This window comes from Heterocephalus glaber, unplaced genomic scaffold (genome assembly GCF_053883595.1).
Source record: "Heterocephalus glaber isolate CG9 unplaced genomic scaffold, H.glaber_assembly_v1.0 deba00001547, whole genome shotgun sequence".
Taxonomy (NCBI): domain Eukaryota; kingdom Metazoa; phylum Chordata; class Mammalia; order Rodentia; family Bathyergidae; genus Heterocephalus; species Heterocephalus glaber.
This window is the reverse complement of record NW_028258340.1, coordinates 9,400,122-9,472,210: the sequence shown is the minus strand read 5'-3', so window position 1 is coordinate 9,472,210 and position 72,089 is coordinate 9,400,122.

The following is a 72,089-nucleotide window of genomic DNA, read 5'->3' as shown; positions in this document are numbered from 1 at the left end:
TCTCTCTGGATCTTCACAAATTCCAAATAAGAACAGTCTGAATTAATGAGGTTTTTAATTTACTATTCTAAGTGGAGTTGAAAGATAAACAGCCCTCTTCTGTCTGAGCCACAGGACCCTGAGCTCAGATTGTTCCCAGGCTCCAGTCAGGATATATAACACCATTAAGGAGTTAAACTCCAAGAAAGGGAAAATACAAGGTGGTTCTGGGTCCCTAAACCTTTTTAAAGAGAGCCTCATGCATTAACTTGAACTTGCAAGGAGGTCATGTCTTTGTTCCTGTCCCAACATTATGCCTTTGGGAAGCAGAAGGGGAGTTGGAAATGCAAGACTGCTGGCAGAGACCCATAGGTGTGGAAGGGGGAGGAAGCAGGAGTGGGCAGAGGTTGGTGGAAGCCAGAACTAGGGGTGGGATGGGGGTGGGGAGGTTCATCCTGATGAGCATGCTGAAGACAGCCAAGCCAGCAAGGTACTCTTGATCAGGGATGCCTGGAGAGAGCCTCTTATTGGGCAGAAATGGCTGGACCCCCCAACACACACAGATCAGATGGTGCAGGGTGCGGACCACCTAGGAGGAAGGCGTGACCAGGGGCCAGACAGATCTCAGCACCTGAGGTACTTCCCTGAAGGAGCTGACAGCTGGAGGCCTGCTGCAGACCACACTCTCTGCAGCTGGGCAGCAAGGCCTTCCTCGAAGGAGGATCTGGGCAGCACATCTCTGTCTATGACAGCTCCAGAGGCAACACTGGTTCTAAGGGCTGCCCAGGGCTTCCCAGCTGCTCGGAGCCTCCAGGCTGGCCCCTCCACCTGGCCTGCCAAGCACCCACCAGGCTCCTGGGTAGAACTACACAGAAGCTACTCATGTCTTCTTGTGGAGTCACTGCTCCTCCTTTCCTTTCCAGACCCTCCCTGGTTTTCCATCTTTCTTTCCTGTAATGATATTTGTTTTAAAAATAGGATCAAACATCAATTAACTGCTCCAGCCACTAGAGCATAGACCGGTCCCTACTCTCAAAAAGCTTAGATTCCAGAGGGAACAATGCTATTGAACTCTCAACCATATCAATAGTTTTATGACAGATTTGATAAGTATACAAAAGAGGCACCTGAAGCATTGTAAGTGCACTGCCTACTAAATTATTCAAAGGACCAGTAACGGCTACCATTTGTGAGGTGTTGGCTGAGGCCAAGCACTGCTCTAAGACCATCTATGCTCATATCTGTTTCTCACGGCAAGCCCAAGAGGAAGGTTCTGCTACCCTTCTCATGTTGAGGGTCAGAGAGGTTGAGTGGCTCGTGCACTACCACTCAGCTAGTAAGTGGTTAGAGGAGGTTTTCAACCCATGTAATCTAGCTTCATATGTATGACTTTAACCTTTAGGCTGCACTGTCTCTCTTAATTATTTGATATAGATAACAAGTTACAGGGACCACCTGGGATGGGCAGGAAGCAGAGAGATTGGTGGGCACAAAAAGTGCTGTGGAGGACCTTACAGAGGAAAAGGGCTTGGAAACATAAGCAGGAAGAGAAAAGGGACAGTTCAGATGGCAGAATGTCATTAACAAGGCATAAAAGAAATAAGAGTGGGATGCATGTCTGAGTTTAGAGGTAAGAATTCGAGACCAGGTAGTTTATTTGGGAGATCATTCTAGAAAATACTAGTAGGAAAGTGAGGGGAAGAGAAACAGGACAGGAAGACAGCTAATCAAGGGTGTGCTTTCCAGCTAGTTATCAATCAGAGAGCAATTCCTCTGGGGAACTCTGGGGGGCAGTATAGCACATGTCCCAGTTATTCCAACCAAGGTGGCAAGAGAGCTGTGGTATTTATCCACCAGGGTGCTCAAAAAGGGAGGCAGAAGGTCTGAGTCTCTGGTGGGAGACGTGATGATGGAAGCAGAGGTTGGAGCTGTGTGAGGAAGGTACCACCAGCCAAGGAATACAGGTGACCTCTAGAAGCTGGAAAAGGCCTGGCTACAAGTTCACCCTTCAGAGTCCCCAGAAGGAGCCAGCTTCCCAGCCCCTTAACTTAAACCTAGTGCTACTGATTTTTGACATCTAACCTCCAGAACAGTAAGATAATAAACATGTGTTGTTTTAAGTCACCAAATTTGTGATCATTTGTTACAGCAGCACCTTGTGTTTGTGCAGTATGTAAATTTAGAAAGAATTTTCCCAGTGGCACCTCACAGCAACCCCTGATGGTAGATAAGGAAGATCTAGCTTCCATTTTCCTGAGGATACTGAGGCTTAATAAGCCAAAGTGTTTTTCCTGAGCTGCTCAGCACCTTGGCAAAGGAAGCAGTTTCTTCCTGTACAGCGCTCCTGCTCTGCTCCTGACTCTGCATGGCCTACATGCTATAGACTCTCCACCTCAGAAGCAGTCTTCTGCTTCTGGAAGTCACTGGTCCATCTGTAGCTTTGCCTGGGCCTGGGAAGCCCCTCACAGTGTTACCATTGGAGGCCCCATTCTTTGGAGTGATGGCCTTGGTCCAGGAGGGAAGGCAGTCATGCTAGACCCACTCTCAGGGATGGTCTTACACTGAACAATTCCTTGAATCCACCTGCCCTTGACCTCCATTTGCTGACCTTAATCCATGAGACTGCAAAGAGAACCTTCTCACAAGTTCAATAAGAAGGGGCCTCCCAAATGTTGGTCTCTTTCATTTAACCCCAAGAGGTAGCAACAGAAGATAACTCTGCAACTGGTTAACTGAGTGACCTTGGGCAAGTTACATTGCCTCTTCCCAGCTCACTTTTCTGGTGAAACAATAATTTCTTGCTTGCCTTTCAGAAAAGGGAGAATTGAGAGTCACTTCTGTAGCATCACTTGAGTAAAAAAGCTTGCCACAAAGCATTTTATCTGAATTATTTGGGTGCCTGAATTTATACTATTAGATACTCTTGTTTTTATGGAGATGCACTTCTATTTCCAAAGATTCCATATTAAAATACCCTGAGTGGTTGGTATGTCTTGAGTTTCAATGAGCTATCACTTTCACTCAAGATGATTGCATTCTTCTAGCGGTGTCCTCTGCTTGGATTTAGAGCGTAAGAAGAAAAGGGCCTCTTTAATGGGAGGACCGAGAGAGAAAGAGGTTCCTCATGAAGAGATAACAAACCCTTATGAACCAGAAAGGAGACTCCAAGAACGGTGTTTATGCTTATTTACAATTTTGTCCTAAGCTAATCTCAAGACCAAAGTCTGAATTCAGTCTTGTCGATTCACATCATTAGCCAGTGATCTGTCTTGGTGATTGTTCTTTCCTAATGTGGAAAACAGAGTCTGAGGCCAACTTCCTTGCTGCCACTTTATGAAGGCAAGTGATCCCAAGTCATCAGAGGTGAGGGGGGAAGAGAAGGGAGGCCAGTAAACACAAGGTGGTGCATTCAGGAGAAGTACAGTTGATAACTCCATGATGGTGGTTGTCTTCGAGGACAATCACAGGACCACTGCATTTGGAACCATTTGACAGGGGCACAGGCCCCAGTGCCAGTCCTTTCCCTGCACTTCTCTCTGCCTTATCTCAGCTCTTGCAGGCTGTGGTCCTTGGCATCTCCATGAGCTTGTGGGAAGCTGAAGCCACCATAATCCAGGCCTGGTACGGGAAACTCTGCAGTAAGAGGAAAGCAGGCTGAAGGATCGAGAAGCTACCCTATTGGCACTTAACAGCTGCAGGAAGCAGAGCAGTCCCTGAGGCCTCTCAGAAAGGAAGCACAAGTAGCCAAGGAGTGGGGGTGGGGTAGATGGGGCCCAGCAGAACCAAGATGTTGTTTAAACCTGGTCCAGAATGGTTACTGAGCAAAATATCAGAAAAGAGGGGTCATTAAGTTTTATTGCATCCAATCCCCTCACAGAGTCAAAGTCCAAAGCACCAACTTGCCTCCTCTACTGACTCCCTCACTAACTGATGGTGCTGGGCAGCTCCTGAGTTTAGCATCCAAATCACCTTGTGCAGACTGACTATCATGCATAGTAGTGGCTCAGCAATCCTTTGCACAAATTTGAACATGAAGAAGATAACTTCTCAGGCCAAGGGCAATGTATCTTCTAAGTTATCAGAGCACATTCTACACATGGCTTCCTTCCTCCTTGGAAAGTTAGCAGAGCGATATAAGCAAATCTTGAATACAAGCTTGTGTGTTTCTCTTTGTTCTCTTGTACCAGATCTATTATCATGAGAACATGCTTGAGCCCAGTGGCTCAAGGAAGGAAGGAAGGAAGGAGCAGAGCCAAGCCCCCCAACCATACCAAGCCAAGCCATTCCAAATCAGCTGATAATAAGCAGGCCCTTGGACATAACAATGACCCTAGCCAAGGTCAACAGAGCCAGCCAGCTGCCCTGCAGCTGACTGCAGAAGCAAGAGCAAAATCGGCTGAGATCAGCTGTGTCCACCCAGAATAGCTGAAACTTACAGATCTAGGAATGAAAGAAATGTTTATTGTGTATGCCATAGAGAGTTTTTGGTATTTTTTTGTTACACAGCATTACTGGGGGAATAGCAGACAGATATAACTCCATCAACTCTAAATTGAACTCTCCTTCTGTGAATTCCTATTGTCTCTCTCTGTACCTGAGTTTCTCCTTTGCTTAATCCTTTCATATACAAAAGTTTCTCCTTCCAGAAGTAACTGCAGACTCTTGAGCGCTCAGGTTTACATTTCTGTTTCCTTAGTTAGCAGTAGACCGAGCACACAGCCAACCTTCAAAGTATTGATATGATTTCTAAGCCCACGTGGGTTTTCAATGCCATTGCTATTTGCTTTTTATAATTCTAGAATGTGATAATTAGAAGAGAACTTAGATAGCATCAGAACAACTCGCTCCTTTTACAGAGGAGAAAGCTGAAGCTCAGAGGGAGGAATTATTTATTTGTGACCACATGGCTGGCTGGAAGCAGAGCTAGCGTACTGATCTGGTCTCCTGGCTGTGATTTCAGTTCTCCTTCCCCTGGCAGCAAAACCAGTTCCAGAACTGATTGGCAAGGGCTACCTGGCACCCGTGTGATGAGGAGAATTTTGAGACTCAATCTGGGCATGGTAGAGGAGAGTCCCATGATCAATTAGCCACATCTCCCAGGAGTAAGGAAGTAGGTTCAACATCACCACCTCTGGTTAATTATTGCTTAGCCTTTTGCTTATATTTATTACAAAGATACCGTTTTGTTTATTTCACCTTCCTCTACTTCCTGGTTTGAAGTACACTTTGGAAGCCTCCAAAGGCTCTTATTGACCCCCTTTTGTGTGTACTCAGGATGAGCAACCCCTTTCTCTTTCAACAAGGTATTATTTTTACAATTCCCCTTCTAGAGATACCTTTCAAAGTGGTAAGCACACAGAAATGAGGTCTCAAACTAAAGGAAGATCCATGAAAAAAAAATCCATGTCAGAGTCTGCCACAGAGTTCACAGCAGCCATGGCGAAATCATAAGTTGGAGGAAGAGGCCATTAACTTTTCTGCCTGCGCCCCCCAACTGGGATCTCCTGGTCCCAATCAATGTCATCCATGCTCAAGCTAAGAGGCAGGGACATCGTTGAGTGTAGCACAATTTACCTTGAAGCAGCATTAGGGAGTTAGTGGGCAGGGCTACTGCAGAGGCACAGACAGCTGGTAGAGAAATCTTAGGAAAGAAGGATGAGATGGGGTTTGTATTTCCCTTTCCTTCTTCATAAGAAGACTGAAAAGTCCTTTTCTAGTGCCCTTTCCTTGTATGGGTCTCACACTATGCTTCCTTGAGGAAATCCTCCCCCATGCTCAACCTGGGGTCAGGAGCCCCACCCCATGTCCACATACTCTTTATATCTTTTCCTCTGTGGAATAGGAATTTTATTGAATCCAAGATCTATCAATTATAAGACCTACCAATATTTTATGTACCAATCAAGAAAAAAATGACACCACTTAATGCTAACACAATGCTTTCATACCTCTTAGGATTTTTACTGTATGGTTATTAAAAGAGCACTTTTAAATGTATTTAGACAGATCGTATGATATAGCACTCTTGTGCAAAGGAAAATATACTTGAAATGAACTAGTTGAGGTAATCATCCTTAACTTTCCTCAGATAGAGAATTCTCCTTGGAGGAGAGAGGAGGGGGAAAGTTCAGTTAACGAGCACCAAGTCATAGCCAGATAGGAGGAATACATTTGAGTGTTTTATTACACAGAAGGATGATTATAGTCAACAATATTGTACTGTGTAATTCAAAACAGCTAGAAGAGAGGATGTTGAATGTTCTCACCACAAAGAAATGATAAATGTTTTGAGATGATGGGTAACCTAACTATACTGAGATGATCATTATATAATATATAACGTACCCCAAAAAATCACATAATACCCTATAAAGATGTACAATTATTAGCTGTCAATTAAAAGTGTAATTAAACTATAAATTCTTTTAAAGAACTGGAATGGATTTGTGACTCAAAGCCATCAAGGCCTGTGTCCTGCCACCCAGGCTTGGTCTCCTAACAGGACCCCAGCACTATCCACCCCCTCAACGCCCCCTCCTCGTCCCCTCAATGCTGCCAGCCCCCTAAGCTGCTGTGCTCATGGGGAGCAGGGGGCTTTTGCACACTCTTTCTCATGCCAACCCTACAAGTTTCTACAGTTGAGGAGGGCTGGAATTATTTTGAACCCCAGCTTGTACATGCAGATTTTGAAGCTCAGAACCATGAAATCTCTTGGTTGTATTTATACTGCAAGGTAACTAACTCACAGTGCTGGGACCAGGGCCCAGATAGCCTGCTTCCTGATAAAACACTCCCTCTGCAAACTTCACATCCATTCATCACTTCTGCAGAGACTCTCATGGTGAGAACCCTGCAGGGTAAGAGGCCAAGAGGGAACCGCAGCTCCCTGGCTTCCTAGGCTGTAGGAACTTGGGCTCATGGCTCCACCTCTCTGGATCTGTTTCCTCACCTGCAAAATGAGGATTTCATACTCCTTCTCAGGCCTCCAGTTAAAACTCAGTGAGCTGCTGCTGAGAGTGAGGCTAACACAGTGCCTGGCCTGCAGGGAGGGTGCCGCCACTGTTAGCTGTTACAATTATCACGTCCTATGAAAGAGAGTCAGAGCTTCATGCAGCAAAATATACAGAAACGAGTGTCACCCCATGGCAGAGGTAATCCACATCTGCAGCTAAGGAGACTGAGGGAGGCTATAAGAGAAGTACATTCTGTTTAGATGAAAGAGGGAGGGACATTTTGATCTGATTGAAGGCAGATGTGAAGTGTCAAGGGCAGGGTGTGGCGTTAGAAAGATGACAGGGACAACCTCAGAAGGTTGAAATGGGGGAGTAGCATTTGCAGGGGGCGTGCTTGGTAGGGAAGGGATGACAGCACAAGTCAAACGTGGAGATCTGTAAATATAGTGCATAGTCTCACAATAGTGGCTTATTCATTCCAGCTGGAAAATTAAATAAATAAGATAAACTAAAATAAGCCCTGTGAATTTCATTTTGTGGGAAAGAAGAAGTATCGAGAGAGGTCCAGCAAGGGAATGTCTGGCTCTGCAGCACCTTGGCAGGATAACCTGTTGGCAATGTACAGGACAGCATGGTGGGGGCAGGAGGGGTGGCAAGCGGACAGTTGGGAGGCTATTTTGGCAGCACTGGCAAGAAGTGTTGAGAGCCTAATCTCAGGCAGGACTGATGAAGGCATAAACAGAGGCCAGTCCATTGGAGCCACAGTCTGTAGGGAGAACCAAGTTATTATTCACAAGACACAGCGGCGGAGGTGAGCCAATCCCAGTGCCCAGGAGGAGGCTCCCCGGCCGCCTTTCCACCGTTCCCAGGGCAGAGGAGGTGAGCCGCGTGGGTGCCAGCACCACACACCACCACCCCCGTGAAAATGAGAAGACACGTAAACAAGCCTCAAAACCAGACTTCCAGATCACCTACAGCAACCCCAAAGGGAAAAGAGATAGAACACTCTGATACTCAACCACCTGGACCCACTAAACTGGCAAGGAAAGGGGATCTGGAAAAAAATGAAATCAGAAATATTTCTCAGATAACAGCAGAGATTGTGCCCATAGTGCAAGACAAGATTAATAAATATAGAGAGGACACAGATAAAAAAAAATAGAGGAACTGAGGAACATCATGGAATCCCAACATAGGAAACAAATGGAATCCATAAAACAGATGCAAACAGATATCCAACAGATTAAAAACTCCATTTAAAGTCTGCACAGCAGAATGAGCCAATGTGAGGACAGAATTTCAGATATAGAAGATAAGATTGCAATTAGTGACCAGGAAAAGAAAAATTACTTTAAAACTGTAAGGGACCATGAGAAATCAATCCAGCAGCTGCTAGACGATGCAAAGAAGAATAACGTAAGACTGATTGGAGTCAAGGAAGAAACAGGAGTGAGTGCAAATGACGTAAAAAAAAAACAAAACTGTTCACAGAAGTGATGGCAGAAAACTTCCCAAGGAGGGGAAAAGAACTTGACATACAGATAAGTGAGGCATATAGGACTCCAACTAGCCTTGATTAAAAAAAATCTACACATAGGCATATAATAGTTAGGATTCTAGAAACCCAACAGAAGAACAAAATCTACAAGCAGTGAGAGAAAAGAAAAAAATCACATGCAAAGGAAAGCCCATCAGAATCACAGCAGACTTCTCAATGCAAACCCTCAAGGCAAGAAGAGTTTGGAGTGACGAATTTCAATTCCTAAAGGAAAACAGCCTCCAACCCAGATTGATATACCCTGCAAAACTATCTTTCAAAATTAATGGACAAATAAGATACTTTCACGACAAAGAGCACCTCGGGAACTTCATGAATACCAAACTGGCACTCCAAAAAATTTTAGACAATATCCTAGGAAAAGACAGTGAGGATCACAACCCCAGGAACTCCAGCAGAATGAATCTGTTGGGAGTGACAAATTGAACCCAAAGGGGGAGAATCCAACAAAAAGAAAAAGTCATGACAAGGCTTTTAAAACTTTGAACTTCATCTCCCTAATGAGTGTATAATTCAATCTTGTTATTGTACTGATTAGTATTTTTCTGATTCTAGAGTTGCACACCTTTCCTTGTGCTATACTGGCTATTTATCATCTTCTTATGTCTACTTTTTAATTGGGTTGTCTATTAATGAGCTGTAAGAGTTCTTTATATATTCTGGTTGTAGGTTATATGCATTGTAAATATGGTCTGCTTAAGGACTACTTTTCATTTTAACGATGTCATTTAAGGTTCTAAATTTTGATGGAATCTCATTTATCAATTTTTTTCTTTTATACATCATGTTTTTTGTATCCTAGGAAGTTCTTGCTTACCCTAAATTCATAAACACTTTCCCTTATAATTTCTTCCTAAAGTTTTTTAGTTTTACTCTTTCATATTTAGGTTCATAGATCCTTTCAAATTATTTTTATGTATGGAAATAAAGGGTTGAGGTTAATTTTTTATATACGGATACCAGGCGTTCTAGTGCCATTTGCTGAAAACACTATCTTTTCCTCTGCTGTTGAATTGAGTTTATGTTCTATAAAATGTTAATGTTAAATAATCTTTCAAAACTCAGTGGGCCATATATGTGTGGTTCTATTTCTAGATTCTCTGTTTTATTCCAATGATCTATATGTCTTTCCTTACACCAACACTGCCTTGATTACTGTAGCTTTAGAGGAAGTCTTCCAACACTGATTTTTTTTTCTTTTTCTTTTTACTTTTCTAGGTCCTTTGTACTCCTACATAACTTTTAAATTTCAATATCCAATTCTGCATTTATAGCAAGTATACATAGACCTGAATTTTTATATATACCTTGTGTTTTCTAATCCTGCTCAATTCAAATACAAGTTCTAGGGACTCCTAGAGATTTCTTAGTATTTTCTCTCTAGATGATCATTTCATCTACATATAAAGACTTCACTTCTACCTTGTCAATCCTATACTAATTGTGTCATCTTATTGCTAGACTATTTTGGTTTGGGCCTATGTTCCAAAGTTTAATAGACAGATGAAGAGTAGGCATATCTACCCTTGTTCCTCACCTTAGGGAGAAAGCATTGTATCTTCTCCATTCATATAAGGCATTTTTGCTGGAAGTATGGAGTACATGTCTTTGATATGATGAGAAGGTTCTGTTCTACTTCTAGTCTCCTGATAGCTTTTACCATGAACAGCTGTAGAATTTAGTCCAATACTTTTTCTCCAACTAGTGACAGGATCATATGGCTTTTTCCTTTCCTCTGTTAAAATGATGAATTTTGGGGTGGATCTTCCAATGCTGAACCAATACTGCCATCCCTATAATAAAACCACTTTCTACATACTGCCAGATCTGACTTCTAAGAGTTTGTTTTGTTAAACAAATTTCTGTCTATGTTCATACTTTTTTCTTCTATTATCTTTATCCAGTTTTAGGATTAGCACAATGTTGATTTCCTAAAATGAGAGGAGAAGTGTTCCTTCTTTCTTCTGCTTTAAATGTTTGATATAAATTATCAGTTAAAATGTACATGAGCCTGTTGTCATGTAGGTAAGTTTTCAAGCTAGGAATATACTTTCTTTACTAGGTGCTATTCAAATTTTATATTTCCTCCAGAGTTAGTTTCATTAATTTGTCTTCCCAGGTACTTCTTAGAAGTTGTCCAATTTATTTCAAAAAAGATTTTTGTAACATGCTTTTTATATCCTTTTAAATTCTGTAAAATCTGTGGTAATGTCTCCTAGATCTTGATAGTGTAATTTTAAAAATGTATAATTGATATCGTGAAATAGGAAGAAAGGGTCTAAAGGAGCAGGGGAAGTGGGAGGGGTAGGGGAAAGGAAAGAAGGGAAAAGAAAAAATATGAGAAAAGGAAACAAATGGAAACAAAGTCTTTGCAAATAGGGAAGGGTGGAGGGGGTGAAGGGAGGGCAGGGGAAGGGGAAAAAAATAAGAACCAAGATGCTCATGTAAAGGTGCAAGATCCCAATGATGAATGTAGCTGTATTTTATACCTAAAATGTACCAATAAAGTTAATGGGAAAAAAAGACACAGGGATGGGCAAAAGGAGAAGGAGGAAGCACCTGAAGAAGTCTTGGAATGGCCAGTGCTGTGTGGGAATGAACAGGAAGTCCCTGACAATGTGGTCTAGGCTTAGGAGAAGGGGTGGAGTTTGGCAGCAGAGGAAATGGCCCAGGAAGAGGGGGCTCACCCAAGGAAGTGGTTCTGGACATACGAAAAGTAGGGGCACTCGGTGCATGGGGTTCAGGTTCCTAAGTCAGTTGGGAATATCATATGCATTCAAAATCCCTCTCAGCTCTGTAATCCCAGCTATTTGAGGGGCTGAGGCAGGAGGATCACACGTTCAAGGCCAACTCAAGAAACTTAGCCATTTAGCAAGATTTTCTCTGAAAATGAAAAGTTTTAAGAGGGAGGGAGGAGCTAAGAATGTAGCTCAGTGCAAAGGCCCTGGGTTCAAGCCCCAATACCAAAAAAAAGTGTGTGAACTACTTTTATGTGTGTTTACATGAGGCCCTTCCATCACGTGTGGTAGGTCTCCACTTTCAAGAGACACTACTTTTAGGTGAGATCAGCCTGAAACTCCTAACTCAGAGCAATTCCAGGGCTATCTAGTGGCAAATGCAGGATTCCTGTACATGTACTAAAGGTTGGAAGAGTTTTATAGAACAGAAGTGATCATGGTTCTTTACAGGAAAGATGTTAGAAAGAGGTGAGTGAGTATTGATCTGGTTCATGAAAGAAATAAGGCGATTGAGAGCCACAGAAAGGAGTGGAGAGGGTGCTTCAGGTAATGGGGACAATGGGGCAAAGACACAGAGATTTAAAAATGATCCTACCATTTTGGAATACAATTAATGTATCAGTTACAATTGTGTTCAGTTGCAAATAAGAAAATACCCAAGGAAAAAAAGAATAGGATAAAAGAATAGGATTGAGTTTCACATAACAAGACACCTAAAAGTTAGCAGTAGCTAGTGTTTACTGAGTCACTCAAAGATATCAGAGATGGCATTTCTGATACTTTTGTAGCTTTTTCCTCATGGTGATCCCAGTAGGGCTGTTTTGCTCCGTCCATCACATCTTTATCCAAATTCAAGACAGAAAAGGGAAGGTGAGTGATGCCAGCTATTTCAGTTTGGGTGCCTTCAAAAGTAGACCTCAAAACAGTGACTTTGGTGCATAGAATTTAATTGGTAACTGATCCTAGGTAGTAGAAAAAGAAGCTAGAAGAGTGAGAGAGAAAAGAAGGAAAAAATCAATATAAAGGGGTATGAAAGAGGTTGCTTCCTTGAGCAACAGGAGCTCATTACACCTAGGCCTCCTGAGGAGTACACACAGCCCTCCCAGACTCGCACCCTGGAAGGAGAGGCAACTTGAGCATCTCTCCATCAGGCCCTGTCCCCCACGGACTGAGGGTCGACAGCAAGGGTGTGAAGGCCACATAGCAGGGTGTGCTTGTGTGCAGGCGCAGTGGGGTCCCGGGGGGTTAGTGAAGGTCTAGGAGCAGAGGGCGGGAAGGTGCACAGCACACACTTGGTGGAGGCTGTCTGTAGGAAGTGAGCCTGAACAATGCGGATCTGTCCACCCCGTCTACACCTGCAGAGCTCCGTGTCTCATTGGTCAGAACCACATGGCTTAGCCACTGCTAGCTGAAGGGAGGCTGGGAAGGGGGCACCTCTGCTCTTCTGGCCTCTGCAACAGAAGCAGGAAGGGGAAAAAAAGATGGGAAGGGCTTGGGGTGGAACAAAAAACTGTAAGATTTCAAATACACAAAGCATATGGCATATTAGATCACCTACTCTGACTCTGTGTGTGTGTGTGTGTGTGTGTGTGTGTGTGTGTGTGTGTGCGCGTGAGCACTGGGGATTGAACCCAGGGCCTTTGCACTGACTGCATCCACAGCTCTTTTTGTATTTTTTAGAGACAGAGTATCACTAAGTCACTAAGTTGCCCAGGTTAGGATCAGACTTGTGATCCTCCTGCCTCAGCCTCGCAGAATGCTGGGATGACAGGAGTCTCCCATCCCACCTGGCTCATCTCCTGGCTTTCTAAGTGAGAAAGCAGCCGAGTCTCGGGCAGGGTGAGTAACTTGCCAGCCCCAGTGCTGAAGTTAAAGCTGGGCTCGAAGCAAGTCTTCCGGTCTACAGATCTTTCTGCTCTCCCCATAATAACCCTGTTGGGCTTCAGAAGAATGTCTTGGCTGGAAAGCTGTTTAAGGAAAAAAAGGCAAGGAAAGGAAAAGAAAGAAAGCTCCTGCATAACCAAGGTGGGCTCTGTTGTCACAAGACCTGAAACAATAAGCCCAGGCATTGGACTTGGTCTGAGAGACAATGGGGAGCCATTGTAGAATCTTAAACAGGAGCATGGCAATTTGAGCTGCTTGTAGGTAGATATTATATAAATATAAGGGGTTATTTCTCTGTTGATTACGGCTGCTGATTCAGCCAAGGGGAAATGGAGTTCTGGACAAGCGTGTACCTCCAGCGGTGGCTGCAGGTGCTGTCAAAGGGAGGTGCGGACTGCTGTCTGACATTCTCAAAAGGCCCCTGCTCTCCCCAGAGTGGCTTGATGCTTATTGCTAATAACAAGGCTGGCAGCCGGCTGCAGCTTTCACTCAAAATTCTCTGGTTTTCAGTAATCAAAGCCAGGCCTGGGTTATTCCTTGGCCCTAGACTGCAAAAGGAATTTCCTTTATTTTTGAACATGGAGAGAATAAAAAGAAGTACATGTTGTTTTATAAGACAAGTGGGGCAGCAATTTGAAATAGGCATTTAGGCAACTCTTAGGGATTAACATTGGGACTCATTTAAGGGCTTGGAGTGTTAATAAGGATGAGATGTATTTATTTTTCCCTGGGTTCTTTTTTAGGAATCCCTGGGCAGCATTCTGGAATTGATCTATACTGGCTCAAATTTCACACATCCCCCCATTTTCCACGCTGACTCTCCCACCCCTCCTTTGGACAGAGTTGCACCTCCTATTACCTCAGAAAAAGTACCCCAGCCAGGGTGCACAACTAGGCATAATTGGTACCCACAAATACTGTTCATCGGGTTGAGGCAGCTCTGCAAACAAAATGGGCTTCTTTCACCCAGGGAATCTGGTTTGAAAATTGGACACTAAGTTACACTTCTAATTGAAATGAATTTGATGGTTTCAGAACAGTCCCCAGCGATCCCAGCCCACATCATAAAAACCACCATAGGCAAATTGGCACCATTCAGCCTTGGCTCAAACAGGCTGGGGAGTAAAGAAGATGTAAACTGAATTTGTGGTTGTTTTTATCCTCAGATAGACAGGCTGGGGGGAACTTCCAGAGGGCCATTTCTGGGTTGGATTACATCATTTTCCTGATGGGTTGGGGGGCAGTGTGGTATAGAAGAGAAGCTCTAGATTAAGAGTCTACTCTTGTCTCTGATAGCAACTGATGCTTTGTTATTTGGCAAGTCATCAAATTTTGTCACGCCTCAGCGTCCTCACCTGTAAAATGGGGAAATGGCATCTGTGAGACTCATGAGCTAGTGTCAGGCTCAGGCAACGACAGCAGAATGGTTTGCTCAGTAGATGAGGCAGTCCTCGAAACCCAGGGCTTCTGATTGTTTTACTAGTGTCCATTTCACCAGCGACATCCAAAGGACAAGATACTTGCCCTCCCATGAAACAGGTCTATGTTGTTAAATGAACTCAAAGCAAAGCATGGTGTCAAGATAAAGAGGGAGCTCAGGGACTGACAGTGAATTGTCACCAGGGTGCTCTGAACTACCTCATTACCCACAGCAGCTCCTTATTCATCACAGGTCCATCTACCAAAGCGACTACATACACACATTTTGTACCTACTATGAGCAATGCCAGCTCCAGAATGAATGTTCATTGCCAGACATGCAGCTAAGAGATTTCCGCTGTCCTCTCTACAGCTATGGCAGGATTTTAATAATTCTGTTTTACAGGCTAGAAAAGTGAGGGTCAGGAAGGTCACACAACTTATCCAAGGTCATGCAGCTGGAACATTATTGAGTGGAAATGACAGTGAATAGTCAAAACCCCACATTTTAACTGGTCACATGGCCATCTGTGATAATGGCAAGATTTCCCAGCCTTCCTTGCAGCTAGACCTGTTTTGGACAGTAGCCATAAGTGGAAATGAATGCTACATGTAATTTCCAGGAAGTGGCCATCCTTCTTTGGTCCTTCGTCTCTGGATGTCTGGAATATAAATGTGATAACTGTCACAGGAGTAGCTATATTGGTCCATAAGTGATCTTGAACATGGAGACCACTAAGAATAAAACAGAGTAGGAGCCTGAGTCACTGAGGACTTCTTGAAAGAGAAAGGCCAAAGTTTCTTGGCACTGCCTTACCTCTAGGTGTTTGTGAGAACAGGAAGTATACCTCTACTCTGTTTGAATCACTGTTCCCGTGCTTGCAGCCAAAGCTGTCCTAAATGATACAAGGGCTGAGGGACAGACCTCCCTGCAGAAGTTTGATTAAACTGGTAACTGAATGGTGAGTGGACAAAGAGTGCAAGTTAATCTGTTCTAGACAGAAAGACAGCATATGCAAAGGCCTAGAGGTAGAGAAACATGAGGATTTGGGGCAGGTATGAAGCAGAAAGAGGTCAAAGATTGCTATCAAGCTTAGACCTCTTTCAGTTACCATTACATGTGTTCCCTCCTCTTTTCCTTCCCCCCTCTCTCCAGTTTTCTTCTATTCTTTCTCCCTCTCTCTTTCTTTCTCTGTCCTTTCCTCCTCCCTCTCTCTTTCTCTCTGCCTTCATTTCTGCTTTCCTTCCTTTGTTTCTTCCTTGCTTCTCTTTGACAAATGTTTCTTGAGCACCAACTACAACTACATACCAGGCACTATACTGGAAACTAGGCACATACTCACATGGGACTGACAGTCTGTTGGAGGGACAGATATTAACTGGAGAGGTGGGAGTAACAGGAAGAACATGCGTTGCTTTCCTGTGATAGACACGGAGAAGCGCTGTGCAGAATCCCCTTCAAGAAAAGATTTGCTGCCCAACTACAGGAATTGCAGCTAGCTGACCACCTCCAGCTACTGGCTTCAGCAGAGTTGACCCCAGCATTTAGAGCTAAAAAGTTACATTCCTTGAAGAGTAGCCCCTGGCCAAGGACTGACAAGGCAGAGGCACTTAGGGCCAACCATTGCTGCCCTGCATGGAGCTCCTCTGCTGGGTAGCCTTTGGCTGGCAGTGACTTTTCAGCTCTGTACTGTGATTGTCCAGAGAAGCTGCCTTCTATAGGCCTGGAGGCAGGAAAGAGCATGTCATAGTCATAGGGGAACTGAAGGAATACTGGTGCATCTAGGGCACAGTGAGTGGAGGGACAGTGGGTGGCCAAGAGAGATGGAATAGAACATAATGTGTGACTTACATGGAGCTGGATTTTATACTAAGTGCACTGAGAAGATATGGAAAGGTTTTCTAAAATTCGCTCTAACTGTTGCATGGGTTGGAGGGGCCTAGAATACCAGGGTCCAGATGCAAGATGTCTGAGGGGCCTATAGAGGGAGAATTGGCAGTACTTGGTGACAGATTAGATCTTGGAGGGAGGAGGGTGCTGGGGTGCTAGAAAGGGAGGCACTGAGGCCAGGAAACTGAATAGAAGGATTTGCCATTTTCTGTGGCGCTGAGTATTGGTGGAAAGGAACATATTTAAGGAGTGAAAATTAAGAGCCCAAATGTGGACATGTGATTTTGTGACTGTTGTACACACAAGGGTGGGATTGAAGACTGGCCTGGCTAGGAGATAAGCACTAGAAGTTATCAACATGCCAAGGGAATTGCAAGCTCCAGGAGCTGCTAATGAAGTTTAAGGAACTCTTCCCTTCCCTTGGGCCATCTGCTATGGCTTCTTCCTGTGCTCCCCAATCCTCCTAAAACCTTATTTCCCTCCAAGAAGTCTTCGTGGGTGCAAAGGAGACAGGCCTGCCCTTTCTGCCTTTGAGACATCAACATCCTACATTCCTTCATCCCATCCTTAGCCTAGCCCTTTGTGTTCATCAGCTTTCTGGTCCTGTAACAAATACCCAAGACAACACCTAAAGAGGAAAGGGTTTATTTTAGCTCATAGTTTTGGCAATTTCAGTCCATGGTTGCTTGGCCCCATTCACTTCATGGTGGCCAGGAAGTCAAGGGAGAGGAAGAGACCAGCGTCCCAGTATCCTCTACCGGGACACACCCTCATGACCTAAGACCTTTCACTGCGCCCTGCCATTTAAAGGCCCACTGCCTCCCAATAGCAGCCACAGACTGAGGACCAAGCTTCTAATACATGGGCCTTTAGTGGACACTGCAGAGCCAAACTATAGCACCCTTCAACCCAAATGTCATTATTTGAGGAGTCTTTCTGGTAATCGCCATGTCCCATCATCCTTACAGACAAGACTTCCACTGCACTGAGGATCAGTGGCTTCAGACAAGGAAGGGGTGCCTTCTTCCTGGAAGCCTAGGGACTTGGGAAAGCACCTCTTCTGGCTGCCTATCTCTAAAATGCCTCCAATAAAGCACTCTGCCAGCTAATATCTTGAGGGCACCTCGTAGATATGCAGTACCAGCATGTTGAATGTATGAGGTCATTTCATCATTTGGTTGCCTGATCAGCGTGTCTGTCATAGAGCCCATCTCTTCGATTTTACCTTTCAGCACAGATGAAAACAAGCGGGCCATTATTTTCCAGGCAAGCACTTGTCAAATCCAAGTTCCTCACAGAGGAGGAGCTCCCTGCAGAGTGAGAAGCAATCGTGGGAGAAGAGCTCCATCGTTCTCATGTGTATACAATGGGGTGACAATCCCACATCACACGCCTTACAACTAAGTTGGTATGAGGCGCTTTGGCCTTTACAGAAAGACAGCAGTGGGCTTATACACCATTCACTCCACCACCACCACCACTCCAACCTGTCTTATTTATTGGAGTGATCCCAATTCCTCTCATTTTCCCTTAGGTATGACATTTGGCAGCAAAATATTTAATACATATAGACCTTGGGAACCAGCACTGATTCAAAGACAACAAGCAGAGTGCCGGACCTTTGTCCAGTGTTGGCCCTGTAGTCTTGTTTCCTCTGCTAGTAGCCCAGCATGGAGCTGGTGGGAAGTCTCCCCTCCCTCAGTGTGTTACATGGATGAGTGGGTGGGGAAAATATCCAAGGCCCTGCCTAGTCCCTGTGGAAGCAAAGGAGGCCTCTCCTTCACTGTCCTGATTCAGTAAAGAGCACTCATGTGAACTAATCTTCTGGGAGGACCTTCAGTGTTGACCAGTGACATCCGTGCCAATGTGAGCTTGGAGGACATTCATTTATTCAGCAGAGGTGTCCTGTCCCCACCTCTCTAGTGCCTGCTGCCCAGCTAGGTCATGCCCAGAGTTTCTCCCTTGCCAAGAATTTTCCATTCTCCCAGTATGATCTATAACATCCCCCTTTGCCCAAGGTAGCCAAGAGTCAGTTTCTGTCACTTGTACTCCCACAGATTCCAAACAGATAACAGGAGATTTCTGAATAGGGCACCATATTATCATTAATATCCAGCATCACTGAAGAGGAGAATTAATTAGCACCAACCCTCTTACTTCACCTACCAGTGGGGCGGTCCACAGAGGATTTATCCCTGAGCCACTAATGAATTTTGCAACTGTCACAAAACAATGCAAATAAGTAAGATCCACATCTGCTGAACACCATCATGAGGTCAAACTGTGGGTAAATAGATGCTTGCTTCAAGGAGAGGGTAAATCCTAAGGTGAGGAGTGACAGAGCTTTGTTTGCATAAACCCAGAAAGGTATTATGGGTAGGATACTAATTAAATCATGCTCCTGGGCCTCACAGAGCCCCAGCTCAACGGCTTCAGCTTGTTGACAAACTGAACGCAGAGCCCCCAGAGAGAGCACTAACATTTTGATGAACAGGATTTGTTGGGGTGATGTTTCCTAACTAGCATTTTAATCTAATTTTTGACGCTTTAAATGAGCAACCTGGAAAAAATGTTCTGATAAAAGAGAAGCAAACATTGAATGTCCAAGAGATGAAACTTCCATCTAATCTTAGTCCACTGGACTGGCTTGCCTGGAAGGATCCTGTGCTAGCCCCAACCGGCCCTAGGCCTTCCTTCCATCCGGCTTCTCATTCCCCTCCCAGACGCACACACCCCTGGGAGAACATCCCTGAATAATATGGAAGCCACCTCGGGTTTCAATGAAGTTTTAATGAGTCTGAGAGTCTGTCTAAGACCCCTGAAATCTTTCCTTTTTGTTCTTCTTTCCTTTTTGAAGAAATTAACCTGATAGCAGCTACTGTCTTCACAGAAAGGGCTATTATTTTCAGGTTGAAATGAAAGAACCCTTCTCAGCTGGAGTGGAAGGTTGGTCATTAAAGGACCCGCAGTGGCCATGAGATGTACCCACTCTCTGAGAGACACTGACCAGGTACGTCAAACTCCTTGTAATTGACTAATGACCCTGGTCCACCCAACTCCACCATTCCCATCTTCATTTGCACTACATGGCCTCTTTCAGCTCAAAATTTCATGCTTCGCTGGAGGATTAGAAAGCCTCTTTTATCTGAGAATATGCAGACAAATATGAACTAATTAATGCTTCCACTAGCCCCCTGGGAGTGTTCAATTGTCCTATGGCCCACCAGCTTCCCAGGGATTCTTGACTTAGCACTGGTTCCCTGCTTGGTCTCCCCTTCCCCACCCCCACCCCTAACAACTCTTAATCCTGCATCCTCCAAAATACTTTTAGAATCTATCCACCCTGTGTCATCTCTGCTACTCCAAGTTGTTTGACTTGACTAGGAAATCAGACCCCCACTTTTTCTCTTGTCCCTCCAATCTATTGCCTGATTCTCTACCTCCCAGGCAGAGGGAGATTTCTAAGACATAAGTGTGGGTAATTCATTTCTTGCTTAAAGGCCTGAGGTGAATGTCTTACTGCAAACCTCTCCCTTCAATCCCCATCCTTCCCCAACACTGGTTTTCTTTTGATTTCTCAAACACCAGGATCCCTCCTGCCCCGAGGCCTTTACACATGTTGCCCCCTCTTCCAACACTAGGACCAGCAAGTGCCCAGGTATACCTGATCTCCCAAGAATTCTTCTAAACCTTTGAGTTTCAAGGTGGTTTCTTATGCAACAATATGGTGACTACAGCTAACTGATACACCGTCAATTCTTTCTTCCAACAAGAACACAAGGATTTCATTTTGGAGATCCTTTCTCTACTCTCTATCCCCAGGATTCTGATTGGGATGATCCCACCCTCCAGACCCAGCCAATCATCACTTTCCATCCCTCTAACCAGAGGACTGGATCAGACTCAGTATGTGACTCAAGCTATGTCAATAAAACATATAATCCAGAAAATTTCCCTAGAAGCAATGAGAAAGAAGAACATCCTTCTAATAGAGTTTCCAATCTCCTAGGCAACAAAACTAGAGCTGACTCCAAGAAGAAAGAGCAGGGCTAAAACCCAGAGGGAAACTAAATCGAAAAGAAAGACACAGAGGTCTGAAGACATCGATCAAGTGCCTGGATCCAGCTACTCCTGATGCTCTAACCCTGGGATAAAAGTTATTTTAACTTGGTTTCCAAGTCACTTGTGACATCAAAACTTCTAACTTGTGTAAGTTCCTATTTGTGTCTACTTCAGCCCTAACATTGTACCCTTGTCTTCAACCATGTACACCCTGACCAGGTCCTTGTCTCAGTTTTTTCCCTAACTCCCTTGTCCTTCTGAATCTGTGGCCTTATCTTTAGGGCCAGCTCTATCACTTCCCTCTTCTTAGAAACTGAATAGGAGGCAGCAATTCCTTTCAGAAAACAAGAGTGGAATCTCAAGGTCCCAACCACGTCATATTTCCCCTGTGAGCATCCTCACCAAGTCAGGGGGAAGACTGGCAGGGTAAATGGCTTGATCTGAATACAGCAAGAACCAATGAGACCTGTGCTCTCTGCCACTGTTTTGAAAATCTGGTGGTTGCAAGACCTAGAGGAAGAACTCAAGTTCCAAGAAATACCACTGGACCAAAGCGCAATGTGTGGAGCTACCAAATGTTTGATCTGTTGGTATCATATGTGGCAGTCTTCAGGCAAACTTATCGCAAAGTTTCTACTAAGCACTGTTTTTCAACATGTCCCAGAGTTTGTTAATTAAGCAACAATAGCCTATTTTGATACAGCAAAAAGTGTGATAAGAAAGAAATATTTCTGTGTTTTAACCAAAATATGAATGAATGAGTAAATAAGTAAATAAAATTTACATGTAAGTTAGTAAATAAATGAAACATTCAAGTAACTTCTTCTTTCAGAGAATTCAGACAGAAGCTCAGTATTTATTGAGATGAAACTGCCATTACTTTCAATGTTTTTGGAATTTCTATTTTGAAAGACAGTCTTCTGAAGTTATACAAATTCTAGTTTGGTGACTTATTAAGCCATGATACTAGTTTAAGATCTTTTAAAAGTCTTCCTTTTCATCCCTCCCTCTCTTGGTGTTTGAGGCCTGTTGATGCCTGATCTTAGTCACAGAGTGATTCATGTTCTTACGTGTCACCTAAGCCCCAAGAGACTGATCTGTACCTCTGAGACACAATCTGAGGTTAGCTCATTCTGACCTTCTGCTAGATATCACCTCCACTCTTAAGTCTTAATAATGTAAAATCGTTCTGTTTTTAGTTATCAGTTTCCAAAGGTACAATCTGACCTGATATAAAATCTGTTCCTTCCAAAACAGTAGTCACACAGAGGTGCATGGTAACTCAGCTTCTTTGCCACTCCGTACTATTTCCTTCAGTGGTTTCCAGGAAATGTAAATGTGTGGCTAAAAAGTGGTTACTCAGCTGCTAAAAAGGATCTGGGAGTTGGATTTTTAAAACACTATGTAGAAATAGCTGATTCCAGGACTGAGTCTAGGAAAGAAGATGATCCTGGAACTTCTTGTTCAACCACAAAGATGTACTCAAAGAATGGTGGGGACATGTGAAAAAGACATGGGGGCCAGCCAAAGGGTACTCTCTCTTGACATTATTGGGAAAATTTAAATATCAAATAAATAATCTGAAACCCATGAGTTTATGATGTAAACAAAGCAAAATAAAAATGAAAAGAAAGTTCTTCCTTATATAGACTACTAGCCAATTAATCTAGAGGAAATGATAGACTTAGAAAGTCATCATTTTGCAACCATCAGAGGAATGATTGATACAGGTGAGAATTTTCACTAGATGATAAAAACTATTGGGTGAAAGTTTGCTGGGGAATCTGATAGTCACACTTTCAAAGTACTTGCTCATGATTATTAATTGATTGTGAAAGGAAAAATTATGCCATTACAGTGGAGTGATCTGGTAGATACTTAACTAACAGTAGAGATTAATGTCAATATTAGGACAAAGCAACATCCTATCCTCCTCATAGTATGCACTGAGAAGAATCCAAAACTACTTCTCGGGTGCTTCTGCCAAATGACCTCACCTGAACCCAATCCTGAGGACATTTTCTACAAACCTACAGTGAGGGACATGTGTGTTCCTGAATTAAATCTGGGGTCAGGAACAAGAACAAAAAAAAATGCTACAAAGGATATTATGAGGGAAAAGACAAATTTTGCATATGGACTATAGATTAAATAAGATTGTATCAAGATAGGATTTCTGAATTTGATCATTCCACAGTGGCTTTAGAAGAAAATATTCTTATTTTTAAGAGCTATATATTAAAGCATTTAGGATAAAGAGTCCTGATATCTATAACTTGTTCTTATCAGAATTATAATGGTAAATGTACATTTATGTACATGTAATGTGTGCATGTATGTGTGTACATGTTATATACATAGAATGATTCAAGAAGTGTGGCAAAACGTTGGCTATTTAGGAATCCAGGTGAAAATACATGGAAATTCATTCTACTACTTTCAACAATGTTCTGTAAGTTTGATTTTTTTTTTTGAGAATGAAAACATCCACACACACACCCTTAAAAGCTCCCTGTCAGATAAATGCAGGACACCATCCCTTTAAGGCAGGCAGTGACTGTTAAAGACCTGTATCTTCCCTGACCAGTATGGGTACCACTTGCCACAAACTTTAAATAATTTGTGACTATGTAAATAAAATCTTAAATAAATTAAAACTGAATGTAATTTGAAATTCACTTCCTGAGTCTTGGTAGCCACGCTTTAAGTGCCCAGTAGCCACATGTGGTCAGTGGCCACTGTACTGGACAGCACAGACATGGAATGATTCCATCAGCACAGGAAGTTCTATTGGACACGACCTGCCTTTGCCATTTAGTGAATAACCTTGGGCAAGTTTCTTTACCTCTCTGAGCTGCCTCTTCCTTAGCTATATGATGAGGATCATCACTGTCCTGCCATGATTTTGTGTGAGAGAGAATTTAAGGACTCCTTTGTGTGCTTATGCTTGCTGAAGACACATGGGATGCCCTGAAATCAGTTTCTGGACTTCTTCAAAGAGAGCCGACTCCTCAATGCCCACCCAGATGTAGGGATCCAGCTTGCCAGGACTGAAGCCATCTTGGTCACAACCACCATCTTGCCCATGAGGTGACCTTGGCATGCATCCCAAGCCCTGTGGAACAAATAACATTCAAATAGCCAAGCATGCTGTGCCAAGACACTGATGCCCAGACCAATTCTAACTGGTGTTCAACATTTCAATAGTTTTTGAGAAAGATCAGATATGGGCATATATACCCCATTCTCCTGCCTCAGGGTGCAGGGATCTACCTGTCTCATTGTCTCCCAAAACATGTTCTTTCCATAAATTCCCAACAAATGGTACTTTGCAATCATTCTATCTGCTACTTTCTTCAGTCTCACTGCGCCTTTGGTGGTCAGTTCTCATGCTTTGGGACCAAGTTTTCCCAAAACATGGGAGAACCATTCCAGCTTTCCTTCCCACCAGAATCCTCTGGCTTCTCATCCATCTATTCTTCCCATCACTGTTGTGCCTGTTCTATTCTCACCTATCTTGCTCAGGACAGATTCCCAAGTCCTCCTTGGCTGTTTGACATTTGGCTTGGGTGTTCTGTGAGCAACACCCAGCCTCAGTTCTCAACTTTCTGCTGCTGCTATTGTGTCTTTCTAACTCCTATATGCTCCCCTATTCAGTATTATTGGCCTTTCTTGCCTCCCAAGAAACCCAGCCATCCTTCACTTCAACCATAAATGACTAAGCCAAGCCTTGATTCTTAGTGCTACAGATACCTTGAAATGTGGCCATGGCATCCATTTAGCTCCTGAATCAGATAGCAGCCACCTTCCTTGATAAGATCTCCCAGACACTTTCAGTTGTCCTCTGCATTCCCATTAGGGCCTATGAGACATACAGCTGCCTTACATACCACTGGGGAGTTGAGGATTATTCCACATGCTAGCTCAGTTTCTCTCTCTCTCTCTCCTTCCTTCCCTCCCTCCCTCCCTGCCTCTTGCATATTGCATCTTTCAAAGACAACTGTACCAACAGATTCTACCGCACATGCTTTTCTTACAATATGAAATTCACACTCATTCTTCAAGAAACAGGGCCTGTGTTCTCTTTTCTTGAACCCTAGTAGGCCAATGATGGGATGGTACAAGTGATTCTGTATAGAGGTCATAGAAAGACAATGTAGCTTCAACCTGGTCCTTTTGGTTTGCTCACTTTTGGATCCCAGTCACTATGGTATAAGAAAGCTCAGGCCACATGGGAAGGCCATATGTAGGGTGACTGTTCCCACTCAGCCCCGGGCAACTGCTAGACATACGTGAACAAGCCTTCAGATACTGCAGCCCCCAGCCTTTGAACTGACCCAACTGATGCTTTGTGGAACAGAGAAAAGCTGTCCCCACTGCACCCTGTCCAGATGGCAGATTTTCAAGTAAAATTAATGTTGTCATTACTTTAACCTGCTACATTTGGAGGTTTTTTTTTTCCATTACCCAGTAGCAGATGATCAGAACGCTGCCTAATCAAACTGCACTGCTGCTTTTACTCTGTTGCTAGATCAACAGCTGTAGCCAGTGAGTGCCACGGGACCACCATGCCTGGCAATTTCTAAACTTGAGTTTGAAATGCAGAACAAGGAAGTCCCACTGTCCCTGATGTCCCCTTCAACCTCCAGGATCTCGGTCAAGGGTGGCAAGGCAAGAGTCTAACCATGTGCTTCCCCTACTGGACAGGTGTTTCTCTTCCTGTCTTCAAGGAATTTCTCCTTTCTCAAACCTCTTCCTTCCCAAGAAAACACATGCCTTTCCCTTTTGTCGGGGCCATAACATCAGATGGAATGCTAACATACACATAAAAGAAGGTCCCAAAATATTTCACTGGCCACACAAATAAGCAATTGACTTTATTCCACAATCACAGTGGGACAGGCACCATTAGAGGAGGATGACATACCATGAAGGCCCCGAATTTTTGTGAGAGGGATTCTAGATGTTCTTGATATATTATAGAATCCACAGATGACAGGTGCAGAAGCAGAGACTCACAAAATACCTTAATCATATTGCCTGGCTAGGATCTATTTATAATATCTCTCTACATGCAGAGGGAATACTTCTTTCACCTTTCATCCCATTTCCATATGCTTCACTCTCCTCACCCTCAGGAAAGCCTAGATCTGTGGAGGCTCCTCCCTTACAAAGAAATCTGCAATAATTTCATCATCCCTGGCAACAAGACCATCCTCACAATGAGCTGTCCTTTCACTTTTATGAGGATGTGCATGTATTCAACCCAACCCTCTTTACACAGTCTCATTCATGTTCTGTGTCATTATAATTGCTAATAATGGTATGGTTTCAAATTAGCAGAACTCTTGGACGTCAGTGCAGTAGACACTTGTGGTGTGGCAGTCCAATCTCTGTTCTCTAAAAGCTGACAGCCTCATACCAATGTCGGCTTCCAATACACATGGCACTCATGTTTTTTCCAAGTGTCTCCATTTTCCAGACTATAGTTGACTTGCTCAGGGGCAAACGTATGACAAAACCTGAGTGAGAGTTTCTCTTTAAAACATGAATAGAGGCTCCCAGAAACCCAAGCTAGTTGTTCAGTTGCATTAATGGCAAGGTTCTAGATAGGAAGTTTCATGGTAGAGGAGACAGTGAGCTCTGATGTCTAGCTGTTGCTGGGAAACCAAGAAGTAGCTCTCAGTAGCTGTGCAAAATGGCATGGATTCTGCTCTTTCGTGATCATACGGATAACAGGTCTGACCACCAAGCCCATAGGTTGACAAATGACATGTCTGACTCAGTTTGAGTTCCCCCAGAAACAGATCTCAAGAGAAGACTTGAATGTAAATTGTTTTTTAATTTTTTCAGAAAGATCAATGAGGAAATTTTAGTTAGTTGGGGTTCTTCAAAGAAATAGAACAAATAGGATCTGTGCATGAGGAGAGATGGAGATGGAGATGGAAATGGAAGTGGAAGTGGAGATAGAGACAGATTTGCTTTTAAGAAATTGGTTCACACAATTGTAGGGCCTTGCAAAAATGAAATCTTTAGGAGTGGAGACCCACACAAGAGCTGATATTGCGACCTCAAGTTTGAAGGCAGTCTGGAGAATTCTTTCTTTCTCCTGGGACCTCAGTCTTATTTCTAAGACCTTCAAGTTATTGGATGAGGACCACTCATACTATGGAGTAGGCTGCTTTACTTGAAGTCTACTGATTAAAATGTTGATCTCGTCCAAAACATACCTTCACAGAAACATCAAGAATAGTTTGATGGAAACCTGCACACTACAGACTAGCTAAATTGACATAAAAATTTAAAATCACAGGAAATGAGACAGGGGATGGAAGGAAGCTGATAAAGGGTACATTAAGCAAGTTATCATTATGTGCAACTGGGGCATGATCTCACTAGTGATCTCTGAGAGAACACATGGAAGATCCATCTTAGACTTGTTCTACCTGAAGAGCAAGGGAGCTGGAAGAAAGCCTGTTTCCTTTTCTATAAAAGGAGAACTCTTATCTCACAGAGTTGTCGTAGACATTAGGAATAGTGTATGTCTTAAATTAGTATCCCTAAAAAGCAGAGGACTTTTGAATATGGGTGGTTCATTTTGGGGGGGTGAGCTCGGGGGACAGAAGCAAGAGAAGCAGGGAAATAAAGAAAAGACATGGAAGCAATGCATTACTGAGGTCTTTGATGAAGGCAGTGAGGGCTTGATTCCACAAAGCCTTCTGAAAAAGCAAAGAATGACTTCTAGACTTGTCTATTCCAAACCCAGAAGTCTAGGTCATTCCCTATTAGTTGAGCTGAGTGTCCCTCCTATAGAGTTATCCCTCCCATGTTTCTGGGCTTTGCTTGAAGGCCTAACAGGTTGACATGCCTTGATGAAGGCCATGAGTCAGAAGCAAATGGAGAGATGCATGTTGGGTGCTGCTTGCGGTGAAACTCCTACAGGGATCCCTATCACTGCAGTGGAGGTACTCCAAAAGGATGTGACTCAGGGCACCCCAGGCATCTGCTACAGTGTCTAAAGTGCCTGGAACTTTACTACCATCAAAATGGCAAGAATGTAAAAGGTGAGTATACCAAGTGTTGAAGGAAAAGTGGAGCGAGAAGACCTCTTGTGCATTGTGGGTGGGCTGGTAAGCTGGTGCAGCTCTTTTGAAAAGTGATCTAGTTTGGCTTGGTGACATTTTGTTGGCACATCCTTTATGATCTAGTGACCACCCTCCATCCCAGATGTACAGCCCAGAGGAACTGTCCCATGCACAAATTCATAAGGGCACCTTTATAAAGATCTTCACTACTGAGCTCTCAGTGGTGACAACCTGGCAGAGAGGTGGCCACAATGTGGGTGTCCACCCTTAGGGGGAAGATAGAAAAAACAGAATGAATGCACTTTACAAAATACCACGCAGCTGTAAGAAGCAACACACAAAATCAATACACAGTAAGGATGATAGCTCTTTATGACACTACATTGAGAGAAAAAAATGAATGAGATTTATAACATGATGCCAGTTATAGAAAGTAAAATAGCACTCACAAAAAAGCACTGCCTAGTTTACATGGATGCATGTGTACTTCAGGACACAGATCAGGATGACTGTACGGGGGTGGGGCAAAGGTGAGGATTGGGGATGAATTAAAGGAAAAGGAAGTTGGACGGGTAACAAAATGCAGAGCTTTACATAGACCAAAGCTCACTATGTGCTATGAACTGAGATATATGATTAACCATTTCCCTTTACTTGAAAGCCTGATTAGATATTTTTAAAGTAGATAAAGTGCCTGGAACACAGTAGGTGTTCAATAAATGGTTGCTAAGAGTGTGGATGAAGGAGAAATTGAGCAATTTTCCACAAAGATGGAAGCTAAACATGCCATCTTAAAACCAGAAGGCAACAAAAGAACGGTTTTCTCTACCCCATGCCTCGTATCTAGGGAGATGAGCATTGGGTGAGTAGACGCCATGAATTTGAATGGGAAGAAAATCATACATTTATTCTCACTAACTTCTGACTATAATTTAGCCTGTCTATAGTTGTATTAGTAGTATCTGTGAGTTTCTCACAAAAAGAAATCATAGATATTTTTACATCACATTATAGTTGTTGTAGGTATAATGAAATATGGTCAGCCCTGCTTGGAAATTATGGTAGTTATTAGACCTGCCACTAAATCATATTTAATGCATTAATAAAAATGTATTTATCACATATCTGGTGTTTTATATTTTTGTAACTGTATTTTAACCTCATTGGCTTCCTTTGTGATTCCCTGTATTCTTTTTCATGTATTTAAACTATTATTTTGAAAAAAGATCCATAAGCTTTACCAGATTCTGAAGAGGCCATGGCATAGCAAAGGTGAAGGTGCCATAAATAGGCTCCCTCAGTATCTCCTTAAGTCTGTATAATTTGAGGATTTTAAGGCAGAAAGAAAAGCACAATTAGGACTCTCCATTGTGCCATCCTCACTGGCCAAGAAGAAGTTCAGTGGTGACCTCAGCACTGTGGTGTCATTCAGCTGGTGCCCCTCAGTTCTACAGAGATGGGGACAGGGGAAGCAAAGAAAAGGAGAGTAGGGGGAGGGAAAAAGAAAAAGAAAGAAATGGGAAGATAATTTTCCTGGCTTTTTTGCATTACTGAATTGAACTTTACTTTTAATAAAAGTATTATTAATAGAAATGGTGTGCTCATTATTTTGCATATAGTGGACATTCAAAGACATGGTCTGTGAATAATTACTTCAGCTGTACCAGGCTAGGGTGTTTCTCTTTCTCTGAAGATGGTTAAGCAATTATCATTAGGTTCTAGGGTGAGCCTCTTCCCAGGCTGTGGAGAAGTGTAAACAATCTCTATTGTTTTCTTCCACTTGTTTCCCTGGAACCAACAGAAACCCTCAATTAGGCCCAGAGTTCCTGCCCTGGGTCTTGTATACAGAAATATTCTGATGCTGTAACTGCCATTTTCATCAGAAGGCCCCCAGGGCCAGAGGCTCTCCTCTCTACACACAGACCTTAAGTATAACTCGTTTACTTGGGAAATGTAAGAAATTCCAGTTAGAGCACAGAACAATTAGACTCACAAGGGAGGGCAGCTAGTGGTGGGTGAGTCATTGTCTTAGTCACTTTTCTCGTTGCTGGGACAAAATACTTGACATCTGTAACTAAAAGAAAGAGAGTTTTACTTTGGGTCACGTTTCAGTCCTTAGTTAGCTGGCTCCAAGGTAAGAAAGTGTGGCACAGGAGGAATAGCTGCTCAGCTCATGGCAGACAGGAAGCAGAGAGACTCAAGGGAGGAACCTGGGAGGGAAATAGACCCTTCTGGGTCATGCCCACAGTGACCCACCTCTTTCAACTTTATCCCACCTCCGAACGGCAAGTCAGCTATAATGCCCCCATAATCTAATCACCTTTAAAAAGCCACTGCCCATGACTGCATGAGGCTTTGGTGGGGGCATCTAGATATAAACCATGATATTCTGCTTCTGACCCCCAAAAGACTCATACACATCTCTTTATGCAAATTGTATTTAGTTTATCTAGTATTTAGTATTTACTTTCATAGTCCTAATAGTTCCAGCATTGCTGAAAAGTCAAAGTACAAAGCTTCCTCTGAGACTTAAATCAAACTCTTAGCTGTAAGCCCTTGTAAATATCAAAAAGAAGTTAAACACTTTGAACATGCAATGGCACAGGGTAAGCATTACCATTCCGAAAGGGAGGAAGATGGGTATAGAAAAGAATGGGACTAAAGTAAGACCATAATCCAGCAGGGAAAACATTGAATCATGTAGTTTCATGTCCAGCACCCAGGGCAAGTTGTGACAACAAAGGGCTTGGGTAGTCCTACCCATATGGTATTGCCAATAATTATAGTTCTCATGGAGTCTCTCTTGGGCTGGGTTTCCTCCCTCCTTGCAGTTGTCCTTAGATGTTCCATGTTCCTGGCTTTTCCCACTTCCTGTGGCCTCTACTGTACTTTTGGCTTCACTTTCACAGTTTCCTATACTGCCCTCTCAGGGACAGATTGCCTGGCCTCCTAGGCCTTCTTCAGAAACCTGAGTGGAAGTCTCCCTGACTCAACAACTCCTGCATTCTTTATGCCTGAAAAATCCAGCACCACATGGATGACACCAAGGTTTGCCACCAGGTCAAGCAGTAGCCAACCTCCTTTGTATCATGATTGCAAAGGTTTCCAAGTGCCTGGATGACTAAGCAGTAGGCAGCACAATGCCCTGGGGCTCTCTTGTCAAAGTGAAGTCTCTCACTTTTGCAATTTTGAGCCTACAATGGTGGCACCTTACTGGTTCCCTACATGCTCTCAAGGCATTTTTCTTATTGTCCTGTTGTAAAGTACTCGGCTTCTTTTTATTCATTTTTTATTTATTTATTTATTTTTTGGTACCGGGGATCGAACTCGGGACCTTGCACTTTCGAGGCAGGTGCCGGAACCACTGAGCTAAATCTCCAGCCCTAGGCTTCTTTTTAATGCTAATCTTTTCCACAATCAAGCTCTCCTCTGCTCCTTCCCTTGCACTTCTTTTCTGGCAAAACTGAAAACTTTGGGGGGGGGTGAGACTGAGTCTCACTATGTAGTTTAGGCTGGACTTGAACTCACTATGTAACCCAGGCTAGGCTCAAACTTGTGGTGATTCTCCTGTCTCAGTCTCCAAAGTGCTGGGATTGCAGGACTATCCTACCATACACAGCAAAACTGAAAACATTTTAAATGGGTCTTTGATTGTGATTTTCAGTATGAACCTGGCTAAAAGCTTCCAACAGCATCCCTTCCACAGCCTCAACATTGGACTGCCTTGAAATTTCCTTGGCCAGGTTAATCATCCTGCCACCCTTAATCTCAGTATCCCACAAAGTCTCAGGACATGAGCAAAATATAGACAAATTTTCTGACAGAGCATAACATACATGTCCTGTAGTCCAATTGCTAATGGAGTCCTTGTTTCCAACTAAACCTCTTCAGCCTGGTTTTTACCATCTTCCCTTTGATCAGCATTCTGGTCTTCTGAACTCTGACCAGAATCTCACTTCAAGTTTGTTTTACAGTATCTTAGGGCTTCTCCAGGGTGCATCTCTAAACTTTTCCAAACTTCTCCTGTGAACCAGTTCCAAAGGCTTCTCAACCACCTGATCAGGCAACAATCAAAACAATGACCCCCACTCCTGGTAACAAAATCTGTCTATAGTCACTTTTCTCTTTGCTGGTACAAAATTCCCAACACCCACAACTAAAAGGAAAGGGGATTTATTTTGGCTCACATTTCAGTCTATCGTCAGCTGGCTCCAAGGCAGAATGATATGGCACAGGAGAAAGCATGGTGAAAGGCATGGTGGAAGAATAGCTTCTCACCTCATGGCAGATAGAAAGCAGAAAGCGTCAAGGGAGGAGTGGGAAGGGAGATATACCATTCCAGGTCATACCCACAGTGACCTGCCTCTTCCAACCCAATCCCACCTCCTAAGAGAAAGTCAACCATAATACCCCCATAATCTAATCACCTTTCAAAAGTCACCACCTATGATCACATGAGGCTTTGGGAGACATCTATATATAAACAATAAAAATTATAAATTCAACTGCTGCCCATGGTTGACCAGGTCTCATTCTCCTGGGGATACTCTAGGAAAGAGCATAGAGCATGTGCTTATACCTCAGAACTATCCAATTCAAGGGTGGAGAGAGTTGGGGTATTTATATAACAACCCTCCTAGCCACTGGTTGTATCAGGGCTGTTCCCAGGAGACAACATTTCCTCAGTGCTTCCAGCTTGCACAGGCAAAGTGGCCTTTCAGAGTTTTTTTTAAAACCTTTGGGCACAGAGCTTCAGACATTGGCTGCTGGAGGGAAGAGCCAACCGGGTGGGGGAGGCAGGAGAGGATATGATAGGGACCTGATGGTATCTGCCACAAACCTGATGCTCACGAGCCATCTGCTGCTCCTCAACCTAACAACCTCTTCACCTCTCTCCATCCTTCCAAGAGGCCAGTGCTCTCCAAAGGTTGAAAATGGGAGACTGTGAACCAAATGAGGTTCTTGAATATATTTTGTCTGGCCCTAATGGCTTTCAAACATTTTTGTAAATGAACCAACTTCTCAAAATCACAAGGTTTCACTTGCAAACATGACTTTTAATTTTCTCTAGAAACATCTATTTGGCAACACTAGACCCTAAACTAGATGATCCCCAATGCCATATGGCTTCAAGGGTCTAGACTTTCCTCTTTTCTGCCAAAGTAAAATGACTTAATGGAAACCTTTTACAGCCTGTGGTCAAAGTCTCTCTCACCCTTCTTTGTGGCGGGGAGTACTTTGTGTTGTTTTGGAGGGAAGTGGGGGAGATGTTTCATTTTTATTTTTTGTTTTGTTTGGTAGAAGACAGTGTAACTTCATGCATTTTCACATAGTTGGGAAGTGGCAAATTTGGTTTAAAAAATCCAGGTAGCCTCAGCTGTCCTACTAGGGTTTTCGAGCCAGGATGCTGTAGCATCAGCTGGCAGCCAGCTACTTGCAGGGAAGGCCCAGCCATCTGTTCCTGGAGACGGTAAGAAAGCCAGCTTTTCCTCGCTCCACACCTGCCCCCAAACTCAAGCTCAGGGGTATTTTATAACCCAAGAACAGCTCTTGTTTAGGCCAAATAGGGTACCCCAAATTCCTGCACTCTCTCCTGAATTCTCCATCAGCTCCTTGCTGGTTTGAGCTAGCACAGGATAAATCAGCTAGCTACCTCCAGCTCAGAGAGTCTGAGGCTGCTGGGTTCCAGCCAACCCCTGGAGGCCACCGACTGTGCCTATCAACAGAAGTGGGAGTCGAGGGCTCTCAGCCCATCACTGAGCAGCTCTGGATGTCGGCAGCTGATGACACAGGCTGGCCCCTGATTGCCAATCGAGATAGCGCTTTGAAACATCCCAGCCCCGCTGCTGCCCTCAAACACAGCTGTGATTAGTCTAGTCTCCCAGGCCTCGGAGAAAAACTCCAACAACTCTGAATCATAATGGGAAAGCCAGCCTAAAAGGGTGAAAATTCTGAATCTGGAGCCTTTTGAACAAAATGAAGTTTCATTCATTTTGCATGCATGAAATAAGGACCAAGGAGCTGATCAAGGAGCAACTCCAGCTTAATGAATGGATAAGAATCGTCAATGAGGTCACTTTCTTCTTTTGAGAGAAGAAATGGGTACCGTTGACATGATTTTCAAGTCCTTAGGAACAAATTGAATTCTTGACTGAGCTGGAAGTTGCCTTTCCAAATGTGATGAGAACGTGGCTTTGGCATCAGATGGCTGCTGATCTGAATCTGGGCTCTGTCACTCACTAGTGGTGTGACATTGTGCAGGCCTTGAGCTCTCTGTTCTTTGAAATCGTCACCCACAAAATGGAGAGAATAACAAAACTACTCTCAGGAAGTTGCTTTAAAGATTGAATGAGACAACCATGTAGAGCACTCCAGACAGAACGTTGCTGGAAATCAGATTTCAGTAAATGTTGTGTAGTATTGTTGTATTATTATGAATGATTTTTTTTCCAAGGATAGTGCCAAGACTAACATCAGTTCTGGTTCTTCATGACAAAAAAATAAATCCAAATGTCTGAAGAGTGGGGCCTGAATTGAGGAGCTCTTCCCAGTATCTTGCTGTTCTCTGGGCCCTTGTCATGGTGAATTTGATAAGAAATTCAGGGTGTGTGCTCTTGGCAGACAAAAGCCCACAGCAGGGCTGCTCAACATTGTCCTGAGCAGGAGGTGGTGGGGAGGGCAGGGGCCTTGCCTCGGTGGAGTGGCGGAGCGAGACCTCGGCACCAGGCCTGTGAACCTGAGGAATCTGTGTATTCAGCTGGCCTCCAGTGCCTCCCTGCTCCTCTGCAGGTGGAGGTGAAACAGCAGAATCCAATTTTTTGTCACCTTGTGAAATCATGAGACTCCGTTCCCATTGCGTCTGTGTCATCAGAGCACAAGGGACACATGGGGTAATTGCTGTTGCTGGGTTACTCCTTGTAAGTTCAAACAGTTTCACATGCTGAATGACAATACATCTGCCGTGCCCTGGGTAAATTAAACCAAGGCTTCCTGCCTAGGTAGGCTTTGCCAGGACTCAGGCCATCTGCTTTGGGTGAAGGCAATTCCTCACAAAGCAGGAACTCAAACTGTGAAGTGCCCACTGGCCTGTGGGTTCCTTTCCCCTCTGCCTTCCTCCCCTTTCCCCCTTCCTCTTCCCTCCTTCCTCCCCATGTCTTTTTCTCTCTCCTTCCCTCTGTCCCTCCCTCCTGCTCACCTTCCTGCTTCCTTCTTTCACTAATTCCTTCCTCCCTTCCCTTTCTCTTTGTTATTTCTTCCTTCCTCCCTTCCCTCTTCCTTCCTGCTTTTTCATCCTTCCCTCCTACCCTCTCTCCTCTTTCCCTCTTTCTTATTTCTTTTCTTCACTTCTTTCATCTTACCCTCCCCTTCTTCCCTTCTTCTCTTCCTCTTTCCTTTCTTCTTTTTCCTTCCTTCCCCCTTCCTTCCTTTTCTCCCTTCCTTCTCTCCATGCCTTCCTCCTCCTTCTTCCTTTCCTCCCTCTCCCCCTGCTTCCTTCTTCTCTCTTTGCTCCATTCATCTTCCTTGTCTTTTCTTCCTAAGTGGAGAAGCTCCCAGTGGCCTTTTATCACTATTGTCAGATGCCACTGTCCATGTGTATACAAGTCTGAGTCCTGTGTTCAAACATGAGACAGAAACGTGATCATGCCTGGGCAGAGGAGGGGATTTGACAGGTCTTCTTCGTCCCAAATCTCCAAGACACAAAGGCAAAGCCAGGCTCTTTATTTAAAGGTCACATGTCCATTTCTGTTGCCTTCTGTACTGGCTATGTTGAGCCATAGCCCCCACTGCCAGCTGCCTTGGCAGCCTGCCTGACTGTTGAGTATGGATCTGCCCTCCTGCTCCATGACAGTGCCATGGAATCAGACAACAATTGAGTCTGCAGTGTGAGGGAGATGTCCTTTGACACCTGCATGCCTGAGTTACTATCACTGTTTTTCAAGCCACCCTAAGACTCAGTGGCTTAAAACAACTGTCACTGTCCCCCGGGTTCTGTGAATTAATTGGACTCAGTTGGGCAGTTCTCACTTGGGGTCTCTGGAGCCATCGTGACATCAGATAGTGGCTAGAGTTGTCTGGTAGCTCAATGGGGCTGGATGTCCAAAATGGCGCCTGCATGGTGCTGGCCATTGACACTGACAACCAGCCAGGAGGAGCACGGCCAAGGCTGTCCATTGGAGAGCCTACAGGCAGCCTCTCTATGTGGCCCAGGCTTCTTTCAGCATGGCGACTGGCGTCAGAGTCTGTCTGAGGAAGGCTGAGAAGAGGCTCAACACTCCAATAACAAGCATTCCAAAAGAGCTGCAAGGGGGAAGGTATCTGGCCTGGAAGTCACATGGTGTCACTTTCTCCATTGTCAGTTTGTCACAATAGTCACGAACTCTCTCAGATTCAAGGAGAGAGGGCATAGATGCCACCTCTCAATGAGAAGAATGCCAAAGAATTTGGAGGACATATTTTAGAACTGCTACACCATTATAAAAACACCTAATTCATTTTGCTTAAGTTAAAACCCTGATTGTGCTGAAGTCTGAAACACCAGCCTAAAGTGATCCCCTAAATCCTATGGGTGGTTGGTGTCCTCAGGCAGAAGTCACTTGCCAGCCCTGCCATGTGTATGTTCCAGGCCAGAGGGCCCAAGTACTCTGGAACAACCACTCTGTCTGGGTCAAAGTTGGATAACAGATCCTAGAGGAGACTAAAGGGAAAGAAGGAAGGGTAAGGCTGTTTTCCCAGCAGCCTGAAGAAGCACTGATACCTCATGTGTCCACATGCCCATTCCTGGATCAGGCTAGGGCGGCACCTAAGACTGCCCCCCAACCTTACAGTACCCTCGCCACAGTCGCCCCCACCCCCAGGCCAGGCATCTGTGCATAGTGGTCCCTCCCAGAGCCTCCTTAGACTTCACAGTGACACCGTAATCTGGACATTTCCTGCTTAATATCATAAAGAACCATAACATCGTGAAGTTGACCAAGAAGAAATTGGCCTGAATTGAAAGATTTGAGGCAAGTACTCCCATCCTAAATCCTTGGAGTGTCCGAGTCTTCATTTTCGAACAGAGGACAGTGATGCCCCCTTCCCCAAAGGACGGAATGTCCGAGTAACTGCTGCACAGATGTGTGTAAAGCAGCCTCTCCCGTGCACCAAAGTGGTAACAGGAAACACACTGTCCACTAGCTTCCTTCACACCTGCAAGCATTGGAGCCCCCCTCTCTCCCTCACCATCTTCCTCAACTCCTGTACCTTTCAGGAGCCTTTGGGGATTCAATTGCACAGTCAGATCCCTAGCCTCGGGTTTGGGGCCACAGGGAGGACAATCTCCTTTCTCCTCTCCATTTAGCATTCATCCAGCTCCCTCACCCTGGCCTTCCCTGAGTCTGCATTCCTTCCCTTTCTTTCCCTTCCCTCCCTCCCTCTCTCCTGTCTTCTTCCTTCCTGCACTGACATATTGGAGCATGGCAGGGGAATACAGTCATCCCTCACTGGCCTCCATAATGCCACCATGGGCTTTCTCCTGGGAAGTACCCCACTGATGCCCTCTTGTGGGCCCAACACCCTTGGCACTGCACTGTCTCCAGCAAGAATACAGCAGGACCTTCCCTGTAGGATAGTTGGGAGGGCTAAGTGAGTTACTGGGAGACTGCATAGTGACACAGCACCCCCTGCCCACTGTGGCCTACCCCATGGGTCCCTAACTCCAGTCCTATCTTGGGGAGGGCCTCTTTAAACCCAGTTTACTCCTACAGGACTCACCAGTCCCTCAGAAGCTCTTGCCTCCCTGCCACTCCAAGTCCTAGGATTCAGTGCCCCCCCCATCCTTCCTTCTCTCCCTCACTAGCCACCCTCTTCCTCCCTGATTCTCCAGGCAGGAAGCAGGTGCATCAGCTTCTCTTATGTGTCCCCAGGCTCCTAGGAACAGGGCAGGCTCTGTTCCCAAGAATTCTACTACCCTGTGGTGAGCAGGGCCACAAATCCCTACAGCTCAGAACCCTGCCTCTGAGAGGTGTCAACAGGTGCTCCTTGTGGCTGGCTCTCATGCACTGATGGCAGCACTTCTCCTGAAGATCCCTGATTGGAAAATAGCCAATGGAGAGCAGAAGCAAAGCCTGGGAAGGGCTGGAAAATGCCTTAGGTGCTTCTATTCACACGCCTGTAGGACCCCATGTATCTCCAGGCAGCCCGCTTACATAGGCTGATGGGGATGGGCGGGAGATGTGTATGGGATAATTTCTCCCTCACACTCCTCTCTAGAGAACCAAGGTTGAGAAAAGTTGAGTCTGGTGACTGAAAATGCAGGCCAGAGGAGGAGTATCTATGTTCAGCTCTGAGCCCTGCCACATCGCAGCTGCGTGACTTTGGGCAAGTTGCTACACCTCTCTGTGCCTCAGTTTCCATGATGGTGAATGAAGATGTAACGGGACCTTCTCTGTGGGACTGTTGTGAGGGTTAAATGAGGTACTGCAGGATGGACACATCCTAGACATTCAATATATGACAGCTATCATCTGCTACATAGTATTTATTTGTTTGCCTTTGCATGAGGAAGAGGTTGAACACTTGGAACCTTAAAGCATTTTTGCATCCCAGTTTGAGTCAACATCTTAAACTCCCAGCCAAGGAGATCTGACCTTGTCATTCTCCTTCTTTTAACCTTTCAGCTACTCCCTTTATTTGGGGACTAAAGTCACACCTTCCTCTGATCCATTGAATGACAGTAGTTCTCCCTGGCTTCCCACACTCACAATTGTGTCTTTCCCTCCAGCTTTATTGCGGTACGATTGACAAATAAAAATTATATATATTTAAGGTATACAATATGATGCTTTGATAGATGTATGCCTTGTGAAACGATTACTACAATCAAGCTAGTGAGCATATCAATCATTTCTTGTAGTTACCTTTTTGTGCACAGGGAACAATTAAGATCCACTCTCAGCAAATTTTAAGTATCTAGCACAGTATTATTAAGTACAATCACTGTATACTTAGGTATATTAGGTCTCCAGAGTTTATTAATCCTGTCTCTGAAACTTTGCATCTTTTGATCAATGTCTCCCCAACTCCTCCAGGCACCAGTCTGCCCCCTGTCTCTTCAAGTTCAAATTCTTTAGAGTCACATATACATGTGATAGCATGATATTTGCCCTTTTGGCTTATTTCCCTTAGCATAATGTTCTTCAAGTTGTCACAAATGACAAGCCTTTTTAAGGCTGAATAATAGTCCATTTGATATATATTTTTTTCTTCCTCATTTGTCCAACAATTGACCATTAGGCTGATTCCCTATTTTGGCTATTGTTGAGCAGGGCTGCAATGAACATGAGAGTGCAGATGTCTCTCCATTTCCTTTGGACATATACCTAATAAAAGGATTACTGGATCACATGGCAGTTCTATTTTTAATATTTGGAGGAACCTCCATACTATTTTTCATAATGGATGTACCAATTGACATTCCCACCAACACTATGTAAGGTGTTATGATTTGTGTTTAGCTGTCCCCCCAAAGCCTCTTGCAAATGAGGTGGGGCTATTTTGGAGGTGGCTGAATCTAGTGTGTGATTCATGGTGCAATGGCAACCTTGAGAGCACCAGGATTAAGTGTGTGAGTGCTACCCACCCTAAGTAGTCTGAATAAGATAAAAGTGGCAAGAAGATGCTGTTAAGGTCCTTTGTTGCTTCTGCTACCTTGTGGGCACCATGGATTGTTTCTCCTCTGTGACAACCCTCTTGCTTCTCTTGTTGCTTTTGCTGCTTCCACTGCCATGAACTGTTGCCCCTCTGCCACCCTGCCTTGGAGCCAGCCAATTATGGACTGAAACCTCTGCAAAGTGTAAGCCAAATAAACCCTTTTCCCTTTAACTTTGAGTGTCTACCAGGTATTTTGTCTCAGCAATGAGAGGAAAGTAACTAAGACATAAGGATTCCCTTTGTCACATCTTCACCAGTACTTGTTAGCTTTTGTCTTTCTCATAGTGGCCATTCTAACAGGTATGAGGTGATATTTCACTGTGGTTTTAATTTGCGTTTCCCTGATGATTAATGGTACTAAGAATTTTCATATAACTGTTGACCATTTGTATGTCTTCTTCTGAGAAATGTATTAGGTCCTTTACCCCTTTTTAAATCAGGTTGTTTTCTTCCTATTGAGTTGTTGGCACTCCTTATATTTTGCATATAAGCAGCCTCTATCAGTTGCATAATTTGCAAATATTTTTCTCATTCTATAGGTTGTCTCTTCTCTCAGTTGACTGTTTCCTTTGCTGTGCAGAAGATTTTTAGTTTGATACAATCCCATTTGTCTACTCTCGTTTTTGATGCATGTATTTTGGGGATCATATGGAAAAGATCATTGACCAGATCAATGTTGTGGAGATTTCCCCCTATGTTTGCTTCTAGTAGTTTTATGGTTTCTGGTCTTATATTTATGTTTTTAATTCATTTTGAGTTGGTGTAGTGTGTGTGTGTTTTACTTGGGATTGAACTCAGGGCCTTTGCACTGACCACACTCCCAGCCCTTTTAATTTTTTATTTTGAGACGGGGTTGCACTGAGTTGCTCAGGCTGGGCTCAAACTTTAATCCTTCTGCCATGGCCTCCCAGCGTACTGGGATTACAGGTGATTTTTGTATGTGGTTGTGAGATAAGGGTCCAATTTCATTCCTCTGCATGTCAATATCCAGTTTTCCCAACAGTGTGCACTAAGAGACTTTCCTCTTCCCATTGTGTGCTCTTTGCCACACTCCTTCTTGCCATCAAGCATTTGGTCATACCACCTGCCCCACTGAAACAACTTTCCCCACCTTCTCCACAAAGTCACCATCATTTAATGTGGGTTCCATGGGAAGGTGCTTCCCAGGTTACCTTTCAGTGGAGAATATTCTAGGAGAAGTGGCCAGCTGCCACACCTTCAGGATCCTCTACAGCATCATTCCTGAGGACAGGCTTCCCAGCCAGTTCCCGCCTAACACAGTAGAGGGGACTGGAGCGGAGCCCCTCCTGCCTGACTAGAGACCTCTCTGATCTTTGCTTTGGGCCCCCATCAGCCTGGCTAAGGCTTCCTCGGAGCTGTGTTGCTGTCTGGGGCCCTCCCTCCCCACCCTCCTTCCTTCCTCTCCCTTCTACACAGTCAGACCTGTATCCTGATCTGAAGTCTCTCCCACCCCCAACTCCTCCTCCTGCTGCCTCTATTTATCCCACACAGGTGTCTACTTCCAACTACTCTGCTTCCCAGAGGACCTGACTGGTATTCTTCGCCACAGATTCTCAGCTCAAGCTTCACTTCCTGTGGGTATTTCCTAACCACCTGCCCCATCTCTTTTCAGCTGAGTGAGAGCCTCCAAACCCCCCCCGCCATGCTCCATGACTCTTCTCTGAGGTCTCAGACCTACTTGCTAACTGCCTCAACCCCAGCACTTCTGTGCTGCTATATTTAATATCCTGTCTGCTGTGTTTCCTGAAGGTAAGAAAATTTACTATTTACCTCTGAATCCATGGTACCTAATATAGTACCAGATACTTAATAGGCACTTAGGATTTGTTGAATGAATGAACGAATGAATGAGTGGAAAGCCACACCACAGAACTTGTGAATGTGGAGCTAAGAGAATATAAGCATTGGGGAAAGTCTTCACAACCAAGAAGGAAAAAGAAAAAAAGATTTGAAGGGCAATTTCCACACTGTTCTTGGATTTCTAAGCCCTGAATTCTGTGGCCTGACCATAATTCTAAAGTTTCATGACCCAAAACACATGCAACTCAGTCTATTGAAAATTCCTTTTCTGTTTTTAATGAAAACAGTTCTTCCTTTAGAATGAAAGTTGCTGAGAAAATAAAACCTGCTTTGGGGCAATTTGGTCCCCAAATCTCCTGGAATTCAGAGGACTTCCTTGCTTAATCAGAGTGAATGATTTCAGAAACATAAGCCCTGGAGCTAGCTACAGTAAAGGGGTTTCAGGCAGGGAAGCAGGGGTATCTCAGTGGCTCTGAGGACACGAAGCACAAGCAGGTCTTGGGAGAAATGGCAGCCAAGGGCCTGGAGGTTAAGAGCTGGCCAGCACCAGGGCCTCTCACCTGCCAGGCATAGGCTCCTATCCACACTTCTGCTCGGCTCAAGCTTCTCCGGAGGACAGCAGGTCATCACCTCCTGGGGTGACAGTCAAGCAGAGGAGACCAGCTCAACTCCCCAGTGTCTTGAAGGCAAAATCCAGAGCAAGAGCCCAGCTTGGCCACCAGTCCACAAATCCTGGGAGAGTGGGCTGATATGCAATGTGTCTGCCATCCCTGCCTTGAAGCCATGGAGCACTGAGGTCTCTGGAGCTGCCATGGGGGGATGATGCCCCCTAACTTCTCTGCACCTCATGTCCCTCATGTCTGAGATGTGTTGAATGGAAGATGCCAGGTTGCCAGGTTGTTTTGTCTTCCAGAGCCTACGCAATTCCACTCTGCCATCTCCCCAGATTCTTTAAAGCAACACTTAGCAATGCTTCTTCCCTCACATTTAGCAAAGCAATGAGCTCAAAAAAATATCCTACATTTAACATTTTAAGGCAAATTCTTCTTTAATGCCCTAATAATAACAAAAATCATTCAAGGCCACTTTACTGTCAGAAAATAAATATCTGTGCATACACTTAGATCATTTAAACCAAATGCCTTTTTAACATTTCTCAATTAAATATTCAGCAGAGATAATATTAAGTCTGAAGCATTTCATCCAGTTATTTTTTAAGAATCTAAAATGTGGAATATCAGAAATTAGAATGAAAGTACCACAGTATCAGATGCTTGTCCAAAAGGGCAGAACCACAGGTCAAAGCCACATCTCTCCGGATTTGCTGGCATTTAACTAGATGCAAAATGTCAGCATAGAAAATGGCTTGTTCAATGCAAATATGAACAAGAGAGGAGTGTGTCTGGTGTGTAAATGGAGCTTCAGCTAAGACGGCCTTTCTGACCCAACCCCCACAGTCACCTGCAGCCAACAAGGGGAATTTCCTCTTATTTGCTTTCACCCTCTTTGCTGGCAGTAAAGTTACAGAGCTGTTATGGCTTGTAACTAGATGCCCCCCCACTCAAAGCCTCATGCAGGCACAGGTGTAGAGTTTTGAAAGTGGCTGGATTAGGGTGTGTGAATGTGGATTAAGGGTGTGATACTGGGATTAAGGGTGTGGATAATGGAAGCCCCACCCTGGGATAGGTGGCCCCAATCAATAGGCTTGTGGCCTGGATGGAATATAAAGGGACAAAAAGGAGGCAGGCTTGCTGCTTGCTACTTGCTGCCTTGCTGCCTTCTTCCTGCCCTGTCATGAACTCTTTCTCCTGTGTGATGCCCCTCTGCCATGCCACCCTGCCTTGGAGCATGCTGACTACGGACTGAAACCTCTACAAACTGTGAGCTGAAATAAACCTTTCCTCCTTTAACTTTGGGTGTCAGGTATTTTGTCTCAGCAATGAGAAAACTAAGACAAGAGCATTTGTTTCCTACAAGAATGGGAAGACTGATACAGGAGACTACAAAGCAAGGTGCTATTGTTGTCCTGTTTGATGAGCACAGCTCCTTCTATTCTTAGTCTTATTCTACTGTTTCTTCTGTATCTATTCAGAGAAGCTGGCATTTAACAATGTTAATTTTATCAAAAGCAGACAGAAGGCAGAAAAGTAAGAAAATATTTTCCTTTTTTCCCCCCTTCTCTTCTCCACCCTAGGTGTGGCCATGCAAAGCAACACATTTCTCTTTCTGCCCTTCCTCTCCCCAGGCAGCGTATTCTCAGAAAGATCTTCCTTCTGGCCCCATCTCCAGCACTCGGCACCTGCAGTCTTGCTCTGAAAATGGAAGTGCACCTGTGTGCGAGTCTGAATGGGTGGCAGGTGGAGATTTTAGTGCTGCTCTTTCAAATATGAAGATTTTTGATTCCTAGGTATCCAGAGGAGTGATGTCTGGAGACAACCTGCTGGTCAGGCAGGCTGAAACCTGCTCCTTGTTCCTCTGAGGTGGCGTGTTGGTGACTCCACCTGAGACGGCAGTCAGATCTTTAGCTGGAAAGCCCCAGAAACTGGATGCTGTAGACACCAGGAGGACAGATAGACTCACCCAGCCAGCTTAGCAGAGACTTAACCACACCAACCAGGATGACTAATCAGGCTAATGCAGAGTGATACCAGACATTCCCGCCAGCCGGATTTTGCATTCCCTGCTGATGAGCAAAGGATATGCAGGCAGCTGCATTCCCTGATGTGGCTTGGGGTTTAAAGACCGGCTTCACTGGGGAGTCAAGGAATTGTTGAAGTGGTATTAGAAGGTTAACCGAGTTGCTGGCCAATGGCTAAATGGGCCTTGGAAGGCAGATGGGATCCAGGTGCAGCCAGGGAGGCAGACCCCAGCCAATCTAGTGAGAGCACCAGCCTGTACTGCCAAAGGATGACAGACCCTTGACTCCTTGGCTGGAAACTGGACATTTCAGCCACCATGGCTGCCATCAGAATGTTCCACTGTCCTTGGACCCAGACTCAAATCTACAGCCAGTATGTCACACATGCTTGGCCTGACCACCAGGCAGGTTGGGAAGATGAGTGTCTTGGTTTGGATTTTCCCAAAAGAAAACCCTGAGAAAAGGCTTTGGATAGAAGTAATTGGGAAATGATTCCAGAAAATACAAGAGTGGGATACTGAACTAGGAAAAGAGAGAAGCCAATAAAGGACACACAGGGCTGTGGCAATGTCACCACAGTGGGCCACTAGGACTCATTCTCATTGGGAGCCGGCACTCCAGACCTTCATAGAGTTGTCCCACTTACCGGTGAGGAAACTGGAGGTTTTATTTTGTTTTGTGTTTTGCAGCACTGGGGATTAAACTAGGGCTTTCACATTGAGCTACATCTCTTTTCTGTATGTTTTGAGAGACTATCTCACTAAGTTGTTAAGTTGCTCGGAGAATTTGTGATCCTCCTGCCTCAACCTTCCAGAGTGCTGGGACTACAGGCATGCACCATCACGTTTCCCAGTGGAAACAGAAGTTTTGGCGGGCCCATTCCCATCTCCCTTGGTTGGGGGTGGCTTTAACTCCTGAGGGAAGCTAACTTCCCTACCCACCCTACCTTCACTGTATAGAAAGTTCCACATCTCACCTTGGCATATACAGGGTGGTGAGTGCCACATGCTTATGCACGGCCAAAACAGCATGTGCTACAGCATGTGCCCTGCATTCTCAGCTGCTCAGGTAACAGGTGAGTTCTACCTCCTGCCTAAATACAGAGTAAGGGGGTTCAGATGCCAGACAACCAAAAACATGACAAGTGGATGCCTTTCCTTTATCTGCCATGATCCTTCCCCTCTTCCTCTGTAAATTGCCAAAAGCTGGTGGTCCCCATGGGAGTCACTACTTTTTACCATGGTCATCAGGCTCTGCCACAAGACTCTTCCCTGGAGTACTGAAGCTAGACATGAGGCCATTCTCACAAGTGGCCTGTGATTTAAAATGCAGGATTAAGAAGCTCTGAACAGACACATGCCCCATCTTGTCAAGGAAGCAATCCACATGAGAGAGAAGAACATGCACTCAGAGTTACAGACCTGAGAAAAGGACACCAGCAGTCAGCCTGCTCTGCCTAGCCCTCCACTTTCCTGGGATTCTGCCAACCAAAGTGTTGCTCCTTTAGCCTTAAGTTTACAATCAAAAGAATCTTGATTACTATGGTGAGCAGAGACACAGGGAGTGGGGCGATTATCATGGCTGGGCCCCAAGTGAGCAGCCCCTGCAGGGCGAGGTAGCACAGAGGGGCCACACAGGGAGTTTGTGGAGGAGAGCCCAGTGGAAGCCTGTGAAGAACAAGGGAAGCAGCTCTGGGCAGAGGAGGAACCTAGGCTGTGATGCCCTGCACTGAGCGGCCCAGCAGACACCCTGGTGGCTTGGGAGCTAAGACGGCCTTTCGGAGTTGTTCCAAGTTGGAGCAAGGGGCGGGCCTTTGTAGCTGGAGCTGACTAGTCACTGGATGCAGCCTGCCCCAGGAAGGGAGCAGACTTGGAGGAGGCAGTTCTCTTCAGTAGAGGCAGTCCCTGGAGGGGACAGACAACTGAGGCCTTTCTGCCAGTGGCTCTCTCAGTGGCTGGAAGAATCAGTCCTCTGGTCCTGAAAGGGAACCCAAACATCACAGCATCCACTACAGTGACCTGAAGAGATAGCTCTCAGATAAGGCTGAATGAAGACTCTCCCTGGAGGGGACAGTGGGCTCATATCCATTATTAGCCAAGCTAATAGTAACATTTCCTAAGGGCTCCATGCTTTGTGCTCTGTGTGAATCATCTTCATCCACCCCATTGAGAGACTGGAACTGTGTCCCTAGTTCATAGATGGGGAAACTGGAGCTGATGAGCTAAGGACACAGCTAAGAGCCAGAGAGCTGCTACGTGGCCGAGCTGAGATGTGAAACTCATCTCCTAAGTGAAGAGCCTGTGGCTTGAGCCTCTTCCAGGGCTGAGGTGAAGCTAGAGAGGCAACAAGGGCCCAGCTGGCACTCAAGTGGCAACCTCAAATTGCCACACCCCTGACCCTGACCATGAGTGCCTCCTTAACAAAGTGAGCTCTGGGTGCCTTGTGCACCCCACCAAGTCCCACAGCCCTGCTCTGCTGTGGGGCCAAGGATCCCGAACCAAGTTGCTCTCTCCCTGGGGTTGTTCCAGGGGGCACACCAGCTTTGTCCATCTCTAGATCTCACTTTTTGGAAGGTCCCATAGCTGAACTGCCTCTTTCACTGTCTTTTCCCAAACAGCACAATACAAGGGATTTGATTGATTGATTACAGTGCTAGAGATCAAAGCCAGGGTACTCTACCACCAGGTGACATCGGTAGATCTTTTTAATTCTGAGACAGGGTCTTGCTAAGTTGTTCAGCCTGGCCTCCAACTCCTGATCCTTCTGCCTCAGCCTCTGGAGAAGCTGGGATTACAGGCATGTGCTACATTTGATCTGTTAATTTAGCATTTCCTAATTTCCAATCATATTCCAGAACTGCCTCCCAAGGTGCAGCTCTTCAGCCTAGGTTGCCATTTTGGAGCTTGTTCACTTCAGCGGACCAATCATAGTTAATGGTGGAGCTTAGTCCCATAGATAACCAATCAAATCCTTTCCATGCCCACAGTAGGAGCCTAGCTGTGAGGGTTGCTCAGCAGCCAATATTTAGCAGGTGGCAGGGGCTTCACAGTTGCCTTATATTTGGACAGTCCCTGATAGCCACTTTCTGCCTACCAAGAACATTCAGATTTAACTGAGTCTTTCAGCACACTCCATTGTAATCCTCCCTGGCCTGCAGCTCTTGCCTCTGGGCTGAGAGAGGACCCATCCCTACACGCTTATTCCAGCTTCATCATGGCCTGGGGTGCTCAACACATATTTCTTGAATGAAGATTACCAGAGCCGCTCCAGAGCTTAGCTCAGGTGAACCCAGTGCCCCAGCTGGAGAGAGCATCCTGACAGGCCTCCATCTGTTTTTCAGACTGAGAAGGGCATTCCTACTCTTTGGGGAGACACTGCAAGGATTTAATGAAATGTTTCTGCAGTTGAAGCTATGGATGATCTGTTGACACGGTTGAAAGGGTTGTAGGTTGTTTAATGTCTTTCTGTACCATCAATTCTGCACTTTGTACCAACTCAGCAAATTGGCATGAATTTAGGCTACTGACAAGGACCTTGAAAAATAATGTGGCTTCTGCAGGTTTAAGAAAAGAAAGGACTCGAAAGAGGCCCCAACGGAGTCTGAGATCATAACCTTTGGCATCCAGTGCCTCCCAGGACTTGGCATGGGATGGAATACAGCAGCACAGATGTCTCCTGCCCTGGGTGCCAGCCTGGACACTGTATGACCCTCACCTGCCCCACTCCCTGTATTTCTCCTCATAGTAAGAAGTCCTCAAAGCACACGCTCTCTCCTGGTCCTGGAACAGTGAGACAAGCAGAATTTTGGAAATAGAGGACTTGGCCATCTATTGACTGTGACTCAACAGTTGCCAAAGAGGGTTCCATGGAGCACTATGATTCTGACATATTAAATAGGAATAATAATAGTGTGTTAGTTATTGCCACCAATAATGTTGCTATGTAACAACCTGGAAACCACTGATTCTTCACTGAGCATCTGCAGGTTGGCTGGGGTGGCTCTGCTCTGTGTGTCTCATTCCAGGGTTCAAGATGTAGGGGTGGCAGCCCCTGGGCATGCTTTTCTTATTAAGGGCTATGAAAAAGCACCAAAAGGCAAATAGAAACCTGCAACATCTTTTAAGGTCTAGGCTTGAGACCGGCACACTATCAGTTCTACTCTCATTTGATTGGCCAGAGCAGGTCACATGACCAAGCCTTTTATCAATGAGACAAGCTCCATTCCACTGACCAAAGCAAGTCCAATGGCCATCCTTTTCATCAAGAGGACCAAGAAGTTTACTCTTCCCCATAGAGATTTAGACAGAGGGAATATATTTCTTTGTATGATAATTTAATTTACTATAAGTTACATGGGAAAAAATAATCTATGGTCAAATAAGGTGGGGAAATTCTGTATTTTTTTTTTAAAGTAAAGGGTTGGAGATGTAGCTCAGTGGTAGAACAATGCAATACATTAGTCCAATCTCGGCACCACACACACACACACAACACACAACTTCAGTTTAAGCAAAGTAAAAAAGAGATGGGATATAGGAAATAGGAAAGGGGTATCAATACATTTTTTAAAGTGAAATAACTCTCAGAGCCTTTAATGCATGCATCCTTTCTGAATCTCCAATTAGGATGCCTGGCACATGATGTTGTCTAATATTTTGTTTACCCTGACACTGAGTACTTTAGAGCCCACTTTAGGAAAGGTTGCTACAAGTCATGGGGAGGAGTTCTAGCCTCTCTGAGCCCCAGGTGCCCAGGCTGGCTGAAAGAGAATGACATCTCCCTTTAGAGATGGTTTGGTGTGTCCAACATTGCAGCACATGCGTACGTGAACACAGATACCCACTCACTCGTGAGTTCAGTCTAAACCTCAGCTGGTCAGAAAGAGGACCCTCTCAGCACAGGACAGGACAGTCCCAAGCCACTGGGGACTCAAACACTGGATTACACAGCTGCTGAGAGATGGAAGAGCCCTAAAAAGGAGACACTCCCCTGAGCTGTGAGAAAGGGGACACTGGCTAGAGGTCACAAAAATGGGGGAAATGTTAAAGGGTAGCAAGGTTGGTAAGTGCATTTTGTGCTAGAAATCTTTGAGACTCTAGTCCAAACTGATGAGACTAGAAGTTGGCAGTGGTATTTCAGGGAAGGCTCCAGTGTGATGTCAGCCTGGACTGACCCTTAACCCTGAAGAATTGGGAGGCCTTCAGGTCAGAGACTGGCTATCCCAGCCCGTCTGGGAACAGAAGGCTCTGGGGCAGGAAGTCATGAATGCATTAGAGCCGCTAGTCCTGAAACATGGTTTGTTTTCAGTTCAGAATGCTGACTTTTCCTGCTCCTTCCAGAAGTTTCCATCCATTTCTTCTGTCTCCTCCCACCCAAGCCAGTGGAAGGCCTGGCCTTCTTTGCCTCATCTTTCCAAAGTCGGACCATTCCTTTGTGTGGCCCCCAGAAAAGATGAAACATCACACCAGCGTCGTTAGCATGAGGACACAGAAGCACAAACGAAGTTCACAGAAGATTCAGATTCTGCTTGGATTGTGTGAAGTGGAAATTCTCCACAGACTGGCCTACTTCCCCTTAGTTACACATGTGGTTTTTATTTCAGGGGGAAAAAAGACTCCAGGTGTCGCTCTCCAAAATCGCACCCCCACCCCCCTTGGCTGACTTCCAGCTGCCCAGGTCTGTAGAGGTGCCACTACTGGAGCCCATGGCTTCCAGCATCTTCTGCAGCCACAGCAACAAACACAGGGACTTACTTCTACTCATTGGCTTTTCAGAACACTCCAGTATTTATTTGTCCTCTGTCCTCCTCAGGGCTGTGACTCCTCCTTTCTTTATCTGTGGCTCTGATGCATCTCCCAAGTGAAAAAAATACTTCCACCCCTCTCCCTTGTAATGGAGGGGCCCTCACTCTAAAATCTCAGGAGCATGACTCAGGTCTAGAGAGCTGGGCCCTGGGCCCTGGGCCCTGGGACCAGGGCTCCCTAGGCTGCAAAGACAGCACAACATCAACCAGTCAGGGGCTTTTTATTGTTCACCTTGGGCTTCACTTTCAGATATTATTTAAAGGAACCACAGCAGAGACTTTGGAAATATGAGGTACGATCAGAAAATATGGTGAATGTTTGAATTTAAAAGAAATTATTACAGTAAAAGACACATTGCCATGAATACCCCCTCAAAATCTTCCCCCTCACTTTGAACACACATCCCATCATTCTAGCCACTTTTTGAAGCAGTTCTGAAAGTCTTCCTTCCTGCGTGTCTTTATGATGTGTGACCAAAAGTATAGTGAATACCACTGCTAAGTGCCATTCAAAGGAAAGGGAGGCTTAGAAAACCATGACAGTGCATCCTCATTACCTTATGCACTGGATGTGGCATTGCCTGACTTCTAGCTCTTCTCCAAAGCCCAAATGACCATGAGAGGTAAACATTTTGAATCAGTTCAGGACATTGAGGTAGTCACAACAGTGCAACTAAAGATGCTCACAGTAATACTGTTTTTTTAAAATTTAAACATTCACTATATATTTTGATCATAACACAATCTTGGGAGGGAAATGAAATGCTGAGAATGTGCAAGTGTGTCCTTAAAATGAAAAGACTTCACAGTGAGAAAAAAATTATATACTAAGGTCTCCCTTGAAGTATTTAATTGAAGGAAATATTGTCTCAGTGAGAAAGTAAGAATGAACAATTGGGACCCTCTAATGATGGCAGAGCAATATCCTGCTCTTTTATGATGATGTGACAGTTGCATACTTGTAATATGGCCTCAGCAGCAAGATGGCAGGGTTGGCATCCCAGCTGTACTACTTACCAAGCCTGTGGCCTTAAGCAAGTTATTTAATCTCTCTGTGCCTCACTTTCCTCCTCTTTCATGTATAAATACTAAAATGCTCACTTCGGTTAGTCAACTGTCTGTTACTGTGACAAAATATCTGAGATAACTTAAAAAGAGGAAAAGTTTATTTTGGCTCATAGTTTTGGAGGTTTCAGTCCATGGCCATTTGGCTCTGCTGCTTTGGGGCCCTCAGTGGGGCAGCACATCTTGACAGGAGTGCCTGACAGATTCATTCATGGCAGCCAGGAACCAAAAGTGAGAGGAAAAGACTGAGGCCTCACAATCCCCTTCAGGCCACGCCCCCAGTGACGTATGATCTCCTGGTAGGTTGACTCTTAAAGTTTCTGCCCCCTCCCAGTAGCGCCACAGGCTGTGGGCCAAGCCTTTACCACATGAGTCTTAGGGGAATGGTCCAGATCCAAATTCTATCACCACTTCATGGAACTATTATAAAAATGAGATGAGTTAGGACTGGAACAGTTCTCATTAAGTGAGCACCAAGATGTGTTAATCTGAAGAAACTCGTGCTTGTCCCTCAGGAAACAAAGCAGCAGTCTGTTCAATCTGTTCGTGGTGTTATTTTGTCCCCATTGAGCTCACTCAGCTCCCTTTTCCCATGCTCTTACCTCTACACTAATACCCTCTTATGGGGCACTTTATGAATCCCACTGTCCTTCTTTTCAAAGGGAAAAGGAAAAGAAAACCAAATTCTAGGAAAGCCAGCAGGAGGATTTGGTTATTTCCTTTGTTTGTTTGTTTGTTTGTTGTTGTTGTTGTTGTTGGCGTTGTTGTTGTTTTGAGACAGGGTCTCAGTATGTAGCCCAGGCTGGCCTTGAACTCACTATGTAGCCCTGGCAGGCCTCACACTCTTTGCAATCCTCCTGCCTCAGCCTCCCAAGTGCTGGCACTACAGGTGTGCACCACCATGCCTGGCTTAGGATTTATATTTTAATGGCAGAAAAAAAGTAAAGTCAAAAGAATGAATTTCTAACTAGAATTTTGTGGTTGCTGCTGAGGGGGCTGCTTGGTGGGGCAGAGGTGCCAAGGCTGGGCAGGAAAGGAGAGCAGGATAGAGGATTAACTTGAAATTCCTTCACATAGCCAGCTGCCTATTGGACACCCTAAAAACACCTGGTCCCTACTCTGGGCAAAAAAGCACGCTTTCTCGGAGATGTCTGCTCCAAACGGAAAGCCACGCAGGCCCTGGACCACTTTTTCCAATTATGGAAAAGAGACCCCCACATCCCCTGATTGGCAGACCACAAAAGCCGCAGCCCCGCAATAATGATGATGATAATGGCCTCGGTAATGGCCACAATGCAGCTGTTGCTCAGCCTCATGCATCCTCAGAGCCTCCTGGGGATTGGCAGTATGCTAAGAATAGTCCTCGCCTCCTCTGCACGGAAGAATAATCAGCTGACCACAGTGAACCCCACGAGGTGAGATCCTGCTTGCCGAATGGGCTCCTGGGTGTGAAGGGAGAGAGGAGCAATGCCAGCCTCTCCTGGGTGGCCTGAGAATCCAGGAGGACACTTGTCCGTGTGCTCAGGCCCCTAAACCATGGAACAAGGTGCGGGGAGATACTCTTCTAAACTGTGCCTTTGGAACAAACCACTGTCAAATCCCACATATTCCCTGACTCCCAGGGGCTGCTCCCTCCCTGTGTGGAGAGAGGAATCAGCCTCAGGACTGGTGATTCCCACGGAGAAGAAGCAGGATTATTTGGAAGAACTGAAAAGTGCCAAAGAAGACTGGCTGGCATTTCTTTCTCTCTCATATAAGTAAGGTTGGGAGGCAAGCATTAAGTGAGCACCAAGAAGTGTTAATCTCCTGAAGAAATGCATACCTGCCCTCAGGAAACAAAGCAGCAGTCTGTTCAATCTGTTCGTGGTGTTATTTTGTCCCCATTGAGCTCACTCAGCTCCCTTTTCCCATGCTCTTACCTCTACACTAATACCCTCTTATGGGGCACTTCATGAATGGAAAAGAGATGTTCTATGAATCAGTTTTTTATTGCTAAGCAGTATTCCATTGTGTGAATACATCAGGATTTGTTTATTCACTTGCTGATGGACAGTTAGGTTGTTTCCAGCCTGGTGCTATTATGAAAAAGGCTGCTCTGAAAGTTTGTATTAAAATCTTTGCATGACATAGATGTTCATTTCTCTTGGGTAAATAGGAGCGAGATTGCTCAGTGCAGTAGACATGTATGTTTAATTTTGTAAGACAGTGACAGTTTTCTAAAGTGATTTGATAATTTCAGCCTCTTTCTAGCCTGCTCTTCTACCATCATCTATCTATGACTTCTACTTTTTGTCATTAAAGTGGCTGCTTGAATTCCAGTCATGATAGCCTCATTGGAGGCCACAAGAAGCAAGATGGAGGAAATGCTATGCTTCCCTTGTTTTAATGACACTTCTTGGAAGGTTCACGCAAGAACCGTGTGGTGAGGGGAAATTGGACAAGACCACGTCTGTCTTGCTCAAGATTTCTCCAGAACCTACCTTGGGCTCTGGTTCATGGTTTGTGGAAGGAAGAAGGAAGGAGAGGAGAAGGAAGAGAAGCAGCCACAGGAACTGGCTACACATTTGAGGAACTCTCCTGGGGTTGTTATGTTCATCTGACAAGAGGGTTGTTCCTCAAGGACCGTCACCCGTGCTCAGTTTCTGACATTGTTTCAAAACATCTCTTGGATGCAATTAAGTGTCATGGTATGAACTGCCAGGACACTCCTCCAGTGGTGTGATAGATAAGGGACTTGTGGATTCTGTTAACTGATAGAGATCACCTGGGAGGTTTATTTCTCATTGTAGAGTAGGGTGTGCATGTGGGTGTGTGTATATGTGCACGCGTGCCAGGGGCACCCTCCCAGGACTTTCCCTGGTAAAAGCTTCTCCCTGTGGTGGCTAGCGCATTGTCCTCAAGGTCTTGTGCAAAGAGCACGTGGTTTGGGAGCAGAGCTTTGGCCAGGAGTGCCTGTGTTTCCAGCCAGGCTCACCTTCAGCTGAGGAGGGGAGTCACCAGGTTATGTTATTTTATGGTACAAAAACAGATGCGGTCCGCTGCCTCCGCTCTACCTCGATATTTCTGTTTTCCTGGCGAGTTTGCCATCAAGGATCTGACACGCCAGTAGGTTTTTATCTCTGGTGCCCAAGGAAGGGCACCGGCCGGTGAGGGTCTGCTTTTCATTAAAGTGCGGCCGGGCACAAGAACGCTTCTTTGAACAAAACAAGCACAGTTCACCGCAAGGTTAGGGGGAGGCGGGGCAGAGGAGGGTGGTTAGTTATTACCTCGGCTTCCCAGGCGGGGCTGGGGCTTCTCCCTGCTGAGCCCGGCCTGGCCAGGTGCTGGCCCTCCCAGGGGGCCCCGTGCCTTCCTCTCCCCAGCCCTGATCCCAGCCGCCAAAGAAGGGGCTCCTAGTAATCATGCCCAATCAGCAGGCTGAGGTTGTGACATCAGCGGTTACCCATTAGGGACACCAAGAAATGTCTTTCACCTGTAATCTCGGCCGGCCAGGCTGGACTTGTAGGTGCAGGTGATCTGGCTGGGAACAAGGGCATCCTGACAGCTCTTAAGAGCTTCCGCTAGGTTTCTCCCCCAAGGGGAGCGGAGTTGCTGGCACTGGCCCATGTGGAGGGGCCTGGTATCTTCTGGGTCATTTGTCCAGATTGTTTCCTAGAAGCGCTCGGTAGCAAGTCTGAGAAAACAAATGTTCAGCAAATATCTCCATGTTTTTCTTTCCTGATGCAGGAACCAACGCTGGTGTCAGGAAAGGGCCCAGCTGTTTGTGGTTCTTGCCCAAACAGCCTGATGACTCTGGAGTCTCTCTGGTCTGGGCAGTTTTTGCCAATCCCACACTGCAGGCCACCTTTGTGTGTCCTTCTCAACAGACAGATGGCAGTGGCCTGACACACAATGTGGCCTGCGAGCCTCCTAGGAAACGCTACGACCTAGGGTCACAGTGGGACTCAGCTTCTCTACCTTCCTCCCAATGTTCTCCACCCGCCGACTGCTGGGTGCGATTTATAAGCACGGAAATCCCCTTAATCCCTTAGATATGTGGTTTATTTCACCCAAGAATTCCAAGAGCTGCGTCCTCTCTCTCACAAACTGAATTATAACATGAGCATAGAATATCAGTTCCAGGCGTGTGGAATTTTAAGCCCTGAGTTCCCACACAGTGCTCTTGGCCACGGCGAATTGGCATAGCACTTCAGGATGTCTGTACAGCAAGGACCCGGGAGCCCCCCTGGCCAGCCTGCAACTCAGTCCCTGGGGAGCCAAGGATGGGGGACAGCTCAGCATTCACATCCCACTCGTGTGACTTTGTGTCTGTTCTCAGGCACTGTGTGCAATTCTGGTTTGTATTTCTTTGGAGCCCAACATCAATCGGTATTTGAAAATCCTCCTGCTGCCTGTACAGCCAAAGCCAGGCAAGCTGTCTTCAAAGTGTCACCAGCCATTAACCATGAGCGAGGATGAATTATGCTCGCCGCCACTGCTGCCAGGTGCATTGGGCTGGGCTGGGCTGGGCTGGGTCCTGGGGGCAGTGGTAGCTCTGGCCCAGGGCCACCAGCCTGGGGTTCCAGAGAGCAGGTGGCTCTATCTGCAATTAGGTTGGGTTTTAGTGTGTATTAACTCCTCGCCTGGCACCACGACCACAATAACTCCCCTTGTTTCCTCTCCAGGTGAGTACTGGGAGGCTCAGAGCTGTTAGGTGTACTGTTTAAGGTCACACAGCTTCTGAGTGACAGAAGCACATCTGCTTCCAGGACCTGTCTGCTTTTTATTACATCACACCCAAAACAGCTTCTGTCAGTCTTATGCATGTTTTTGATTGCACACTCCAATATCCCCAGGCCCAGACATCCACATTTTAATGATAATCCACCCGGAGCTCAGAAACATTAAATGACTAGGGAAAAGACAGCCATGTAACTGGGAGGAAAGTGGATTCCAAACCCCAGAATGCCACAAACATTTATTGAACATCCATGACCTGCCAGGTTTGTGCTAGGCTTTGGGGACACTCAGTTCAATAAGACACTGTCACTGCCATCCGAAGACTTGATGGTCATGTGGGGCAGACTTCAATATATGTGATTATATAAATGCAAGGTGTAAAATGTTATCTTCTTTGTATGTGATGAGTGATACAGGAGCCCAAGGATGGAGTACATCATTCACACGACATTTGAGTTTGTATTAGTCAGCTTTGCGTTGTTGTGGACCAGCGAGTTAGAACAATAGAGATGCGCCACACTCTGTGCCAGATTCCAGCCCGTTTATTATAGCCAGTGGCCCGAGGGGGTCTAGCGCCCAGAAAGTTCCCTCGGCAATGGGAAGCAGTTTGATTTCTCCTTTTAAATCATGCTTTCAGCTGGGGAGGGCTCAGGGGAAAGCTAGCGGAATCTTACAGAAGCAGAACCATGTCAGGTTAGTGGGGGGAACAAGGAAGTTTCACACATACTAGGTGAGCTACAAAACATCCTGCAACTGCAGCAAGTTTACTGCCAAGCAGGATGTGGGGTTTTTGGTTGCTTTGTCCAAGCACAAGCACTTTGTTCAAGCACAGCTACAAAATGGAATTGAGGCCCAAAATGGAGTCAGGTTGGCTATCAGTTACTGTAATGAAAACACCTGGCACTGGCTGCTATGGTTCCAGAGGTCAAGTCCAAGACCAGATTGCCCCTTGGGGTGAGTTAATCAAAGAATGTGGCTTTGATTTGTCTTCTTTTCTATATGTTCATGGGCTGGGGGCGGGGGGGGGTGAGTACAAAAGGAAGTAGATCCAGAACCTGAACCCATCTGTCCCCCTGCATCACTGCTACCCTGGTTGAACTGTCATTGTATCTGCTGGTAAAATGGCCTCGTCCATCTCCCTGCTCCTGCCCTGGTCATTCAGAAGCCCACTCTTCACAGAGCAGCCAGAGAGAATCTGTAAACCCTAAGCCACTCTGCCATAACCCTCTGATGCTCCCCATCTCGGTGGAAGGACGAAGTCCTTCCAACAGTCCAGGTGGCGGCACAGTATCTCACCCTTCTTCACCTCTCTAACTGTTACTCTCCCCTCCCATGCCACCGGTCTTCTCAGCTCCTCCTGGAACATACCAGGCAAGGCCTGCCCCAGGGCCTTTGCACTGCTGTCTCCTCTGCCCAGCCAGCCTTTAGCCAAACACCACCTTCTTGGCCAGGTCTTCCCTGCACATACATTTCAATTTGCAAGGCCACTACCATCCTGATTCCCCTTCATGTTCCCTGATTTCTTTTTCCTCCTAGCTTCATTACTGCCTGCCAGACTATCGAGCTGCCTTATTTATTTGATTAGTATCTGTCTTCCTCCACTGCAATGTCAGCTCTATGTAAACAGGCGTTTTTCTGCTTTAGACTCTATATGCTGAAAGTGTCTGTCGATAATATTTTGGGAAATTTAAAAAATGAAGGAATAAATGGATGAAAATAACCATATCTCACCACTCAAACATAACTGCTGCTAAAGGTTGGCTGTATTTCGTTCTATACTTCCTGTCACGGAGCCTGCTCTTGACTGAATTAAGCAGGAGTCCTGTGGACACCAAAAGGGTCTGTCACTGCCTGTGATCACCTTGGTAGAGGCCAACAGTCTCATCATGGCTGAACCAGAAATCAACACATTTACTTGTCTCGGGGATAACCAGCCTGTGAAGGGCTGACACACATTAACCAGACCCGCAAAAAGCCTGATGGACAGATCTCAAGCCCACTTTACTGATTCCTACTGTTCTCCAATGATCCATTCCCCTAGGAATATGGAGTGCTACGTTATGGTGGAAATCAGTGCTTCAGCTGAAGGGGAAAAGCTTTGGTGATTGCCCAAAGGGTTGAATTAGGAGAATCTTCAAGCACCACATAGATCTTCTGCCCTCACCCATGTGCTATTGAAAATAAAAATCAAAGGCTTCTTTTGAAAGTCCTTTCTGTTCTTCCTGCATTGTTGGCCAATGAGATGTGAGGAGCAATTGCATAAGGGTTCTCAGCCTGCTGCTGGGGAGTGTGTTATGAAGATGCTTAAGATTTGATGCTATTTAGTATTTTGTTACCACAAAGGGGGACCTGCAGCCAGGGGGGCCCCCTATGAGATCAAAGCAAACATGAAGAGAAACTAGGTTCCCAGTAGTGTGACTTGTGCTACTGGATCAAACTTTGCCTGAAGTTCACAAGATTTTTTCCAGTTAGGTGAGGCAATAAATTCTATGGGGGTTTAAGTTGGTTTGAGTTGAGTTTTCTGTCATTTAAAATCAAAAAGATTCCTAGCAGATACATCTTGGCAAAATGAAGAACAGCATGGAGCATTGAACAGGTCTCAGCACCTTTCTAGATGTATCGAAACTGACATATTCTAACAACCTCTTCTTTTCGACCCTCTGAAGACTGCCTCTTTTCTATTGATAGGCATGTCTTAGTTATTTTATAATTCAGTGGATCCATTTAGAAACTCCTTGAAGACCAAAATTCTGTCTGTTTTGTTCACTGCAGTTTTTTCACAACTAAAACAATGACTTGTCCTTAAATAGTCCTTAAATGAGGCCTGCTTGAAAATGAATGAAACTAAAGCATAGTGAGCTGCCCTGGACACACAGCTAGGTTTGGAGACACAAGATATGAGGTAGAAAATCCACCATCTCACCCAAAAGCACACTTGTAAGCATTCTTCGATTTTTGTTGTTGTTGTGGTTGCTGTTGTTTCTCAGTAGTGGGGATTGAATCCAGGGCCTTCACACTGAAATATACACCAGTCTTTTTATTGTTGTTTTTATTTTGAGACAGGGTCTTGCTAAGTCACTAAGTTGTCAAGGCTGGGCTTGAACTTTCAATCTTCTGGCCTTAGCCTTCCCAGGGCACCACCGCAGCTGGCTGTAAACATTCTTCACTGGTCAGGAAGAGGGGGAAGAAGCAAGCTTGCAGTGCTTTCCCCAGGTCTGGCGCAGTTTGTGTATTTATAGCGCAGCCTTTCATCTTCGACATGGATCCCCACATACACACAATATCAAGAGGTAGGCATTACTGCTCTCGTTTTACAAATGAGGGAACTGAAGTGCAGAGATTGAAGCATCTTCCTGAAGATCACAAAGTTGGGGTGTGATGTAGGACAGCTCAGGTTAAGGGACCTTGCTGTGAAAAACACCTGCGATGGTGCCCAGGGTATGATCAGCCACAGGAAGTTCTACCGATGGCTACAGCCATGCTTAGCAGGTGCATTTCTACCTGATTTCACATTTGAAACTGACATTTTGTGAACTTGACCCTCAAATTGGAGGAGACAGCCTCCCCTGCAGAAATCCCACACGTGTGGGTGGGTGGGAGGAGACTGAACCTTGGTATGACAGCTGTGGTGTCATTGTGCTTGCATGCTCTGAGCTGGCACACGAAGGCAAGAGCAGGAAGATCAAGTGCTCAGAGATTTGTGTGTCTCTCTGTGTCTGTGTGTGACTCTGCAGGTTTTTGTCTGTGTGTCTCCTGGGTGTGGCTCCTGTGTGTATCTCTGCCTCTGTGTGTGTCTGTGTGTGTATATCTCTGTGTATACCTCTGTGTGTGTCTGTGTGTCTCTGTGTGTGTCTCTGCCTGTGTGTGTGCGTGTGTGTGAGTGTGTGTGTGTATGTGTGTGTGTGTCTTTCACACAGGTGGCCTCAGAACTGCAGGACTGTGGTTTTGGTTCCCATCCTGGTGCAATGTAGACACATCACAATGAAGACAAGTGACAATTCTGGTCACATCCAACTCCCCACATGTGTTCCCAACACTGCCACAGTTTCAGACAAGCCTATAGTACCACTTCTCTGAGCACAAGGGCAGGGAGGCAGGGCGATGGCCACACCCCAGAACAGACATCTGACCCACTTCCTGTTGGAATCATGCTAATCCACAACGCCAGAGTGGTCTTGTTGCTTTCCCTTCCCCCACTACAATCTCAAAGTGGCCTCATTTGTAAGACTTGTGTGTTAGTTTTGCATCACTATGACAAAGTATCTGAGAAAATTGCCTTTAAAGAAGAAAAGTTTTATTATGGCTCATGGTTTCAGGGGTTCAGTAGCTTAGCCCTGTTGTTCCGGGCCTGTGGTGAGGCCACACATCATGGTAGGAATGTGTGACAGAGGAGTGGCTCACTTCGTGGCTGCCAGGAACAGAGGGGGGTGATGGTAGCAGGGTCCCAATGTCCCCTTCAAGGGCAGCCCCTAAGGACCTAACTTCCTCTCACTAGGCCCCAACTCCCAAAGGGTCCACCATCTCCCAGTAGTGCCACAGCTGGTGACCAAGCCTTTAGCCTATGGGCCTTTGGGGACACTCCAGATCAAACTATGGCAACTCAAAAGGGCCTTGGGGGTGACAAAGAGCTCATATCCAAAGGACCTACAGTGACACACTTGGTGACTTTGGGAAAAGCCTCTCCACTCTGGGCCTCAGCATTCTTTCTAAGGGGCAGGGTGAAGACCACAGGACACCTGTGCTCCCTCACTGTGCAGCCCTGAGGCAGAAACATCTGGACAGGGAGTGAGGAGGCAGGGCCTGGTTTTCAGGCTGCCCATGGGGGCGGGGCAGCACAGGGGGGAGGAGGAGAAGCCAGAGGAGGAGGAGGTTGCAGTGAAGATGCCTGGCACTAGGGTCTCACAGACACCGGGGCCAGCTGCCTGCTTCCTCCTCCTTTGCATCGAGAAACATAAAAGTGTGTAGGGGAGTGTATTTTTTTTCCATTAACTTTATTGGTACATTTTAGATATACAGCACAGTTACATTCATCATTGGGAATTTGTACCTTTACATGATGTATCTTCGTTCTTATTTTTCCCCATTCCCCTGCCCTCCCTTCGCCCCCTCCACTCTTCCCTATTTACAAAGACTTTGTTTCCATTTTTTTCTGTTTCTCATATCCCTCTGCTGGGTATCTTCCTAAAAGAATTAAAAGAATCATACCACAATGATATATGCTCACCCATGTTTATAGTGGCACAGTTTGTAATAGCTAAAACTTGGAAACAGCCCAATTGCCCATCAACTGGAGACTGGATAAAGAAGATGTGGCTTTTTATAAAATGGAGTACTACTCAGCCATAAAGAATGAGAAACTAGAGATATTTATAGCTAAGTGGATGCACATTGAGGCGATACTCTTAAGTGAAATAAATAGGACACACATGTGTAAATACTGAATAGTTTCTCTGGTGTGAAAAACTAAAAGTGTAAATAAGGATCAAAATGTATAATTGATATTGTGAAATAGGAAGAAAAGGTCTAAAGGAGTAGGGGAAGTGGGAGGGGTAAGGGAAAGGAAAGAAGGGAAAAGAAAAAATACGAGAAAAGGAAAATAATGTGTATTTTTTTAAACTCGCTCAGACCGCTCGGGGAAAGGGAGAAAGTAAACATCTGAGAACAAGAAACGATTACTCTCCCTTGTGTGTTGCCCCGGGTGGAGGCCAGCATCCCAGAAGGGCTGGCGGCGCAGGGCGGGTGGCCGCAGGGCGGACAGCTCCCCCACCGCAGCCTTTGAAGGAGCCGCCTGGCTGTGAGCAAGAGTGACTTCTGACTCCTCCAGGCTCTAAAAATAATCACAGCGTGGGGGTTCTAAATCAGGAACAAAGCCGAAACAAAGGGTTAATGAGAGGACACCGGTTTGATGTTCCATTTCAGATACGGAGACAGCGGGGACAAAAGCGCTAGAGGCTGGCCTTTGTCGGCAGCTGATCGGCCCAGCTTTTAGCCCCTGAGATTCTGCGCCTGGCTATTTCTTCCTCACATCTGAAAAGGACACTTCACACCTTGCTCTGTGGGCCAGCCCCCCTCAAAAGTGTGCTGAGGAGAAGTTGGCCCTGTCATCTGTCTCGGGACCCCTTCCCCCTGGCTTCACTGTTCACCCTGCTCAAAGCCTCGCTGTAAAATCTAACTCATACTAACTTGGGAGGGACTGATACAGTCCTAGGAGCCCCAGAGGCAGCAGCTCATATTTACTTTGGGGCTCACTTCCTTCGCGCTCTGTGCATGTTTTGGCTCCATTCTCATCCCACTAAGAACTGTTATTACACCCATATTACAAAAAGGGGCAAAGGAGTACTTCGACTTACCCACAGTTCCAGAGGCAAGACCAAAACCCCCGCAATCAGATCCTGAAGCCCAGACCCACATAACCTTCTGCACTGCACAGGGGAAAATTCATCTTCTGGGGGTGGAGGAAACGGGAGGAAAACTTTAGAGACAAGAAGAGCTGAGTGAGAAATCACTGTTGCAGATCTTCTTCCTAATCCCATTTCACTAGCAGGTCCTACTTCCTGGTTTAGAGAAGGCAGGCAAAGAATATTTGTTGAATGAATTTGTGAAGGAACGAAGAAATGAACAAACAATCTGTCTTAGTCACTTTCCTGTCACCCAGCACAATACCCAGCACCCACCACTTAAACAAGGAGAGGTTTGTTTTGGTTCACGGATTCAGTCTGTGGTGGGCTGGCTCTGAGGCAGAAACCTTACGGCAAAACGGCATGGCAGGAGAAAGCTGCTCACCCTTTGGCAACCAGGAGGCAGATAGAGGAGGGGAGCACCAGGGACAAGAATACGCCCTTCCAGGTCACCCCATCAGTGACCCTCAAACAGCACATTCAGCTGTGCACTCAGCAATGAGTCTCCTGATGAATATGCACCCCTATGACCCAGTCGCCTTCTACACACACACACACACACAGGAGACCTTCGGGGGATATTTTAGGTCTAAGGCGGAACAGGAGCCAACACGTGGACTACTGAACAAAACGAACCAGCTCCCTCCCTTCTGCGTTTCTCCTGCAGGCTTGCCAGCCCGGTGGGGTTCCCCGGAGCTGCAGCGAGTGCACACAGCTGTCATGAGAACTGTGGGGCCCGAGATAGGGAGCCCAGTGCTCCTGCTTTGTGCACCACACTTGGAGTAGTGAGGCTCGAGGCCACCTAGGTCTTACTCATGGTTGTCATCACACTTCAGGGTCATTCTATGGAATGATTTGGGTTTCATTTTCATCTGTGTGTTTTTAATTTTACTGTGACATTTTATTCTGAGGGGCTAAAATGCCACTCTATGCTGTCTCTTCCTCACCCTCATACCAGAGGCAGAGTTTCTGAGAAGCCTTTGCAGCTCACTTGCAGCAGCTCAGGCTTACAGGGGAATACGCTTGCACGACGATATGTTTTTGTAAATTTACAAAAGTAAAGAGGACCCCCCAATTTCTAAGCCACAGACCCTACCAAAACCTGACTCCAAAAGCCCTGCATTTGTTTTATTGTATTTCTCAAAGTGGAAAAATATTTCTCTCATGCCTATGTCTCTATTAAAAACAATATAACAAAGGAAAAAATAGCTATGAGTCATAAGAAAAAAATGGAAGAGCGTAATTCTTTGGGGAAGGGAAGAACGCACTTATTTCACTATGCGATCATCTATCCCTGATTTGGGATTCATGTTTCACGCTCAGTCCAAGTAGGCATTTTCAACCACTAGGGTAGCCTTTGGAAAAAAGCATTATAAATAACATAAAATGTCTCACCAGTATGGCATGGTTTGGTGCACCTGTAATCCCAGTTACTCAGGAGGCTGAAGCAGGTGGATTGCAAGTTCAAAGCCAGCCTGGACAACTTAGTGTCTTAGAGTCTCAAAATTTAAAAAAATTTAAAATGATTGGGGTTTAACTCAGTGGCAGAGCACTGGTTTAGCATGTGCGAGGCCCTGGGTTCAACTTCTCCTACTGAGAGGAAGGAAGGGAGGGAAGGAGGAAAAGCAAAAAGAAAGTCCCACTTGTGTCAGCCTTGATCTCTGGGACAAACGGGCTCAGCATCCTCACCTGCTCTGGGAAGGTCTGTGATTCTGTGACAGTAACTCAGTGTAGATGTCCACGTCGGTGGCCTGCAACTGCTCCTATTAATGGATTGTCATAAGTAGGGGTGACAATACCACAAACCTCAAAACAGCTGGCTCCATCAAAGTGTGTGTGTCCGCAGAGTACCTCACCTTGGTAGCACTTCAGAATGACTCAGGAAGTTTTAAAGATATATAGATTGTCACCTGGGTCTCACCCCACAAAGATTATTCTGATTTAGTTGATCTGGTATGGAGGCCGGCCAGTGACATTTTTGAAAGCCTCCTAAGTGATTGGAGTGCTCGGGAAGGGTGAGAGCCACTACCTTAGGCCAGCAGATCTGGAGAGGATGCGAGGACCTTGCTACTCAGAGTGGTCCTCAGAGCAACCGAAGCAGCAGCAGCAGCAACAGCACCTGCCCGCTGGGAGAAGTACAGTATCTCAAGCCCTGCCCAAGCCCTGCTGAATTCAGAATCTGCATCTTATTAGGATCCCCCTGGGATTTGTCTGCCCACTAAGTTTGGAGAAGCACTGCCTTAGAAATAATTAGTTTCTGGACCAGCTTCTTCCATTTCCAGATGCAGCAATCGGAAGCCAATCATGTGAAATGATTCGGCCAAGTTCCCCCAGATACCTGCCAAAGTCCCGGGTCTCCCATCTTCCAGCTTCTCCCAGACCTTCCCTCCCTCCGAGGGATTCTGTCATTTGAGAAGGGCACTTCCAGTCTTCCAGTCGCAGACACAGCTTCCATCTCCAGATTTCAGGAACCACAGTTTACCTCAGAATTTCTGGTTTCTTCCTGCTAGGGGGAAAAAATATGTCTCAGTGCGACCCATTATGTATTCTGGGTATATACAATGAGTTTATCTTGAGACATATTTATGCCTGAGAATATTATGTATTCTCTTTATATACCATGCAAGGTTAAATTTTTTGAAAATTTATATTTGCTTTTTATCACTCAGACATATAAGCAATTTATAGCCAGGCCTGATGGATTGGAATCAGATGGCAAAACTCGGATTAACCCCATGGATCCTGGTGGCCGCTGGTCAGTCCTGGCTGTTAATGATATTTTCACCTGAGTGCATGCATTCAAGACGCTCTTTTTCAGATAAATATGCAGGTAAGTATCATATTTGCAACGCAGGCACTTCCTCTCGCTGACTTAAGTTCATCCAGCAATTTTTTTCAAGACAGACATATTGAAACAGTCATACACTGAATAATTCATATGGAAAAATTGGGGGGAGAGCTAAATAGAGGTGACTCATGGTATATATGTGCTTGCTGGTGTTACAAGGTGGAGACTTTCTGTATTACATAATTGCTAGTCACCAGAAATGCAATGTTTGAGGCAATTTAGGGACCCCTTCACAAGGCCCCTTATACATCAACCTTTCAATCACTTGACCTACTCTTTTTTTTTTTTTTTTTTTTGAGACAGGGTCTCACAACATAGCCCAGATTGGTCATGAACTCTCTATGTAGCCCAGGCTGGGCTCAAATTTGTGATCTTCTTACCTCAGCCTTCCAAATGCTGAGATTACAGGCATGCACCAGCTCAGCTGGTTGTCATAAAAAGATACTCGGAGGACAAGGCATATTTGAAGGCCATTGTACCAATTGACCTGGTCCAGGAGAAGTGTGCAAAGATGCTGATGGACGCTTCCATCTGCACTGGCAACTCAGCCACATGTGTGTGTGCATGGGCATAAACATACCCCCAGCTGCCAGTGTGATCTATCACCCATAGTTTTCTGCCAGACCCAAAGAGGGTCTTTATGTGCAAATCCCTGGCCAATGATGGTCCTACGCAACCGCCTAACATTCACCCAGGTGCAAAAGGCAGCCAAAGGATGAATCATTATTATTTTTTTAATCAAGGAACAGGCCCAGGTGTAGCAGCAGCCGGGCTTTCTAATATCACTGTGGCTTTGATAAATATGTCCCATTCCTTGATAACTTTCCCAAATCCTTTAATATCCTGCAGCTCAGTCCCTGATGTCTAGCTGTCGCAAAAATGTGTGAAGGGAGACCAAATGTCAATAAAATCTCCCTGCCTCCCTCAACCCAGTACATAATCAGCTCCAAGGTAAATAAATGGTAAGTTAGTTATCTGGTGCCAGGGAGGCGGGCCTCTCACTATGCAGGCCCTCATTTTGGCCTTCCTGTGGTCCTGGCCAAATCAGCTTCTTCCTCCAGTCTCTTCTGGTAGAGGCCATTAGATTTATCCCCCTTATTTTTCCTTTTCCCTTCCCCTCTGAGGGCCAGCCTACTCTGCTTCTCTGAAATAGCTGTCCACTTTATGCTTCACTCTCCTCAACTCCATTAAATCACCTTTCATCATATTAAATACAGGTCTTCGGGGTGGTCAGAGAGCAGTGCTCTGAGGGATGATGGTATAATGAGGGCGACATGTATGAAAAATCATTTTGCTGTTCAATCCCAGGCAGCCACAAGGAGCGGGTAGGCACCAAGTGTGTCTGACTCGAGACAGGAGCCAGGCTCCTGAGGAGGAGTTTCATTTCTTCATTCATTCATTCATTCATTCCGCAGACACTCCCAGAGTGCTGCCATGTGTCAGCCTTTGAGAATACCTCGGTGAATGAGAGAGACAAAAACAGCCCTTCCCTCATGGAGCTTCCATGAGTAGAGACATCTGAAAGCCTCTCAAGGAACACACCAAACATCAGACTCAGCAGCAGAGAAGAAGCAGTGGTTGACTGGAAGTGTTTCTGGTGACCCCGCCTGTAAATGCCTCCTGCTCGAGCACCAAAGTGTGGTCTTCTCCAGGAAAGGCTCCTCCTTTGGAGTTAAATCATCCTTTTTTGCCACGAGCAATTGCCCTCAGAAGGGATTAGCTGTTATCACTCTCCGGCACCTGAGTGTGAATTCATTTATTGGCTCCTTGTCCTGCCTAGATAGGAGGGTCTCCGGGGCTGTCAAAAGACAGAAAATTCCCAGAAAGGCAGCAGCAAGAGAGACTGAGGACAAGATGGGTTGATGCTGCCCCACAGAGTCCCCTTTGGTCACCTGTCCCCTATCTGGCCCCTCTGAATAAGGGCCCATCTCCCCAGCTTAAGAGCCCCAGCCCAGGGCTTCCCCACTAAACCTAGGGACAAGGAAAAATGAGGTGGAGCTTCCCCAAACTCAGATAATGTGTGGCTTCCCTTCTTCCAGGCAGGGACAGCTCACTGCTCTCACCTACCCTTAGTACTCCACTGGCCTTGGTTGATACCTTTAAGCAGCCTCTTTTTCAAAAGCCTGCCCTATTGGAGCAAGCCATCACTCTGCTGCTTGCACCCAGACCTATACACGAGGCACCAAAAAAAAAAAAAAAAAAAATGGATGGCCGCAGAGCCTTCTGGAAGGCAGTTTCCACATTTAGTGGGCATACCCAGATCCAGAAGATGCAGATTCTTCCCTTGTAGTCCCCTCAGCCTCAGTGAGTCTCACTCCATGACTGGGAATGTGGATTTTTAACAAGAACCAAAAGTGATGCTGAAGTAGATGGCCTGTGGCATTCATTCACTTTGTGTTGCTATAACAAAATACTAGAGGCTGGGAACTTTATAAAGAAAAGTGGTTTACTTAGCTCATGGTTTTAGAAGAACAAGACTGGACAGGCCCATCTGCTTAGCTCTGGTGAAGCTTCACAGCAGGCGGCATCCTGATGGCAGGAGCACATGTAGGAGAGAGAACATGGCAAGACAGGAAGCTAGAGAGATTCAGGAACGAGGCTCACTTCTTTTTACCATGACCCATTCTTGAAAGAACTAACCAGTGTTCTGCAAGAATTACATTAATCCCTTCCAAGAGCAGCACCTCCAATGATGTAATTAACTCCCACTATGCAGCACTGCTCAATGGTTGCACCCCCTCTCAACACCACCCTTGGGGACCAAGCCTTTGACACGAACCTTTAGAAGACACACTCCACTGGGTCCAGACCGCAGCATCTGAGTGCCACAACTCCCTGCATGTTGATTTGATAGGTACTGACTCCGCATGCTCTTCTCTTTTGTTGGGATATCATTTTCCCTTCTGCTTTTTTGAAAAACTCTACCGTCACAGTCACTAACAATTTGAACAACAGATGAAGTGCAATAAAGTATGGGGGAGCAAGAAGAGCTAAAGAACAAACTATTCCATTTTAAAGAAGAATTTAGACAAAATGTAAAGGAGCCAGGACTTGCTGGGTTCCAATATAAAACTATTTTTCATTCCTGGTCTTTCCTGGGAAGAGTCTCAAAGTAATTAGTGACCTCCAGGCTGCCAGTAAAATGTGGCCTCGGAGTAAGATCAGATGAAGCGTGCAGCTCTAAGAGCCTTTGCTGGGCTCTCCGATGATGGAGTGCAGAGTTTTATAGAGCATCTTATGTACATGAAATGTTTTCTAAGAATCTTAAGGGTTCTTTCCCGCAGGCCTGGCTCGCAACCTGTAGCCTCAGTACTTCCACTCCATGCTAAGATACAGTGTAACAAAATGGCTCAGAGAGATTAAGTAAACTATCTGTGGCCACACAGTTATTAGTGGCAGAGATGAACTTTAAACCCAGGAAGATGGGCCTGTATGCCATGACCCAGTAGAAATTGTTGACTCTCTGAGAGAAGTGGGTGTCCTAAGTGTCAATCTTCAAGGATTTTTAGTTTATTTAATATGAATTTTATATTATTTATTGCAATATTTAATTTTCAATTTTCACCCTGCGAATGAATTGAGCCAAGGTTAGTGTTTTACAATTGGCACAGGTGATCTTGTGAGCTCCCATGATTCACTTTCCATCTCATTGACCTGCTCTAGGATGATGGGATGATGTTGGGTAGAGGTAGAAGGAACAAGACATGGGCCCCAAAGTCTCCTTTCTGTGCTGGCCTTACCCACAGACATCTCACTGTGCCCTCTGCAGTGACATTGCTCATGTCAGCCCTGCCATTGGAGCTGCTCTTTCACTGCCCGTAACAGGCAGTGCTGCCAGATAACAAATTACCCCCAATACTTGGGAGCCTAAAAAACAATTGTTTCATTGTGCTCAGAGATTCTGTGAGTCAGGCATTCAGCCAGGATACAGCAAGGATGGTTTATCTCTGCTCTCAGACCTTCAAAGCCTAGTCTGGGAAGACTCAAAGCCTGGGGCTGACTTGCAGCTGGGCTCTAGATTCTGGAATCATCCAAATGCTCCACATTGACATTGGGCTGGAAGGACTACAAGACTGGCAAGTGTACACCTACAGGAGGAAGTCCTCATAGCTTGGGCTTCCTAACTATGTGGCAGCCTCAGAATACACTTCCTACAGAGCAGCTCCAGGCCTCCATGGGCTTCTGGTACAAGTGATTCAGCAAACAGAATGGAAGCTGTGTGGCCTTTTCTCACCTGGCATCATTTCCCCTGGATTCTATTAATGAAACAGTCACAAGCCCCCCACCCCATATTCAAGGAGAATGGATATAGATCCTATTCTCATTGGGAGGATGGTCAAGGTCAGGAGATATTAGTGGCTGCCATCTTTGGAAAATACAGGCCATCAGTCAATCCTCTGCCTTCAGTGAATGCCCTCACACCCTTCCAGGGTTACTTCTAGCCCCTTCTTCCAGGAAGCCTTCTCTGATCACTGCACTTTATTATAACCCCTATTTTCTCTCAGTCCCACTTAATATCACAGAGCAGTAATACTAGTAGTACATGTTGAGTATTCCTTATCCTTGGGACCAGAATTGTTTCAAATTTTGGAAGTCTTTCAGCTTTTGGAACATTTGCATATATATGAGTTATTGTGTTCATGGGACACAGGTCTAAATGCAAATTCCATTTATGTTTCCTAGCACCGTATACATGTGCCCTGAGGGTAATTTTATACAATATTTTTACTGCTTCTGAGTTTTGACTGGAACCTATCACATGAGGTCAGGTGTGGAACTTTCAAATTTTGGAGCATATCAGATTTCAGATTGTCAGATTAGGGACACTCAAAACTGTTGCTGCTGCAATTATTATTGTTTGCTGAACTATTTGGATCCTAAATACTTCCACATGTACTACTTCTCCGGGACAGGCACGTTCTCCTTTGTGGCTACCACACAATGTCTAAATTCACAAAATTTGACCTTGGCACAGTACTATTATCTACTATACAGACCTTATTCAAAACATTTCGGATTTTGAATGTCAGATTAGGAACGCCTGTGGGTGCAGGTAAATTATGATGCATTGAACACTTCATGTCCATTAGCTTTTGAAATCCTCAGGACAACCGCTAAGGTAGATGCCATTATTACACTCTTTTACATCCTTTTACAGTTGAGAAAGGTGACATCACTTGCCAAAGTTATGTGGTTAGCAATTGGCAGACCAGAGCTGGAACCCAGGCTGTCAGCTGCAGCACGACCTCTTCCTGGCCCCATCTCTGCCTCTTAGCAGCTCTTCATCACAGTTTATTTTCCCCCAGCCAGGCTCTAACAGCTTCCTCCTTGAAACTGCCATGGTCCCAGACACCGTGCTAGCCTCACCCACACTCTGGCTGAAGGATTTCTAAGAGAATGGACAGTAGTGCCGGTGACCCCTTCTGCCCATAACTCAACCTCCCAAGCACCAGCATCCATACATGGAGGCCAGCTGCACCCAAGGCAGGAGGGCATTGTTTGCAAAATGGGCAAAAAAGCTTCAAGGGTCTCATCTTCCAGAGCCTTGAGACCAGCAGCCAACTGTGATGGCTAAAGTGCTGCCGAAGCACCTCCCAAAAGCCAAAGGTAAACACGTCCCTGGGTGGAAAAGGAAAAATTAGATTTCAAGATGATTTTAATTCGGGACTCTGGGAGTTTTGGGGACTGAGTTGAGTGGGAGAGAGAGAGAATGATTTAGAACCATAGTGTTTTTATGGGCAACAGGGCCTCTTTCAGCCTGAGCAGGCAGATTGAGAGCTCCCTGAACAACCAAGGCGCAAGCCCCAGATAGAGCTCTGTCTTCCAGGCACAGGGACAACACCACTCAAGTCAGGGGAGCCCTGGGCCACATGGAAATGATTCAAGGCAGAAAAGACTGTACCTGGCTGCTTTGTATCTGAACAAAAGCATTCCATGTGCCGGCAAAAGTGGCTTCAGAGAAAGAACGGGTTTGCCTGACTGCCCTCTCTTGCCTATAAATTGATGCTTTGGACTGATACCTTGAAGCTGCACTGGCATGTAGGAGCTGGTCTTGGACCTGCAGTGGGGAGCATTCAATCTGAGCCAGAACATTGGCAGTTCTTGGCTGCCTACCGCCTGAAAGAGTGTCCCCCAGCGGCCCCAGCCAGGCTTCATGACTCAAAAGAAGGAAAGGGCACCAAGGGCGGTGACCTCGTGACCTCAGGCCATGGAGGCAGAAAGAAAAGTGGAGGTGAGCAGATAACTTTATCATCTGGAATGGGCTACTTAACTCCTTGTGGGAAAGTAGAGGACCCACCAATGACATGCCCTAGGCAGCAGATGGCAGCATGGGCAGCCTTATACTAGGGAGGGTGTCTGAATTTGGCTTGCCCCGGAAGCCAATAGGAAACAAGAAATGAGTGCAAATTGGGACATGCAAGAAACATGGGTAGTGGAGTGGGAAAGTAAGACAGGGCTGGAAAGGCAGACAATCAAGAGTGTGCCATCAAGCCGGCTGGCACTGTGGGCAATGGAGCTCATTCCCCCTAGGGGAAGTAGGAACCAGCGAGAACAGTGCTTCTCAAAGCATTTGGGTGAAGGACCAGGTTATCTGGCGGTGTTATCAACTCATTGTAAATGGATCCTTCTGGAACAATACAATTAAAATGTCACAGTGATGTCAAATTTCTATAGAAGCTCCTAAACACTGATTTATCTTGAAATGTATGAGCAATAAACATTTCACAGCTTCTGTGGTCCAGGGACCACACTTTGAGTAGCACTAGTGCAGCATGCGTACTTCCACATTATTCCACCCATGGAACTGGTCTATTTATACACCTGCTCACACTAGTCATTGCTTGAGGGTATGCGACTCTTCACTGTGCACAGGCGGAATGGTTTCAAGGAAGCCATCAGGCAAAGAGATGGACATATTGGCAGTTGAGAGTCAGCCTTAACATGCTGAAGGGATAGGACTGGGTGCTGATGGCATCTGCCCACCCTGTCCTTTTCCTCCTCTCACCCCTGTTAGCTCAAGGGAAGAGCAAGACAAAGCCCCAAGGCAAGTACCCAGAAAGCAGGGTGCTCAGGACCTCACTATGGCTGGTTGTGAATGGAGAGGATATATTAGATGGGCTGTGCTTTTATCTGCCCAGCCTAGTATCTAAATTCAGCTTTCATCAAAATAGTCAAGGCACTGTTTAGAGAAAACCAAAACCATGCCCACCCCTCTGTCAGCTCTGATGAGACACTTAAATCCAGAAGGAGAGCTACTTTCCTTGACTATGGCTCGGTTGCTATTTTGTTTGTCTCTGCCTGGACCTTGCACTTCACACACGTCTTCCAACAGAAGACTCCTTTTCCAGAGCACCCAGCAGTTCTTTCCAGCTGTGCACTAAACTCAAGGCCTGAAAGTCGGAGGCAAGGGGTGGCTGTATTTGAGACTATCTGGACTGCCCAGGTGTCCTTAGGGAGCAGCCAGACCAGTCTGGCCCTTCTACAATCTACACCACTTCCAGATGGCTCCTTTCAGGGCCTACAAAAGATGAGAATA